The sequence below is a fragment of the Cololabis saira genome, chromosome 13 (genome assembly GCF_033807715.1).
Source record: "Cololabis saira isolate AMF1-May2022 chromosome 13, fColSai1.1, whole genome shotgun sequence".
Classification (NCBI taxonomy): Eukaryota; Metazoa; Chordata; class Actinopteri; order Beloniformes; family Belonidae; genus Cololabis; species Cololabis saira.
In genome coordinates, this window is record NC_084599.1 from 9,772,571 (window position 1) to 9,834,624 (window position 62,054).

A 62,054-nucleotide genomic window follows, 5' to 3' on the forward strand; every position below is an offset into this window, starting at 1 on the left:
TGTGCAAGTTTAATTGTCTGCTTTTGCTTGTCTGCATGTGCTTGAGACTAATCCGTATTATAATTTTTTATTTTTTAACTGTTGTGTCTTTCAGGTGCCTCTGAAGTAGTAGTGTGCGCTAATTTCTACCCTTTTCCACTACATAACAAATTCTTTGGGTTCGGCCAGATGGTACGATTTTCTATAATATATTCTTCATTACTTGCTGACAACTCGCGCACAAATGTACACTAAATGAATTCTACGTATTCACAACTTGGCACTCAAGAAATCAAGATTCCACCTGCTCTTTATTCCACTGTGACATTCATTTTCTTTTGTTGTCATTTTTTTAAAATAAATTATAGCACTGTGAAAAAGTTATATATCTGTGTTCATCTAAGGCTGCATTTACCTATTATTTAAAACCACTGCAATCAAATGGTTTTATTTTGTTATGTACAAAAATGCATACGATTAAAGAGGGGTTGCTAACTTTTGCAAATGACTATATAAATGACTATATAAATGCACGCTTTTATACTGATTGTCACATTGTTTTTTCGAATATTTAAATGCTTTAATAATTACTTTTACACAAAACTTAAAAGACAATGCCAAGGGTGGATAAAAATTAAACATTGCTCCTGATATCATGAATTTGATGTGGACACTGAGTCTCAACAAGATTCACATTTTTATTATTTACACCCATGTTAAGTGGAATTGGAGGAGAGTTTTTGCATGATTTTACACTGCTGGCAGCATGAAATCACTCCTTTTAATCTTAACCGAATTTTTCCTTTTGGCTTTTTAACTTTACTGTTTTATCTGTTTGGTTTTGACATGGATTTAAGTAAAAGTTAAACTCCTGACTGACTACTGCATTTATGTTGCTTTTTTGTGCACTTGTTTACATATGGCCCTACAGTCTAATTCCTCAGAATTTCTGCGTCGTTACGGCTTGTCCTTGCTGTTCAACCACGTTGTTCTGTTGACGAGAACCCGCGCATGCCAGCTGGATCCCCCACCCAAATCTCCACCTGTGCCCCGATGGAAACTTGTCCGTCCACAGAAAGAGATTGTGGTCTCATCTGAACCACAGAGTGAGTGAGACACAACAGGAAGCTGCAAATAAAAAAAAAACTATTGAAATTATGCTTGGAAAAGAATAGGTGGTAAAGGGGAACCGAGAGGAGGATGCAGGGCAGGATATCAAACAAATAGAAAAGCTTAAATAATGTCATTGTGTGTAGGTGAATGTGTATAAGTAAATATAACTAGAGCAAAAAGTGAGTGTTAATGCATGAGATTTGGAACCCACAGTGCAGAGGGAATACAGTACTGTGTACTAAAATGAAAATATGAGGACCCAGCTGCAATATTTCAGTTTTGAAAATAGCTGTTGTTTGCTAAGTCTGAGAAAGCAGTGTTGGCATGATATTAGAGGTTTTTCTGTTTGATTTCTTTACAGAGTTCCCATTGCCAAAACCAAATCAGTTCATTGAGGTTGCCAGTCCTTTTCTTTCCTACGATTTCGAGAGCACCAGGTGATTCTACCCCAGAGCTGTGCGCACTGAAGTTGTGTTAAGCTGATAACAATTGTGTAATGCTAACATGTACCCTGGTGTCTCTGTAGAGCAGAGAAACAAGGAAAACCAATTCTGTACCGTAATAATTGTGCCAAAAATATATGTTTTTGTATTTGCTTTGGCCCTGATAAATATTTCAGCTACTCTTGTGTAATCTGATGGCTATAAAGTGACATCCATTGCATATACTGAAAATGTGTTTTTGTGTGTCAAGAGAGGCCAAGCAGAGCACTCCAAAGAAATGTTCCTATGGATCCCCTCTGGTGTCCATTACTGAGAGGGAGGAAACTAATAGTGAAGAAAGCTTTAGGAGTGATGTAGCTGAATGCAGTGCTAACCCACCGAGCAGCCCTGACAGTGCACAGGTACATAGAATTATTGTTTACTCAGGTGCATCATTAACACATACATTTTGCATATGTGAATACAACATATAACATTTGTCTTAAGTGATTCTTAGTGCTGCAGTTGGGAACTTCCCAAAAATCCAGTAACTGGTTTGAAAATTTGAACGCATACAACGTTTATGGCCCTCCCAACCTCTCTACTGAACTCCAGAACTGTCTCCTGCTCCTGAGGAATATGCGTTGTGCTCGCCAGGGCACATGTATTTGAGCTGTAGTGTGCAAGCACTAGTAAGTTAAGCTGCTAGGGAAACTGGAGGCATCAGAGAACATAAACCCAAGAATAAATCAATAGTGTAACAAACAGACGAAATATCTTTTATGAATTATTAATCTTATACATCAATTTCACATCCAGTCTATGCCTCAAATGCTGGCGTGCAAATTTTTACTTGAAGCGTGGGGCTGGAGTGAAAATTGACATTGGTGGGGTGATTGACTTTCTGTAAACACTACCCCTGGCCCTGATTGGAGGAGTGGCAACAGGAGGGGTAGAAATGTGTTAACTGGCTCTCAAGCTGCAGCTGATGCCAAAGGAGCGGATTTGCTTCTCCTAGTGTGTGTAATATCCTAAAATAGTGGTAATTTCAGCAGATAAGACACAAATACACTTCCCTTTACTGCAACTATAAATTGATGTAAGTTGTAGTGACACCCTGGACAATGCCATCCGTCAAAACAGAAAAAACTCAAAAAGTAGATGTTCAAACTTTTGTAGGCTCTGGTTACTTTATTTTCTGGACAGTCTCCGGCTGCCTGTTTGCTCACACCTCTTTTTACTTTGTAAGTATGCAGCTAAAGGCTGATTTGTCTTGGGCATTTCCCAGTACCAAAGTCACTTCTGTTGACCCCCAGCCAGGCATATAAGAATACTTATTGACATGTGGGTAGTGAATTTTCTTTTGATTTGTTCTTTTTTTTTTCTTTATGGGCACATGGTTGCTCACATGCTGAGAGACTGTGAATCCAGCAAGAAGAATCTTTTTTTTTTGGCCCCTACCAACGTTTTGCGAAGACATGAATCGATCTGTGTAAAATAAATCCCCTTGGAGAGTGGCTTTAAATGTTGTTGTTTCTGTCCATAAACCTGTGACTGTTTTAGTGAGGAAGAAAAAAAAAAAGTCCTCCTGAAAGCAGCGGCTAGCAATTCAAGGCTTTATGTGTAAAATCTACCTTCCACAATGTCCCATCTTGGCACAAAGAAACGACAAGTAATCTCATGAAATAATATGCTCTGGGTGCACAGAACACCCCAGTCTCACGCACTCTTGTGATCATGCACACGGACACGTAGATATTGACATTGTTGTTGCAGGAAAGCACTGGTACAGCGGTGAAGAGGAGGTCAAGTGTGCTTCCCAACCACAATGCCTGTTTCCGTCTATCTGTGTCTCTGGGTAGTCATTTGAATAGGTGGTGACTCACAAACAGCTATACACACTTATACACAGTGCTGGAGTTGAGGGGGATGAGGGGGGGATGAGGGGGGATGGCATCCCCCCTGAAATAAAAACGGTCCAAATCATCCCCCCTGTAAAACTGCCATCCCCCCTTTCCATCCCTTATGTCATTTCATCAATGAATGTGGTTTTAATGCTATTTCAACATTTAGAGTCATCACCAGAAAAATAACACCAGAAAAATAATTTATTTTCACCTGTTTCAAGTACATTTTCACTTGAAATAAGTAGGAAAAATCTGCCAGTGGGACAAGATTTATCTTCTCATAAAATATTGTTCCTTTTTCTACTTATTTTAAGTGAAAATCTACTTGAAACAGGGGAAAATTGTTGTTTTTTCCAGTGATGAGTGTTGTTTTAAGTGTAATGAGATTTTTTTACTAAAATGAGACATTTTAACTAGAAATAAGACAAATATTCTTGTTAAGATTTTGAGTTTTTGCAGTGATCCATTTTACTTATCCTGTGAAGGACAGAGTCATATTGATAAGTTCAGAAAAGTGTTTTTTATTGTTGTGTTTTGATGTATTTGATGTAAGCCCAGTGGATATTTAAAGCTTACAGAAGGCTGCATTTAACTGCTGCTATGTCATTCCTGCAGTATTTTTGCAGGTGTTGTGGTCAGTGCTAGTATTTGTAATATATTATATTATTTGTAATCAGCACAAATTATCTGTCCCCATATGATAAAATCCACCATCCCCCCTGATTTTATTTTACAACTCGAGTACTGCTTATACACACATACACAAACGTATTCTCTCTGTGTCTTTCTCTGCGAGTCATCCGAGACTCTTGCTAGGACTTTATTTGAAGTTATACGATACAAAGACAGAGATGAATAACTAGTATACATGTAAATGTAAAAATTAGGACATTTATTAGTCTGTTGTTTATTTGCTTAACAAAAAACCTTTAAATGAGAAAGTGTGAAGAAACTTTCAAATAGTTGATGCAGGCACATCACTCCTTACACTTACTTTTGAGTTACTCTTGATGTTATGAATGCCTGTTTCCCAACCACACCACCTCCTTATTTCTCACATAGACCAACTGATATGCTATTTGAAGGATATCATTAAATATTTTTTTTTACCATGTTGGGGCAGAAAGGTATAAAATCAAAGCTACCGTGTAAATCAGCTCAAGAAGGAATAACTTGCTAAACAACATAATAACTCATCTGTCACCAACATTCAAAGTAAATTGAAGCCGGTATTCCCTTATGGTGTTTTTAGCAGGGCAGGAGCAGCTCCTGTCACATTAAACTGTGTCTCCGTGTTGAGCGAGAATGGCACAACGCCACAGCTGGCATGGGATCACCACAGGGTGGAAGCCTATGTCTTGCAGTGTCTCTGTCAGGAATGCACAGTTCACGCCTTCTTCACTTTCTCCTTTTTTTTGTCTCTCCCTCTCTCTTTCGCTCTCCCTGTAGGTTACAACAGAGGACCCGAAAAAGGACGATGATGGCATCTCCAATGGTAAAAAATGTTTCTGTGTAATGTTAGCCACCTCGTACTTGCTTAATGCTGACAGAAATATGCAGTATCTGTACAAAAGAGGTCGCATATGAGATTACCAAAAATGAAAGATGCTCTTTAATTAAGCTTGATTGTAAATTACTTATGTATCAAACAGTGGCGTCAATTCAGTGGAAGCTAAGGTATGGCAAGGTTACGAGTCACATAACTTAACTAGAGTATCAATCAACACGTCCAGCAAATACTCATCACAGAAGTCTGCTATGTAGCTTATCTGTGTGGTCAAGAAAATTGGAACTTTTTCAAATGCAGTCTCGCTCACTGCAAAAACTCAAAATCTTACCAGGAATATTTGTCTTATTTCTAGTTAAAATGTCTCATTTTTAGTCAAACAAGAGTCATCACCAGAAAAATAACTTGTTATTTGACCATTTTCACCTGTTTCAAGTACATTTTCACTTGGAATAAGTAGAAAAATCTGCCAGTGGGACAAGATTTATCTTCTCATTACAAGCAAAAACATCTTGTTCCACTGGCAGATTTTTCCACTTATTTTAAGTGAAAATCTACTTGAAACAGGTGAAAATTGTTATTTTTGAGTCTTGTCTTAAACGTTATGAGATTTTGTTTTACTAAAAATTTTTTAACTAGAAATGAGACAAATATCCTTGTTAAGATTTTGAGTTTTTGCAGTGTATAATAACTAGTGGAATCGATCATGTTGTTCTGATTTGCATTTGTAGTTATTCTATATGTATTAAGTAATAGAATAATCAATACAAATAGACACAGAGTAATTCCATAAATGTATTTAAAAAACAAACATTTACATTGTCCCTTGAAGCCAAGGTGTGGCGGCTGCCATACCTTGTCATACCCAATTGATGCCCCTGCTATCAAAGGTCTTCATTATTGGTTAAGTTATACAGGATCAGTGCAGCCTAACCCAGTTAATGTAATTAAATGTACTTGGAATCATCTTTTCCGTCAATGATTGACCAAGATAGTTTGAATAAGATAGGACTGAAATTATTTGTGACAACAAGCCAATACTCTGCTTTCACTCTGCTCCCGTTTAGTTGCTTAGTAACACCCAGAGTTTCAGTTAGCAGACCACCAGTGCTCAGTAGCAGAGACAATGCCCCCTTGCCACCACAGTTTACTGATCAGACTTGCAGACTTTTTGCTTTAAGTAGGGCTTGGGGGCAGACTGTTTATATGTGCCTGTGTGTGTGTGTGTGTGTGTGTGTGTGTGTGTGTGTGTGTGTGTGTGTGTGTGTGTGTGTGTGTGTGTGTGTGTGTGTGTGTGTGTGTGTGTGTGTGTGTGTGTGTGTGTGTGTGTGTGTGTGTGTGTGTGTGTGTGTGTGTGACTGCACAGCATGCATTTGATAAGTGGGAGTATAGATGTGCATGTGTGCTTACCCTATGCCATTACGTAGGAGTTTGACCAATTCAGCTCAGGGCATTTAAGATAATGATTTGGATCTAGGATAACTTGGTATGAGTCATGCATTTTGTTACTCACAATATTATGAAATACGAACATTACAGTCACAAATACATATCCATTTAGCACCAAGTGTAGCATAAAAAGCAATAGTCCCCTTTGTGGCTTGATAAGTTAACGTTTTTCCCTAAATGTGATGCTGATCATTTGTTTTAGTATCAGTGAATAAGGTTAAACTAAATATTTAAACTCTCTCAAGCTAGAAACTATTTTGATCAGTTAAATAATGTCATGCTAAGTGTAATTTGAAACCTCCCAGACAGGCCCACAACTGCAGTGAAAGAGCCTGTAACTGAGGAATCACTTGCTGTTGCCAAGCCTATCCTGCAGAAGACATGGGTGGACCTTGACAGCTTTGCAGAATGTTTTCAGTGAGATACACACGCAAACACATAGCTGCAATTTTACCAATGAATAATCATGAAGAAATAAAATGAAGTAGCTTACAGTAGTTTACTTGTCTTCATAAGAATTGATTAAACAGAAAAATATATTACATACTTTCTTTTTTCACCTTTTCCCAGGACACTCTTGGTCTTTCATAAACCGGATATGTACGCACATCATATCAAGAAATCACATTTTAAGGTACAGAATTTCACTTTAAGTCATTGCTTAAAACTGCTGGTTCAGTTTTCAGACCTGGAATTTTGAGCTTTCGTTCTCACATTTTTCAGTGTTAAGGGATCAATATATTGATTATATCACAGTTACAGTAACTTAACTGTTCATTTGTCAGCAGAGCAGCATCCTGCCCGAAACTACCGGAGGCTCTGGATCGTCTTCTCATTCTCTCACCTCTGGATCCCTGGCTGTAGCAAGTGCTGAAGTACAATACAAACACACAATGACACCTTCACCCTGACAATTGATTCTCTGTACATTCTCATCTTCTTGAGCCACTTTTCTCTCTGTTTATTACACCCCCCAAATGGATTTCTTCTCTTTTACTTTTTCTGTTCTGCCTCAGCCTTCAGTTATATCTATATGTACAGTATATTGGCATAAAAGTGTATGTTTGTGTGATTTCCTGCAGTGTCCAGAAGTAAGAGAAACATACTTCCTGTGTGTGGACAGCGTTCAGTCTTCCCAGATCCTCATCGGCTTTTCTGCTCTTCTTCTCTGGGGTGATACAGCTGAAAGGGGTAAGAAACACCTGCAAACACAAATACTTTCGTACAACAAATGTCAAGAGATCGATTGTGCTACAGCAGCCATAATTGTCTTGTAGAATGAATTAATTAAACATAATATTTGATCTGTACAGTAGATATAAATATCAAAAAATGCATTACCACCTTTTGAATATTATCTATTGTGTTTGTAATTTGTGTATGCAACCAAGACACTTTTTTTTCCCCTTTCAATTTGCAACTCTCCATAGAAACGTCTCGAGTAAGAAAGTCTGCAGTGCTAACCATCCTGCCCCATTCTTGGACAAGTCTGCAGTGTCAACTGCCAGTTCTCACCATAAAGACAACCTGCTCAGAGGCAGCTGTGCTTGACTTACCCGCAGGGTAGGACACGCGGATACACAATAAGGACTTTGTACATCAAAGATCAAATTAGACACCTAGATATTTAGACACAGAGATAATTTAATCTACTATAAAACATTTTTTGACTTAATACGTAAGCTGTGAAATTGATCTGGCACTTCTCTGAAAAAAAAAAAAAAATCTACAGTTTGATGTTTTACCTCCCCATATTCACACATCATAACCATGAAAGAGTATTATCCTCTTTTTGAGAACCTTATGGACAGTGTTTAGTTTTTGTTTAGCACCTTTGGGAGCTTGTCATACCTTGGATATCTGCCTGCTTAAGTTGCTCTGAAAAGCAGAAAGACGTTGTCCCAGTCTCTATTAATGGGTGTGACTTGGCCTAGAAGGAGAGGGCCTAGTTTCTGGGGTCAGGTGCATATAAATGCAGCAGTGCAATTACCACTGAGCCATACTCTCACGCGGCACTCAACGTACAAAGTTCTATAGTACTGCCTCTCCAGGAGATATTCACTAATTCAGCCAAGCTTTTTGGCAGCAATTATTTTTAATCAGTTTTGCAAGTTCATGTGGTTGACAGTTTTTCCAGTTGGTGTTTTTTTTTTTTTTTTTTTTTATCTCTTCACTGACATGCTGTCTTCTGCAGATTTTTGGTTACTCTATGACGTAGAGGGGATGCCCAGGGAATTCCCTGTGGTGACGAAATGGGAGAATGGTTAAAACAATGAATTTAAATATCGCCTGTTTCCACTTCCTGGTTCAAAAGCAATTAAAAATGATATTTTGTGGCTGGACAACGCTCTGGTTAAGGTCTGGTTAGGTTAATGCATCACTTATGATTGGTTAGAAGTAGGAAACGCTTGTGGTTTTTGCTAAAAATAATAATTTCACATCACTAACGCCACCTCCGTCGTGGCGACAGCAAACAACACGGTTATAAACTCGAATTTACATTAAATACTAGAAAACACGGTTAAATACTCGCCGTCAAAATACTGTTAAAAATCATCAAAACACATCCAAACACTGTTAAAACTGCGTTAAAAACATGCTTTTACAAACTGACAGTAACAAACAGTAACTTGCGCGTCAAAAACTCATAACTTAGCCACTATAATAAAGAATAATATATACATAATAATAATAATGTAATAATCCGTGTATATAGCACGACAACGGAGCCCATTGACTTCGCATAGGTACAATATCCGTGTTGGTGTCACGGAAAATAGTGGTGAGAGGTTGTGGGCATTTCATGGATTTTTGTGATATCAGGTTGCCAAAAACATGCGTAGTAGGTTAACTGATGATTATGAATTGCCCGTAGGTGTGAGTGTGAGTGTGTCTGGTTGTCTGTATATATATGTGGCCCTGCGATGGACTGGTGACCTATCCAGGATTTAACCCTGCCACTTACCTGAAAATAGCTGGGATAGACTCCAGCAGACCCCTGCAAAGGATAAAGCGGGTAGAAAAAATGGATGGATGGAAGTCTGGAAGAGTTCATTGTGTAATCTAAAAAAATCCTTCTCTAACTCATTAACACATGTAACTTTTGAAGAAAAATGTAACCTTCACTACTCTTGAGTTATTGTTTCTTGTGTTTTACTTATTTTCTGTGATACCCTATAGTTAAAAATCCTAAATGAGTCTAAGAAAAGGTTTATTTTTGAAGTCATAGCTTACATATCCAAGGCTGTTGTTTTCAGAAGAATTAGTCCAAATGTTTAAGTGTAATCATTAATGTGCAGAAAATCTGGGTTACATTGTTTTTTTCTTTTCTTTTCTTTTCTTCAAATAAAGCTTGTAATGTCTCTCCTTCTCAGGCGCCATGTGCTGTGTGTGCACACACGCGCACCGCTGGGCTACCATGTCCACCTGTGCAGCAAGACACCATTCATCTTTGGGAATGAAGAAATCGTTATGTCACACCTTACCAAGGTAACCACATCCTATTATTATTGGTTGACGGTATAAGCTTCCCTCACACGTACATGTTGAAATTGAGGAAAGTTTGAGGTTTCATGTGTCGGCGTCAGTGTCAATAAGCTTGCAGCTACAGTACACAGAGATGGGACAGTTTCAGAACATGCAGCTGACCTGTGTACCAAGTGGGAAGAAGCTTTATTGTTTCGTTTTTTGGTATGATGAAGACATGTCACAAACACCCACTGTTTTAGTGTTGCGAAGCACGGCTGTGTGAGTGAGGTGTAATTTGCTATCTAAGTCTCATGTGGTTTGAATAAACAGGCATTGCACAACTGGCATAGGGTTCCCCATTCCTTTCTCACAATGATGAAATAAGATATAGGAAAAAATCTGTATTTACAAAATATCATCTGTCACCATTTTCTGCTGTTGAGAGAGAGAGAGAGAGAGGGGGGGGTTACTTAACTTACACAGACAGTCACATAATGAGACTGCTTGTGTTGAAATTTCTTCATTGCAATGTTTTTGCTGATGTTTTCAAATATTTCTGTCCCAGGCAATGAATACAGTAGTTGCCTGGTATATTATATGTGAGAGAAACAAAGAGGGAAAAAGAAACCACTGTCCGGAGAGAGAGTTTATACTTGTGCAGTCAATCCTAAATGAGTCATTCTAGTGTGCATCTAGTATATTAGTATTATTTATTGTGTTTTATGTTTAACTTGCAGCACTACTAATTGAGAAAAGAGGTACTTATCCACATGTTTTCTTTCTTAACAGGAAAGTGCATGTTTCACTGAGCAGGCCTCATCCATATTTATGGCCTTGTCCACAATGGTGGCTTCCTTTAGTGACGAGGAGAAGTTACCCGCCCTTAGAAAGAGCTTGGAAAAGACTCACTGCCCTGAAAAGGTGAACTCCACTGTGGACACATGGGAACATTACAAGGTAGCATGCTCATAATGGCACATAGACTGTATGTAGAAGTAATATCTTGCTGTACTTTATAGTGATTCGTTTACAGTTGCCACATGCACTTGTTGATACATATACTGTATATGTAATGTTTTTTTTTTTTATCATACCCATCCACTCCTTCATCTGAGGTTTTATTTACTTAGTTTTAAGACCTAATAAGAGACTGATAGGATTTTTATCAGTTTGGGAATATTTATATTTACTAAAACTGCATCCCTCAAATTACACTTGGACTCTGATGTCCTCTAACCCTTGTAAAGACTGTGGAACATATAACCTGCTATTGGGCCATAATAACTTGCATACATTAATGCTGTGACAATCTGCTTTAGCTAGAATGTAGACTTACAGAAACATATTAAGAAATCATGTTTGACCTCTGGTTGATGTGGGAATATAATAGGAATATGATCATAAACAATTATAATCATAAACAATTATTGCAAAGCTTAAACAATTATTGTGAGAGCAGAGTGCAGACTTCTGCAATCTAAAGCGAGGGCCAAATATGTGTGCGCGGCATGAATAGGTGTGTGCAAAGTTCGAATATCAGGGTGTGAGGAAGATGCAGAGTTCAAGTATCGAGGTGCTAGGAAGTTCAGCTGGTGATAAGTGCAGCACACGTAAAACGTAAAGGGCACAATAAGGGCACGTTAAGCAAAAGATGAACAAACAAGCCCCTTATTTGAATTGAAGACCCGTCTGAACAGGAAAAGCAGAAACCTTCACTTGAGGCCTTTCCCCTGACCCTATCGGGACCTGGGAAGTCTGGGTGACTTCAACCAGACTTAAGGCCCTGACACACCAAGCCGACTGTCGGCCGTCGGGCCGTCGATGAGCGTCGGTGCGCGTCTGTCGGGCTAGTTTCCCCGGTGTGTCCCGCACGTCGCCACAGGTCGGCCTCCCGTCGGGACCTTTTCAGCCGATTCGACATGTTGAATCGGCGTCGGCTGTCGGTCAAACAGCTCACTGTGATTGGCTGTTCAGGTAGCGAATCAGTGCACGAGAAGAGAAACGGAAGTGACGGAAGTAAACAAACGGCGAAAGATAAGAGGACACACAGGCTGTATCCGAATTCGGATCCCCAACCTGGGCTCAGTTTATCCGAACGCCTGTTAAGAAATTTGATCCGATGTTTCGGGGATCAGAAGAGCCGCCGGCCCCGGGGAGCAGCAGCAGCTCACGGCCGGGGGGACAGACGTGATCGCTGGGTCAACCCACGCCGTCGTCTCGGGGAGAAACCTGCAGCTCTGTGGAGAATTACTGCTGGCTGAAATAAATCATTACAGTATTTAGCTATTTAATAAAAGTGAAATAAACCCCAAATTGATGTGTATTTGTACTTAACAGCATTTTGTTATGTTTAAAGTTAAAAGGTAAAAAGTAATATGGTGTAAAAAGTGTGTGTGTGTGTGTGTGTGTGTGTGTGTGTGTGTGTGTGTGTGTGTTGGGGATTAGGTGTTTCAATCAGCTGTTTACCACATGGTTTGTGAGGCTTTGGGCAGAGAGCTGACATCTGAAGAACAGTTTGCTGTTCAGGCCCTCACTACTGACCCAAGGGAATACTCTCCCAGATGTAAGTACTTGTGTGTTTGATTATTTTCTTATCTTGTCCATGTTCATATAGTTATAAGTATACATATGAAAGTCTTAATTTAAGGTAGAGTAAACAATTATATGCGATTTTTAATCCAGAATACTTTTTGTCGCATTCAGTATTATTATCTCTTCCTCTTCATTTGTTTTGACAGTATAAATAGCTGCTATAGAGAAGAACTCTCACAAATGTGTTTCACATTTCAGTTGGCACATCTATCTATACTTTGGGTTAGTTTTTGGTGGAAAGATGATGTTGATGTTGATCCTATATTGATCATTAACACATTGCATCCATGTGAAATCTGTCTGATAGGTGAATTACTCTGGTTCACTGTATGACATACTTTACCCAATTTTTTTTAATGAGAATTAAGCATAATTTTCAAAAGATTGAATCTATTTATGTTTGAATAGTTTAAATATTTTCCATCAGACAATGTTCCAGTTTAGATTATTCACATCCACTTTCCTCTTCTGTCTCTATGGCATTAGTATTGGCAGAAGACAAAGATTCAAGACCACCAGAAATCTGGAGAGACAGCCTGCCAACAGACAAGGACGACCAGACAGTCACCAATCTGCAAGAGGTCCAAAATGCCACAGAACCTGGTAAACCTGTGAAAAAAACACACATGGAAAATGTGTTAGTCCAGCAAAGATGGCTGTGGACGATGTCTTACATACAAGCAGTGACAGCCCTCGCTTTTGATCAGAGAAACCCAGCAAACATTTTTGGGGAAAATTCAATATGATTACCAACTGAAGTTTTATCTTTATATAATAACTCAATGTCTGGAAACACACGGCATTTGAATAAAACTATAGCCCCTTTCACACAGAGATTCCGCAATATTGGTGTAAAGAAGTCCTGCCAATACGCCGCCTTTGTTGGTTCACACAGAACCATACAACGCCGGCATAACGCCGCTCCCGTCTGTAAATTCACACAGCATGCCGGCGTTCCGCAATCAGAGGCGTGACGACAGCGTCAGTCCGACCGTCATGTCAGCGGCATGCCGGCTGTGTCATTCACACAGACCCCGTTTCGTCTCTGTGACGGCTCTGTGACTACCTCCGCTGCCGGCTTATTGGTGGGGCCACTTGGCCCCCCCATTCCGCCTCCGTGACTTTCACACAGAACAGCGAGGCGGCTTAAAGGCGCAACGTTCCCGCCTCGAACTGGCTGTGTGAAAGGGGCTTATGTCTGCTTCTTGGATCAATTGTTGGATTTAGCCTGATGGCATGCATTGAGCCTTGGAGCAGAGGCACATGTAACTATTGATGAGACTGCCACTCTTACTAATGCACCCTGACAGATAAAGGGTGGCCACAGAAGGGATACACATGTAGATGAGGTATAAACATGTCTGCCTTCACCAGCAAACGCTTAATTTGTGGAAAAACATGATCTTCAGACATGGCATGGGACACCGTCACTCTTTGAAGTATAGACAACCTTATTAATGCAGATGTTGTACAAAGCAGCAGTGTATTTCTGTATTTGTAAAATTTTGCCTTTTTATACACAGTATTTCTAAAAATTGTAGAACCCATTTGCCAACACGGGTAAGAACATGTTTTGGTTATTATGTACCATTAGCCTGAACAACACACATACCATCAGGCTTAATCTGTGAAATTGGCCTGTCATGGTTAAATTGTTTCAATTTTTATTCACTTTCCTTTCAGTCCATTAAGTGCATTTTTCATTGTGGCACTTGCAGAGATATCAAAACACCAGTCATAATTCAGAAACTGTGGTTATCTTCACTTCCCTCACTGCACATGCTTATCACATGAGCTATCTGAAACAAGTCAGGGGTTACCCCCCTATGCATGTTTTCTATGGTCTTTTACGCATTTCCCTTCACTTTTTCCTGTTTGCTTCCTCTTTTCTGTTTTCTCTTTGATTTTTAAGATGATAGAAGATTTTAAACTTTGTAATGATACATTTTAAAAGGTGGCCATTTAAGAGGAGAGAGGAGGAGGAATGAATTAGATAATGTGAAGTTCTCTGTAAATACAAGATAACATAAATGCATATTTTAACTGTGATTTTATCTCATTCAAAGTGTCATGGCAATTACACACCTATCAACACATGTACTCACGGACATACAGTAGATTGTTCTCTGTCAGAGTGGTTACTTGTATGGTGAGATGAGCCTGGCAAGTAAAAGTAAGGTGGGAATAATCTCCCATTAGCTTTCCTTGAGTGAGGACAAAATGCAGTGTACAATTTCTCTTCATCAGCAATGACTTTTTCATGTTTGTCAGTAACATGTAACATGTATCTTTCATCCTTCACGTTGTGTGCTTTGTATCTCAGGAACGAGTGATAACCTTCAGGCTTTCAAGATCCTCTTTGAAATGTGGCCGCAGATTGAAGCAAATGCAGAAAAACATGCTGCCATTTTGCTTCGGTAAATGAAACAAAAACAAAACTGCACTACTGTTCTGATCAATGAAATGTTTATTTTATACAGTTAAATTGTACCTATTATATTGCAGATCTTTGCTAACACAAGTGTCATTATCTAACAGAGTATGAGGGTCTTAAATAACAAAAATGTCCACTGATAGCCGAAGCGAATGTCCTCTCCCCTAGTGTTGTCTTTTCCTTCACTTATTTGCTGGATTTCATTCATTTTCACTTAAACTATTGAAATGTTTTTGGATATTAAATAACTACATTTTGTCACAGTCATCTCATCATATTCATCGTATATTTGAAATGAAATGTGCGTTGACATTCTGTGTTTCCTGCACAGGTATATAATTGACAATTCTGCAAAGAAAGAAGGGGTCTACCATTGTCTACAGGATGATTCGGCCAGAATCGCCTTTGCTGATTACTCTGTCTCCCTGCAAGAGACTTCCAGCTCATGGATTTTGGTCTTTAGGTTAGGCCTGAAAAATATTCCTTTGATTAACAAGAAATTCTTCAACATTGGGAGTTTATATTTATTGCCCACTTCATTGTTGCACAGAGAGGTCTTCCTTGTTCCGAAGGAGATGCTGCTGGTACCGAAGGTCTACTCTCCATTCCCTAATTGTCTGCTCCATGTCATAAATAATGATACAGGAGAGGAGATTGATATGCTTTGCAACAAAGTGCCACCTCGTGTCTATCAGCCCACTAAAGTATGTGGATATGAAACCCACACTTACATCTAAACATCTAAACAGCTTCACGCATATTTTTGAAAGTATTTGCATATTCATAGTTTATCTATCATCAGGATTAATCACATTATTTGAGGGATGCTTCGGACCTGGGTTAATTATGAAGTGGATGGGAACTGACTGTTTTAATACCTGTTGTAGCTGTATGCTGTAGCAATTTTGTCAAATTTTACACACTGTCTAAAAATGTATGTTTAAATTTCCTGGTTAATCTAATAGATTTTTTTTTGGTTGTTGTTATTTTGTAACAGAACGGTTACACTTTTGTGGGAGAGGTCATCACATCTGAATTACCTCCTACTGGAGCCACTTGGAGGCTGCGGTTGATTGGGACAAAGGAACCACTTCCAAAACGTTCCAGCGAAACTCCTCTCAATATGTTTTCAGTTCAGACATTCCAAGAGTATTACATTCCCAGTAAAAACAACGTCATATGCGGGTATGAAAACAATGGGGTATACTGTATATCTAAAGTAAATTAAAAATGAAGAAAAACATTTCTATCAATCAAATTAAATCTTTTGTTAAATTTTTTTAAATGCAAGACAAATTAATGTTGCTCTTAGACTAATAGCACTTGCAATTATCTGTAAATATTCCACAGTTTCCATGTTCAGGTGACTTCAGACGTCTTAGGAACCATTCAGTTTCAAACTTCAAAGTCAGATGTGTTGATACGCTTGTCCATTCTGAGCCATGGGAAGGAAGTAGCTGCCAACACTGGGATGGGTCATGTGCTAGTTCCTGCTTTCTACTTCCTGGCTGGTGAAGGTAAGCAGTCATTTTATGCTGTAAACAAAGTAGTTGATGACTAAAACTGTTAACACAATGGCAAAATCTATGCAATTAAATTATGTAAGTAATGTGCAGTGTGTCTTAATTTATCTGTGATGATCTCAGTTGGTTTAATTTAAGATTTAATTTGTATAATTTTTCAACAGGAGGTTGTGTTAAATAATTTTGTGTAGTTACTGTGTTACCAGCAATAAGCAGCTGTCACAGCCCTGTCAGTTTGGAGAACCAGAAGGGGATTCTGATGGGGATTAAAGCGACACTACGTAACTTTTCCACCTTAATATCATATTTCCAGAGTCATTGTGATGGTACATCAACTTCCAACAGGTTTAATGAACCTCTGTCATGGTCTGAGGGGTCTGTATCGCCTTCACTGGCACTATGTAACTTTGAGGAGCATGGTAGGAACCCTGCCACACTAAAAAACTACAAATCTTTACGGCTTTGACTGCTTTACGGCATACGTCACTTCCCCCTCCTTCCCGATTCGCAGTCGAGACGAAAATGGGCGGGGCTTGGAGCGCAGCTCCGCAGAAGCTGGTAACCCGTTGCTGCGTTGTGGCTGCAGCAGCTCCACACAACAGACGTGGGGAAAAGATCGCTAATGGTTTAACTTTCCACCGCTTTCCTGCTTGGAGGCAGAACCACGCAGGCCAAGTATCTGATATAACAAAGTAAAAGAGTGAAAGAGTCGTCTGCTCGCTTGGATCGCGGCTGTAACGACCAAACCTTCCACACAGTAAAGCCTGAATTATTGTTCTGCGTTAAATCGACGCGCAACGTACGGTGCGTGTCGCCGCGTTCAGATCTCTTCTGTCGCCGCGTACCCTACGCCGTAGGCTCTGCGTCGATTTAACGCAGAACCATAAATCAGCCTTAAACCACAAACACTCACACAGACCGGGTCGGATCAAAACACGGGTTTTATTGCCCACTTTGCCAGCTAAACGCAGTTGCTGGCCAGCTCTCTGCGGTGCAATTAACCCCAATCTTCAGATAAAACTAGTTTGTTGAGGAAAAAATATTAACCCTTATTTGTAGCTGCAGAGGAAAAAAATATTGCTCACGCCTCGGAGCCTCTTCAACATAATATAGCAGTCAAAAAAAAGAAAAGAAAAGTAAGAGTAATACAAAACATGTACTGTATGTTGTACTATTATACTAATTCATTGAAACACATGGCGAGTCAAACATTTACCAAAGCAGCTGCCAAACACTCCTAAACAAGGTAGCTGAAGACGGTGGTTTTGCAGAAATGCGGCAGTAAATCCTTTCTAAAGAGTGCAGCTCCGACGAGGAGCTCCATTCTTTAGTAGGGATTTCATATGGATCCAGACCGTTAATAATCATTATTTTCTCCATATACCGCTCCCTGGCTTCCTTGTTTAAGGTATCCCGGTAAATTCCAGTTCCTTTCCAGCAGTTTAACATCTTTTTTTTTGCGTTCCGTCTGTTCACTTGGTGAAACAGAAAAGCGTCCCATCTTCTCTCATCAAAACAAATGCACGCGACGGGACAGGAGTTTTCCGGCAGTACGCGCTGGTGCTCATGGGAAACGTAGTGTTCTTTCTGGTAAAGCACTACCGCTTTTGTCCAAAAGATGCCTCCAAACTCAGAAAAGCTGAAAGTTACGTTGTGCTGCTTTATATGGGCAGAAATATGTGCCACTAGAAACTGAATTTGAATAATTTATATTTGAATTTGAATTGCTCAACTTGAATAATTGCATTAAAAAACTGAATCTGAATCACATAATTTGAATTTGTATTGTTTAATTTGAATCATTGCATTGAAAAACTGAATCTACATTCCGAAAAACTGAATCTACATTCAGCTCTCACAATTCAAATTCAGTTTTTGAAATTCAATTTCAATTCTACTGTGCCAGACATCCGGGTCTTCTGGAGGAACAGCAATCGAGTGCAGATACAAAGAACTCGGGTATCAGTCACGTGACGTTTTTTCGTTGTCAGCGCCATCTTGAGGACCGACCGGGGAAATTCCAGCCCCCGAGCATGCCCCCGAGTCTCCACTCCGCAGCACGCCGATTTTTCCCAGTGGCCAGCCGCGGTACTGCAACAAAAAATCCCATGGGACCCAGAAAGCTTTTTTCCCATAGACCGTAAATAAAAGAGAAGCCTCTAAAACTGTTCACAGGAACCTCCAGCTGTAATCACCGGCAATTACTAATCTTTGTATTCTATATTTTTAAGTCATGGACTTTATACATACCCATACCTGCCAACATTGGGCTGTGAAAAAGAGGGAGATTTGAATCTCACTCACACACACACACACACACACACACACACACACACACACACACACACACACACACACCACCACCACCTCAGTGTGTGATTCAGTATGTGTGTGGTTTAGAAGATGACATTATTGACAGCATTGTTTTTTGTTATTATTGTGTGTACAATTGTATATTGTATTTTATTGTTATTAATATTAAACATATTTGGCTCCAAGAAGGCTGTAGAGTCATTTTGGGAGGTACATTTTAGCACATTTCATTGTAGCTATGGATTTAAAGCTCATTAAAAGTCGTCTTGTTTCTATCAGGAGGAAAATCTTCCTCTTTTTCACAGCCCAATGTTGGCAGGTATGGGTATGTATAAAGTCCATGACTTAAAAATATAGAATACAAAGATTAGTAATTGACGGTGATTACAGCTGGAGGTGTCCTGTGAACAGTTTTAGAGGCTTCTCTTTTACTATTGCGGTCTATGGGAAAAAAGCTTTCTGGGCCCCATGGGATTTTTTGTTGCAGTACCGCGGCTGGCCACTGGAAAAAATCGGCGTGCTGCGGAGTGGAGACTCGGGGGCTGGAATGTCCCCGGTCGGACCTCCAGATGGCGCTGACAACAAAAAACGTCACGTCACTGTTACCCGAGTTCTTTGTATCTGCACTCGATTGCTGTTCCTCCAGAAGACCCGGATGTCTGGCACAGTAAAATTGAAATTGAATTTCAAGAACTGAATTTGAATTGTGAGAGCTGAATGTATTCAGTTTTTCGGAATGTAGATTCAGTTTTTCAATGCAATGATTCAAATTAAACAATACAAATTCAAATTATGTGATTCAGATTCAGTTTTTTAATGCAATGATTCAAATTAAACAATACAAATTCAAATTATGTGATTCAGATTCAGTTTTTTAATGCAATTATTCAAGTTGAGCAATTCAAATTCATATATAAATGATTCAAATTCAGTTTCTAGTGGCACATATTTCTGCCCATAGCTTTAAAGCAAACAGCTGCTCAGAAGAAAGAAATTCTACCACCTAAAGGAACTCATATCTCGTGAATTTCATAACAACTTAAGGAAATTCTGTAATAGATATTTTTATGCATTGTCACGTTTGGATCAGACAGTTATTTGCTACTTCTCTAATTTTTCTTTCCATCTAAATATTTATGTCGCAATTATGACATAAAACAGACTCTTACACAGATCCAGGTTTAAAAATTACAATATAACATTTGCGAAATTGTGTATGTAGGTTTCACACATTTGTCTGCTCATTGGTTTGGGTTTTGTGAAATAAGTAGTGATACAGTGTAATATGTTGTGTTGCAGTTCATACGAGGTTGCATTTACCTATTTTTAAGACAGCTTGGAGACCATTTCCAAATAGAAATAGAAGCAGCATCACATTATGTTTCTTTATCTTTTTGTTGAAAAATGCAATAAAACATATTAAAACTTCAGGATCTTACAGCATTTTCCTAGTCTTACTGATCTTTAACTTTTTTTTTTTTTTTTTTTTTACAGGAACCATATTACAAGGAATACTTTTTATCTGTCCTCATGTATTGTATTCATTCACCATCATCCATCAATCCATTTTCTATACCGGTTTCATCCTTTGCAGGGTCCCGGGGTCATTCATTATCATTCCCAAGAAAATGTTCTCCCTCTGTGCCCTGAATGGCTGTGGCCTGTTTTCAGTCAGAATATACACTGATTCAAAAGGTGCAAACCATTTCATGAAAGCAGGACCATGTCAGCAGGAGCCAGAGCTCATACTTTTACCTAGCAAAAACGGCTTTAATGTCACCTCAGAGAACACAGTTGTTTAGTTAGTCTGGATGTGCTACACACAGTTTTACTAAACCTTTTTTTTTTTTTTTTTTACAAACATTTGAGCTTTTTTTAAGTAAAAAGGGCTGATTGAAGTTTGGTGATTGCAGGATACAAAAAACTATTAGGCTGAGAGAAAACATGTTTTTCATACACAGAGAAGCTAATATTAATCAGAATTAAGCAGTAGAAGTTTAGGCATCCAAATAATGGTTATGGAATGCTGTTGTATTGTTTTTTTTTTTTTTTTCAGAAATAGACTGATGTAGAATTTCTTTCTGTTTCAGATCCCTGTTGCGCTGACGAAGAGAATCCGATGGGATCCTCTAACCAGCAAAGAGATGTGGTAAAATCCGACACCACGTCTGACCACCATGACCCTCTCACAAAGACTATGGTATCACTGACAACTGTCTGTGCGGTATTTGCTTTAGCTGAAACATTGAACAGATCTCACTTGCATGCAAATCTCACTTTACCTCTCCTTTTCTCACCCACATGCTTGCTGCCTGTCCATATCAGCTCTTTTTCCTGCCAGACAATGCCTTACTTTTAAAAAGACATATAAAACACACACAAAAAAACACTTGCACATTCACACATGCATTCACACAGAAAAAATCTGACTAAAAGAAAAACAGTTGGATATTAAAAGGTCATTTTATTATTATTGTCTGACTGATTAGCATTTATCAGCTTGGCTGAAGATCCACCCATGTATCAAAATTGTTTAACAAAAGAAAAAGTGTGTACCATCATATCTTTTTTGTTTTGCTTTGTCAAAACACAAAGCACTGATGCATTTAAAAAAAAAAAAAACAATAATTTCAGACATTTCTAAGGTTCATTCTCTACACCTATTTAAATCCTATTCATGGTCAATGGGAGCTGAAACCCATCCTATTTATCACCAGGAAAGAAGAAGTACATACTGTAACCTGCATAGTTCCCAATCACAGAGTCACACTGTCATTCAAGCCTACACTCCTACAGTCAAATTATAATCACCGGTAAACCTAACATGTATGTTTGTGTTAGTAGCCGTTGAAAACCCATGTAAACCCGTAGACAACATGCATACTCTAAACAAAAAGGTCCTGGCCAAGACGTGTAGCTGTGAGGCAACAGTGCTAACCGCCACACACTTGCTGCTTGTTTCCCTACCAACTACTCAAAAAATATGTATGTCCATTAGGGGAGTCTTAGTGAATTAGGCTCACTAAGACATTTGTTTTGGTTACGATTACTGCTCAAAACTACATATATGTTAAGTTCTTTGCGTTGCCAATTATTTTATTTTTATACAAGAAATTAAGAAAAAGAAACTGCAACATAATCATTAGTATTGAGGTCAGAGCATGTCAGATCTGTTGGATCAGGAACTTGTAAGAATAAACTACTATTGATCAGGACAAAGAATCAATTTAGACCTAAAGCAAAAGCTTAGCTATCAAGCAGTATTCTGCCACAAGGGACTTACTGTGTCACACTATATCACCCATCGGAGACATGGAAAAACTGTCTAAAAAACTCCTAGTACCAACTGAAGGTCTTACCTTGAAGTTCTCTCTTTTCTGTTCAATTTCATGCATGTGGGTGTTATTGTGTGTGGTATCTCTGCTTCTTCTCTCTTGTTATACTGTACCTCTGCAAGTGGCTCAATGAGAACTTCGTAAACAAAAAAGTGTTGCTCTTTAAGGAAATAAGGCAATAATATGCATCTCATCTTAAGTTCATGTTCATAATGTTGTATGCATGTACAGTATGTATCTCTTATGGAAAGTGTCCATATTGTCTTTTTCAATGCAATGGCAGTTTTTAATAAAAAGATAACTTGTTTGTGTTTAACAGGGTTACAAGTATCTGGTGCAGGCAGAAGTGCTTTATAAGAGCTGGGATTTGGATGAGTCTAATTTGGATTTTGCAAGTATGCCCAGGGACGTTGAGATGAATGAGATGAGAGGTAAACACTTAAGAAAACGATATATGCCACATCAGACAGACGTCCTCGGCAGCCAAAGGGATAATGAAGGAAGCATGCCACTGTTACATGAATCTCTATGTAGTTCTCTGTATGCATTATGCATGATTCAGATAGCCCCAGATACATGTATGCTTATAATGGGCCATTAATCATTTTCATTTTATTATTGCATTAAAAGGTTAGTCAGCTCAGCCCTGGGTTTTGAATAGGTTTTCTCATTTTTCTGTCATGTTTGCTCTTTATTACTGTATTTTTTGTATCTACCGGTAGTTTGAATAGTGGCTAATACTTGATCTGAAGCATTATGGGCTGCTGCAGATCACAGGCGTAATGAAGGCCCAATGAATAATTCTGCTTTCACAGATCAGACTGTGATTTCTTGTGCCTACTGGTCATTGCTCATGGAAGTAATCCTTTTTTCTATCACTAGTTCTGTATCTATACCTTTAATCATGCTGCACAAATTGGATCAATTGAAAAATATCATGGCTTTGAACTTTGTGGAAGCCACTTAAAAATTTGAAGGAGATGAATGAATTGCTGTGAGAAAATCCAGTCGGCTGTCACTGAGTTCTCACACTTTTCTTTCTGTTGATTTTGATGGGGGCTTATTCACTTTGCATTCCATTCAGTTTTCATAGCATAGGTTTCTTTTTATTTTCAATGAAAATAATGCTTGACCAGTTAAAGTGGGATCACATCATGTATATCTTTGCAGTGTTTGCTACTAAATGTTGTTTTTTAAGGTTAATACTTTTATTAGATATGTTGCTTGAAATTACATCACTGGGGTTTGTAAGAATGCAACAGATTTAGTAGCTGAAAACAGAGAAAGTGAGTCCTGTCTTTCTCTTAATATAGTGTACAAGCCTGAAGAATTGAGCCCTTCATCCAATACTAATGTAGCTAACAATCATGGACAGAAGCCTGATGCAGCTAAAAGAAATCTCAAAGGCAAAAGAAACAAGAAGCTGCCAGCTGGCAAGGCTGAACCTAGCCCTAAGCAGGAAAAGGTAATGCATTGCTACAACATGGTGAGACTTCACCACAACACTTTCCAGTGGTCAAAATTCTTCTATGTCAGATCAGATACATCATCTCGGATAAATTACATTTCAAAATAATAAAAAAAAATGCGTTTTTACAATGTTGTATTGATTTGGGTAATTTTATTTGATTTCACAGTGCTGTTATACTTGAAATGCTATGTTTGATTTTTTATCAAGGTCACATCTAACTGGCACTAGAGTATGTACAAAATCTGAAAGCATTAGACTGCTTATGTATTTCAATTTGTTTGCATATTCACCACAGTAGCCTGAATTATTACAAGGTACAGTGGATCTTGACTATAAAATAAGCAAGAAAAGAAATGCTAAAAAAAATAAAGGGGTTGTTGACCTTAGGTGGACGCTAATCTTCCCATCAAGTACCCATCAAACCCATATTTAAATAAACTGTTTTGTACTGAGTCTGAGACCTTGTTTTGATCCTTTTTTCATTTGTTCCAGCATGCACATGTTTACTTGATTCTGCTGTCAGCTGATTGTCGGAATGCTAGTTTGCAATTAAGATTGCGACTGATCGCTGATAGGATAACCTTAGTTTATAAAATAAAGTTCCCCCTTCATGCAGTATTACAACGGTCTTTAATTTCAGGGTAACAATGGTGGTTAGTAAGCAATTGTTGTCTCTGGCAACACAACAAATCAAAGTCTAAAATTTAAAAGGAAGTTTTAGTTATTTATTTTTCAACATTGGACCCCTTTTACTGTATTTCTATTTCCCAACACATTTTTTTTTTTTTGCAGCAAAATCTTGTCACAGGGAAAAAACAAAATAATATCCAACGTAAATATCTAAAAGAGTTATTTACTTGAGGACATTAGAACAGGACATAAAGTCCTTAGTTGCAGGAGATCGGGCTTTGTACAAAACAAGAGTCGCTTAAACTTTGTTAATTTTGTATGTACATGCTTTGTACAGAGTCTTGAGCCAATTTGGCCATACTGGACCCTGCGTGTTGTCACTGACAAGAACAAAGCTGAGGACATTAAAGTGAAGAGGGACACCTGGAGAAAAGACCAGATTAGAGCACTTATAAACGCCTGGGAAATGGCAGAGCCAGGACGCTCAGTCAAGGTAACGTAGACGGACGAGAAGCTCTTTTGATACAAACAGCAACATGTTTCAGTAAATATCACCTGTACAAATAAACAACTATTCAAATGTTCTTTGATTAATTGCATATTAAGAAATAAAAAGCAGATCATTATTTTGTCATTTACTTTTATTACATTTATTAAACCTACATCACAGGAATCATTTTTTGATGTATTGGTAGGCTCATCAGTCCCGTCTCCAGTATCTTAACCGGTTCCAACATACAGCAAGCAATGATGGTACTTTAGATGAAAGCAAAGATCCTGGTATACATCTACAGGCACAGTATACACGCGCACGCACGCACGCACGCACGCACGCACGCACGCACGCACGCACGCACGCACACACGTGCTCCATGTAGTTAAATGTTTTTTTTACAGTTCCTCCCAGAAGTGGTCAAGGTGCCGGTCTCAGTCCATCCAGTAAAAACCAGAGTGGCACCTTCTGTCCTCAAACAGTCTTCAGTCACTTATACAGGTTTGCTGCCGATCTTAACACCCTCTTTCTTTCTCTCACCATATTTTTTCTGTGTATGCTGTTGATATTTTAGCTAGAATGGGTGTGAAGTTAGGGCGATGATGAAACTGCAATAAGCACTGCTGCTGGTCGAGTGCCTCTCTGTGACTGTTACTACAAACACATTTATGCTCGCGAAAATCCTAAAAAAGACTTATCAGCTCGTTGTTTATCCAGACTGTGTCCTACCATAGTCCTACATTTATACTACACAGTCCAGTTCCCTAATGTAGTTTGTCTGCTTCTCCAGTTCTGCGGGCCTGAATTAAGGCTTAGTCTCTGGGCTTCTTGGCAGGTGATATTTAGATGTACAGTATGTGTGCGTGTGTATTTGTGTGTGTCAGTGTGTGCATGTATGTATCTCTGGGTGTGTTCACTCTGCAGGATGCTGTTGGCATCGTTGTTCTCAGTAAGAAAGTGGATTATACAGTATCCGCAAGACCTTGCTAGTCATTTAATTTCCTTTTCATGACCTTTGCTCCCATTGGTGCCTTTAGTAACAAACTTACACTATGTACTTTTTCTGACCTGAGAGAGCAGTGCATTGGCTCCACAGGACAGTGGTGGTTGGCTTAGTCTGCACTGAACTTCCATCTCATAAATATGCTTTAGAAAGCGCATGATGGATTCCTATTCTTGCATACTTACACAAACGCACAGGCGTAAGCATTCATACCCTCCTCATAGCTTTTATACACATTGTTAATTGCAGTGGCAGAGGTTGATCATCACCACCTCCACTGATCACCCTCTTCATTAAAGTCAGTTTGTAGAACATAGCCTACAACATTTAACATTTATTCTTTCAAATTTTTGCTTCATGGAGTTACAACCAGTAATAAGTACAACCAGAACTACTCACTCAAAGTGCATCCTCCTTCTCTGTTATGTACCTTTTCTGTGTCCACACAAATAAATAGGGCTGTATTTATAAATTCAGTTCTTATTTCTACCCCATTTCCATTTTACCTGGTTCTGCATTCTGACAGTGTAGTCATACAGTATGCAACAGTATGACATTATGAAACGGTATGAAAATATTTATCCAACATTTGTCGACCGTTTTGGTTAGAGACATGACTAAATGTCAAAGGCTGATATGATAGTAAATTGTTGTAAAACACACATAAATGCATTCTATGCACTCTTGTGCAAACATGTAGACGCCAAAAGGATGTTCCAGAGCTGATGGACGTGCAGAGACTAGAGGCCCAGCAGAAGGAGCGCGTTGAAAAGATGCAGACCTACAGGATGGCTCGTGAAAAGATGCTGGAGCGTTATGAGCAGCTGAAATCGGTCCGAAAAGAGCTAATGAGGTGTCAGCTGGAGACGTATGAGAACACGCAGGTCAGTGAGACAGAGATGACAATGTGATGCTAAAAATTCTTCATAGAAGATATAGACAGCTGTAATGAACTGTTTCAACTATCATAGTAGAGTCAGATGCCTCTCCCTTTACTGAGACATCATCCTGTGACGTTTTTCCTCTTTGCTTCTGTCGTCTCCAGGCAAAGCGGCAGCACTTTGAGGATTCATTTAATGCTTGTAAAGCATTTAGCAGGCTGCAGATGGCAGCCACCAAAGAGGAGCAGAACGAGACAGTTAACCCCACCTCTGCCTCCACCCAGCAGTCAAACAAAAACGCCAAAACCTCCAAAAACGCCAAAAAAGCCAAAAACACCAAGCCTGCTCAAAAGAAGAAATGATTGTCTGCCTGAACACTCAAGTGTCTTATTAATCACTGCATTTTTGCTCATGCTCCACTACACAACACAAGACAAACGTTTAAACACTACATTTCTCTTTTGACCCTTGACTCTAAACGACAGGTTAGTTTAAGCTAACTGAAGACTTAATGTGGTTGGTTACACTTTATTTAATTCAATAGTTATCTGAACAAAAGATATTCCTGTTATTGTAGTACACCATTTCTATGTATTTGAGGCTTTGCTATAAAATAGTTTTATCTTAGTAGCTTTTATTTATTTTCCTGTATGAAATATTCAAGTACTTCTCTATTCAAAAATGTTAGACCAGTGTCTGACAATGCAACATATTTGATGTTATGTGATATTACTTTTGCTGAATACAGAGGTTTACTTCAAGAACACACTGAATTGATGTCATGGGGGATTTTTGTACATCAGAACTCTTCTTGAAACTGCTGAAAGTTCAATATTAAAGTTATTTAGAGAATGATGGAACAAGTTTCTACTTTATTGTCCCAACAGGAAATGTATTTCCAGACTGTCATAGACACGTCACACAGTAGGCGTTCAACACGATGACAACTAAGCAACATGGACCACGTAGAAAAACATTTACATAACTGCCAAGCCGAGTGAAGCGAAGGTCATTGATCGGTAACTCGATTGTTGAGACAAAGAGATGGCAGATGGTACGAAGCTTCTGTTAAAACATGCTTTTGTCTATTTTAATGTCCGTAAAAAACACTGAAAACGGCTTCCTCTTTCAATGCTCTGAACACGCCAAACCAACTCATTTGCAGTGTGCGACTGTATTTTCGCAATTCTTTTGTTGTCTTGAGTGTCACTGTAACAACAAGATAACTCAAAGGGTGGTGGAGAGCAGCCAACCTCCCACAAGCAAAGTGCTGTCCATCGATTGATTGATCAATTAGCAAACTTTGGTTTTTACTGATAAAAGCCTGCATGGGACCCCTCCTTCAAGATAAAGTGAGCTTCAAAGAAAATACAATATAGCTGATTCCAGATTTTTAACACATAATAGCAACTATAAGCATTACAAAAAAAAACTGAGGTGCAACCCTTTAATCCCTTTAAAAACAGATTTTTCTGGTTTTGATTTTATGTTTTACCTTGTGTCTAATGAATTAGATAAAGTGCCCTTTATCTTACTTTAGTGTTCAGATTGCATCAAGTTCTCACTCTCACAGTCAGCTGAGGAATGAGAAAGTAAATTGAAAATGAAAAGGAAGATGGTGCCATCTAGAGGCCGCTGTCATTAATATATTCTCATTACCATCTCTGCAGTATGGCACCACAAGGTTGACAATAATGAATTGCTCAATTTTTGTGCTTCCGCACAAAGGAAATTATCATTATGCTATGTATGTATTTATGTGCTGAAGCATGCGTGTGCAAGAGAGAGAATAATCCTTGTCTGGTTTCAGGTGCATTTCACTGCATTTTTCTACAAAGCCTTTAACCGATTCCCAGTTAGGCGTGTGCATTTGAGCTTATTTGAAAGGATGCTATGTGCACAACAAGCACATACTTAAGAACTGTTTGGAGTTTGCATGTTCTCCCTGGACTTGTGTCTCTCAAACAGATCCCAACCAGCACCAGGAGTGACACTGGATTGCTTCACTCCTGGTGCTGGTTGGGAGAGGCTCAAACCCGCCTAGGGCCTTGACTGGATGAATCTGGAGTTTTTTTGAGTGGATGGATAAATATGAGCACACATCTGACCATATCCACCTCGTGCTCTACTCTCCGGCCGTACTCGGAGACGATGTTGATATAGGTGCTTTGCTTTCTGTTTCCTCTTGCTTCTACTTAAATATTGTGCTTCTGGGCCTGCTGAGCATGCGCAGAGCTTGTCTGCAGTCTGTTTCTGCTGTGCGTCAGGATGAATGAGACGTGTCGAGCCACCGTGCCACTAAATTTGGTGGTCACAGTAGTGGCATCACTAACAAAAAGAAAGCGAGTGAGTGACAGCACGTCGTTGCTGCGCTAAACGCTGTGAGTGCCATGGACAGATCTGTGGCAGAAATAAAAAAGAAGTGGTGCGATCTGAAGGTGGAGGCCAAGAGGAGAGTGGCCCGATAACTTATTATGTCCTCAGTCACTCTACAGTTGTCGCGGTGGGTGAAGAGGAGGTTCCCGGCACGGCGTGTCCTGCACCGCGGCTGCAGCACCAGCAGCACCAGAGCGATCCAAGCGCATGACGCACTTGGAAGTGGCCGTGTCCTGACTGACGCTGTGCTTCAAACACAGAGGGACACGATCAACGCTGTTATATTATAAGTCTGATATGTGATGACATTAAAAGTATGACATGAATCTGGCTTCATTTCACCACCTCACCATCTGCGTCGCGAGTTCCCCATATTTCCAAAATGTTCGTGCGCTAGGATCAAAGTTTGCGTAAAGATACGCAAATTTTTCCGTTCGTTTTTTTTTTTGAAATCCCAACCTTTGCGTAGAAGGTGGCGTGCGCATCTTTCAAGCCCTGTTTTGTGCACACGCAAGCTTTATAAATGAGGCCCCTGGTCATGTCACACATTGACTACTGTAATTCTTTGTTGGTCTCCCCACGTGCTCAGTTAAACCTCTGCAAATGATCCAGAATGCAGCAGGAAGTCTGGTCTTCAACCAACCAGAGAGAGCTCATGTCACACCACTGCTAATATCTCTGCACTGGCTTCCAGTTGCAGCATCAAGTTCAAAGCTCTGCTTCTGGCTTACCAAACAATTACCCAAATGGCTTCTGCCTACCTTCACTCATTCATCCACACTCCCTCTCGTTGGCTCCGTTCAGCCAGTGAAAGACGCCTGGTGCTTCCACCACAACATGGCGTGAAATCAGTAGCCAGACTTCTCCTCCATTGTTCTGCGATGGTGGAACAACCTACCAAACTCTGTCTGATCCACAGGGTCTGTACCCACTTTTAAAAGCAAGCTAAAGATGCAGCCAGAGGCGATTCTAGGGTCTGTTGGGGCCCTAGGCAAAAATTTCTAGGGGGCCCCCCAAACAGCGTTCACCGCCGTTATGTTATAATAAACTGACACCATACCAACGAAAACTTTATGAAATTTTGACCAGGATTCCTTGCGAACAGAGCATGCGCAGAAAACAAAGTCTTGTTCTTTGCGTTTTTTGGCGGATTGCATACCGCCACCTACTGAACCGGAGTATGTAGGACAGGATCTAGTTGTCTATAGCTTTACATTAAATCATCTAATATAATAATACTAATGAAAAGAGAAAAACTCAAAACAAACAAATAAAACAAATAAACCAAACAACACCACTATAAACTCACTATATCCTGTAAAATAGAAAACAATTGAATGTTCCGTTTGATGGGGATATTCCGTTTGGCGTTTACATGACTGAATATTCGGGTTTTAAAAGAGTTATTGACTGCATGTAAACGCAGTCGTCATAGCTTTCATAGCTTAACATTAAAGGTGCGTTTCCATTACACAGAACAGCTCTACTCTACTCTACTCTGCTCTACTAACCAAAAACGTCAATAAACACTGGTCTGACGCTAGTTTTGCTGTTTAACGGTAGTTATCTGCTCCACTTACCACTGTCTTGCTTTCTTCTGTCTTTGTCCTCCTTTTTTTTCTTCCTCTTTTCACTGTCGGACAGATAACTACTTCTCTTCATTTTTCTTTACCTTCGGCTGAGCCGAATCGGCTCCATTTAAAACTTCCAGAATGAACGTTAAATTCTGTGCACACGACACTGTGTGTAGTTTTTTCTTTTTTTATTTTGACACTGCGTACAGGTGGATGGCGGTGATCATGGGAATGAAAACATGGGGCCCCTTAAGAGAGGTTTCTTACTGGCTACTGAGATGTCATTGATAATTGCCTTATGTTTGTTTAAGGAGGAGGATGTGGTCATTACGGTTACCACATTTTGAGATCTGTACAGTAAAAACAGCCTTCAATACTTGTTTAGTCCTCTAAATCCCTGATAGGAAACACTTTTGTAATAAAAGTAATTATAAAAAAAAAAAATAATAATAATTTTTTTTTTTTTTGGGCCTCATGGGCCCCCCAACAACTCGGGGCCCCAAGCAGTTGCCTGCCTTGCCTGTTCACAAGCTGCGCCCCTGGATGCAGCTCGTCTGCATCTAGCTAACTTCTCTGCTCATCAGAATTAATTAAGATTTGTCCAGTTCTTTGCTCAACTCAGCACTGAATATGCTGCATGCACTTATATATATATGGCAGTTCGTCGTGGCCGACGTTAACTGTTTAATGTTCAAGTTGAGTGCCACCTCTGGCAGGCTCTCATGTGGGCCTGCAGACCCGCTAAGGATCTGCAGAAGCGCTGGCATATCGTGCAGCGGAAATCACTTGCTGAAGCTACGTTGTGTCTACGATCATGCTACGATCATACTCTGTCTCACGTTGCTTCTCAATTGAGGTCCTTGCATTTTTTCAGCAGTTCTCTCCATCTTCCCCTGTCCGATGCTGCCTCCTCCCAGGTTTCATGGGGTATTCCCGACCTCTTCATGTTCCTTTTCAGCATGTCTTTGACAAGCTGACATGCACTTATGACAAGATGATCGCATGATGGTGTCTTTTTAGACATAGCTTTCTTGTATAAAGGGACTGTTGTCTTGGATAGAAAGGGAACACTTAAAATAAAAGTCTTGCACTGGCATGGCAGCACCTCCGTTCAACTGGACCCCCAGCAGTCTGACCAGCACTGATCCATGCTGGACCCTCCTATGTGAATTCTTGCTTGTCTTGTTCTCTCAGATGTCAGATCTCTCCGATTTTTTTTATCACTTACACTCATATACTGAAAGTGATGAGGAAGGTAAAGGATGAGCAGCTGGGTACATTGAACACACAACCCTGTACGTGAAATTAGTTCATTAACCATTTTATTCAGTAGTTGGTGTATACAGACAAGCCTTAAAATAATTTTACACCCAACGCAGGACACTTAAGTTCAGAGGAGGGAAAGATCGATCATATGCAATACTTTATTACATATGCATTACATTACAATAAGTGAGAAATCCCAAAACAATTAACTCTAGTGTGGAGGAATAACAGCTGTGAAGTCAGTTACTGTTTTAATCCCGAACATCAGATCAGAGAAAGTATTCATTCCCTAACGAAACAAAGTCCTAATCAACCATATTTTTCCAGGATTTTCTGTATTTGGTGGACTAACTAAGTTCAGTTTTAGCAAGCTTCTGTTCATGTAAAATAATAATCACAACTGGTGGCGGAAGAACGAAGCAAAAACCAATTTCATGCTTTCTTACAAAAAAAAGATTCAAAAGTTGATCATTAAAAATCTTCAAACACTCACCTACATTTTGAAATAAATTTGTGATTTGATGTTGGTTAACACCATTCTTACGTTGTACTCGCATTAGGGCTGGGCGATATATCGAGATTTTAATACATATCGATATATTTTCAAACGCGATATGGTACGAGACTATCGTTTAAATCGGTAATATCGATTAAAACATTTTTTTTAAATTTTGATATAATATATATAATTATATATATATAATTTTGATATTGATTTTGATATAGCTTATTTTGTGACAAATTGACTTGAATGTTTTATTTGAGATTTGCACAAATGTTTTGTTATTTGCACAACTGTCAACCTCAGTGGAAAAGTCTGCCTGTTACTGTCTACATTGTATTAATTGCACAGTGTATTTTAATTTAATTGTTATGCAGGAAAGGAATATTTGTTTTATTTTATTCAACAAGCATTTTTATTCTATATATGCAGGCAGTTTATTTTTATTTCAATTGTTTTATACATTTTGATATTGTGCAGACCTCTGTTAATAAATGAACCTGTGTGACATTTGGCACGAGGCTTTGTATTAAAACTGACTGTTTTTTTAAGGGTTTGCCTCAGAAAAAAATGAAGCTAACAGAGATGCTATGCTATAATGCTTTGGGGGAAACTCCAATTATGGCACAGAAAAAATATCGATATATATCGAGTATCGCCATTCAGCTAGAAAATATCGAGATATGACTTTTGGTCCATATCGCCCAGCCCTAACTCGCATCATTGAAAAAAACCTTGATCAAAAAAGCCTTTAGCTGACATTCACCTGAGGCACTTGAGCCACTTGAGACTGGCCCACCTTTTGGACTGAGAGCAGAAGCACGCTCTACTTTCTGTTCTGTTCAACCAGTCGTTCCACCTCCTTCATGAAGCGAAGGCAGAGCTCATCCTGCCACGGCAGGGCCACACACTGCACCCCCACGGGCAGACCCTCAGCTCCAGTCACAGCCTGAACACAAACAGAGACTCCCGTCACTCAACTGCCTGTGAAAGGACTCAGTACAGTCTTCTGTCTCCATCTGCTGACCAGATGTGGAAATTCTGCTTTACAGAGAGTTACATGCAGGACAGTGACCCCCGAGGAACCAGGGTTCAAGACCTATGTTTTAGATGTTTCCATCTGTTTCATGGTGTGCTGAAGCAGGGAAACCCCTAAAACCTGCAGGATAGTAGATCCCAAGGACCCGGGTTGAGGACCACTGCACTACAGTCTTCTGTCTCCATCTGCTGACTCAATCTGGAAATTCTGCCTTAAAAGAAACAAAAAATAAAACTGCCTGACGATGAAGTTTGAGATTAGCCCACAGAGGTGTCAAAAGTATTCACATTCATTACTCAGGTAGAAGTATAGATACTAGAGTTTAAAAATACTCCTGTAGAAGTTGAAGTATCAACTCAAGTTTTTCACTCAAGTAAAAGTATAAAAGTACTGGTTTCAAAACTACTTAAAGTATAAAAGTAAAAGTAATGTAAGGGGGAAAAAGCCATTAAGGACAAAAGCCATTGAAAATGAATGCATCTTAGTATAATGCAAATATATTAAAGAAGCATATATGTGTACTATTGAGCATTAACATGTGTTTCAGAGAGCAGGAGATATGATGACTAGTTGTCTATAAGTATTGTAATGGTGCAAAAAGTCAAACTTCATGTTCATGTTATCATTTATCCTAACCTTTATTGGAATGTACATCCAAGTTTAGTTGCAGGAATCTGAGGGAACGGATGTAAGAACAAAACTGGACAAGAACATCTGTACCACAACTTTTAACTTTTTTTTTACATTTTTAAAAACAAATTAAAAACACTATTTTTTAAGCAGGCATTTATTGATGTATTATGATTTTTGTTTCTTTTCTTTTTGTCTTTTTCTTTCTTTCTTTTCTGTTTGTTATTGTCCTTAGAGACACATTGTGCAGCTTTTTAATTACCTCATGTTTTTTCTGTTTTTTCTGTTTTTTCTGTATGTAAAGCTCTTTGAGAGTTTCTCTCTGAGAGGTGCTATATAAATAAAATTTACTTACTTACTTACTTACTTACTTGCAACCACAACCAAATTCACTCTATCCGGATGGAGCAATTTAACTGGATAGTTTTTTTTAAAGGCCGAAATGAAATAGAGTAACAAGGCTGTTTTTAAAATGTAAGGAGTAAAAAGTACAGATAATTGCGTGAAAATGTAAGGAGTAAAAGTAAAAAGTCGTCGGAAAAATAATTACTCCAGTAATTACTTAAGTAAGGTAACAAAGTATTTGTACTTCGTTACTTGACACCTCTGTTAGCCCAACAGTGAGACCTAGAGGGAATTATACAAAGACTTGCTGACAATAAAATAAAATAATAAAATACCCACAAAGACATGCACAATGGCCTGAAATGATGTAGTAACAGTCAAATTTAGTTTAAGAACATAGATGCTCATCTCTAAGGAGAAGCCATCTCTTTCCTGGTTTGTATGTTGGCTTGGGAACTACGGTGGTATTTATACTTCAATATGTGGATATTACCATTTGAACATGGGAACCTTCAGCTATCCATCCTTACCCAATGATGAGCTGTACTTATAAAGGGCTGCAGTTCTTTTCCTGTTGTCTTAGTTGATTTTTTTCTTAGTTATTATGGAATAAGGCACTTGTGTTTGAAGGTGTACGAAGACTGTAATGCTAAAAAATAATTTGGGAATTCCTAAACTGCTTCAGACCACAGTCACTTTAGGATGAGGAAATGACTGCAAAGAAACCAACTAAAAGGAATGTCTCTCTGATCACTTTTACATAAAAAACAAACATAACACTAATCTTAAAAGGCTTAATGCTTGTCGCAGAGACCAAAAACAAAAAAAAGGTTTTGAATTTGACCCAACTTGAAAACTAAGATTTGAATTTCAGATAACAAGAAAGCGTCTCAATGGGCCGAGGAGGGGATATATGGCATTAAACCACTGTTTGTAAGCACCGTTGCATCACCTCTTTAAAGAGCTTGTCCCAGGTGTCCTGATAATTGCCCTTGAAGTGCTTAAGCTCCTCCTCATCCTCTACCGTCACCGTGGAAACAGGGACCACACCAGCAGGAAAATTGAGGACATTGTAAAGCATTGTGAAACTGAGAACAGCTGTAAAAAAAAAAAGGTAATTTTTCAATGGGTTTTTCTTTTTTACTTATTTTCTCTTATCAATAAGATTTACAGTAGAAAAGTTGTTGCAAATGCAAAAAAGTTCAGTATACCGTACATGTAAGTTGGCCACAGTACAAGAAGTTGTAGGCTGGTCCGATGACGGGGCACAGCAGCACATCTATGTTGCACCGCCTCCACTCTGCTACCGTCTCACAAATGTAGTCCTGATTAAAACACAGGACAATTTCATTTCCCTTTCCGTGCATTCATTCACACACGTGCAAGTATCATTAGCTGACGGCTAACAGTACCTCGATAGCAGCATGATGCTCCCATAGATCTGCAACAGATCTGAAAACCATGCAGGGTAAACAGATGTGGCATTTTATTCTCCAAATATACTTACTGATAAGATAAACTATCAAGCACAAACGGCCACCATCAAGAATGTTTTCTCACCCAACTCCACAGAGAGCCTGAAGGACAGCAGGGATGCGAGGAGACTGCAAAATAAGCCAAGCAAAACAAAAGTCATTCAAAGTAAATGAACTATCATATTATGAATATTTTAATCAAACACTTCCTGTGATCATTTACAAACTGACAGAGGGTGAGAACTTACAAAAGGTTTGAGGAGGAAGGAGAGGGTTTTCTTCAACCACTTAGGGACAGAGTACATTTGAACCTGAGGTCTGAGACAAGGGTCCACAGGACCCCCCTTCCTGGAAACAGAAGCAACAAGACATTGTTGATACACAAGAAAGTAAGAACAGTTACTAAGTTGAACGATTTTTTTAAATTAATAAATGTTAATACTGAAAAAAATTTAACTTCTGGCCCGGTTACTGGACAGTTAATGGATAACTTTTGCAAGTCTGACACTAATCTTTATGGCTGGCTATATAATAGCTGACATATGTTAGTGCAGACTGAAGCAGAAGACCAACTGAGAGAACAACTACAAAAACTAAGCCAATCACTTAAGCCATCCATGTTTTTGAAGATGCCTCTTTATGCCCTCAGGCAAAATAAAAGTTAAATATTACCTTTATTGCAAAGAACCACTCACAGCTTTTGTAGCATGCCGGCTGCTCCATCAGCAAAATTACCTTTAACCATCAGTTCAGTGACAGCATAATTTATCTTCAGAGGAGAGTATGGCACCAACTACAGAAAAAGATTGATTACATCAAACTAACATGAATGTAGTTGTGATTATTTACTGCAGTTAGTGTGTGTGTGTCTTACAGTGTGCCCTGCTTCCTCTAACAGAGCTTTAACCTCTCGGACGCTGCGGGCCATGCTTGGAGAAGGGTGCGAGTAGCCGTCGTTTTCTAGATAACCGATCCTCAGAGGTCTGGAACTCTGGTAAATCTATAAACAAGACATTTTCATTATCTAATTTATTTATTTTTTTACATGAATACACTAAATACATCTTTTGGCACATAATTGTATTTTGACGTTAAATGAGGGTGCCCGTTATGTTTGCATTCAAGACTTAAACTAAAGAAGTGCAAATACCAGAGTGCTTAGATTGTGGGTTTATATATGCAGTAACTAAAAAGGCTGAACTCACTTTAAAAAACAAAAAACCTACTCGTTAATCTACAACATCCTCACACAGATGGGTAAAAGGAACTACTAGACTAACGTTGGCATAAGAGACACTGAAATTGTACAATAAGACACCAACTACAGAAACGTCAATATCCTGAAGTCGCAATATGACCTGAGAAAGTTTCCAAGTACAACGCCGGGGAAGGAATTTGACTTGATGAACTAAATAAACAGGACCTTTTACAATCTGCTGCAAAACAAGGTACACATTTAGATAGAAAGTAAATGTGTGAACTAATGTAAAAAAACTAAACATTGTTTTGATCTCTCTCACAAAACAGGGAACAGTCATTTCTTACACATGACAATATGATAAATGAATCCCACAGCAAAGCACACACCTGCTACTCAGTCACACACATATACATACACATACACACACATACACAGCCACACAAAACACGCACACACACACACATAGACATACATACTGGCTTGTTCACCTGCATGCTCGCTCTGTAGTTTTTGGGGTTAATTAGTGGTAGCTTAGCTCAGACTCTGATTTGGGTTGATTGCTGCTTGTGTTTTGGTCGGCTCCGTATTGGTTTTGTTGGTTTTGTGTTTTTTTCTGGTTTTTGTTGCAGATTTTCAGTGCTTGACGTGTGCCTCCGTGTGTTCCTGCTTCCTGGATTGGCAGTGGATGTCACCCCCAACCCCCCCCCACCAAAAAAAAAAGAAAAAAAAAAAAAAAACTCACTGGGTTTGTATGTATATATTTATGTATGTATATGTATGCATATGTAGGCGTATATATGTATATATATTAAATATAGCAATAATGCACATATATATATGCCTTTGGTTTTTACCTACATGGTATTAATCATTAATATGTGTGCAGACAAGGGAAAAAAAAAAAGCACACACCTGCAGATTGAAAGGTAATGGTGGCACAGTGGGGTCCAGGGAAAACATGTGATCACAGAGAAGAGCCTGCATAAACAGTGCCAGACTGTCCACATCCCTTGCCATGGGTCCAGCAGATGATGGCACTAATTCAAAAACAGATAGAGCAGTCAAATAGATTTACTAGATCAAGTTTTTAATATGCAACTCTATATTTACTTCACACATCTTCTTACCAGACTTTTGCCCTTGATAAATGGGAACTGCACCCTGTGAACTGACCATGACACAAAAAAAGGTGTGCGCTTAATTCAGTGACACAACTGTGTGACACATTTTTTTTTTAATAAAAATGAATAAACAAGAGTCACCTCAGCCGACCCGATGTTGGCTTAAAACCACAGATCCCGCAGAATGAGGAGGGAATACGGATACTACCTCCTATGTCAGTCCCTATACCAAGGATGGAGCCCCCTCCCCCAATGAGAGCTCCTTCCCCACCGGACGAACCTCCAGAGGTTTTCTGAGCATTATGGGGGTTCACAGTCTGACCATAAATCGGGTTACTGCAGTCATAACTGGAAATAAAGCAAGAGAATAAAGACCACAGGATGAATATAATTACAAGGGTGTGCAGAGTCTTTGCAGTGTGTGAAGAAACGGTTTACTTTAATAGGGCTTGGGGTAGGTTTGTTTTAACGAAGGGTATAGCTCCTTGTTTCTTCAGAACTTCAACAAGCACACTGTCCTTTGGGGCAGGTTTATCCAGATTAGGGATCACACCACAAGTGCAGTCGTGACCCTACGTTGTAAAATCAAGGCAGTCAAAAGAAAAAGGAAAGGAGCCAGTGTCACATATCTGAACATCTGTCATAAACATAAAGTTTATCAAGGAAGCTGTAATAGTTTAACAGTTGCACTGATTATTTTTTAAGCACCTGATATGAGATGTTGTCTTTGATGCTAACTGGAACTCCGTACAGCAGACCGTCTTTGTTGGAGCCAAGTGTTTTCAGCTGATCAAAGCTCTCCAGTAAAATTTCTGTGCAGCAGTTCAGCTTCTTGTGTGTAGCAAGGGCCTGTCAACATGAAAAGAGAGTAAAATAGGTTCCTTTTACACTTGTCTTTTACAAATCTGCATCAGGGAATTGTTTTAAATTGAAGCGTGAAAAGAATACTGTGCACTGAGATTTGCTGGACCAAAGATTTAAACAAAAGGTTACATGTGGCATATTTGTTGCAGGTGTGACACATTTATCTGTGTACATAGAACAAGTACAAAAGGAATTTAAACAAAGGAAGATGACTAGTGTTTCAAAGAAAAGTCCTGCAGAAAGAAAAAAAAAGTGAAATGAAAGAAAAGGGACTGGTGTCATGAGAGGAGATGAAAGTTTGGATACTGGACCTTTTCCATGTAGGAGTACAACACGTCATCGGGGCTTAGTGAACCATCCTGCAGTTGCTTTGCCAACTCAGACAGTGACAGTGACAGGATCTGATCAGAGTCGGTCGATGGATGCTAGAGGACCAGTGATGAAAACAAACAGACATAAAAAAATAAAACGCAGGGATGGAACATAATACTTTCATCCAAGAATGTGATTAACCAGGAAACAACTGACTATCTGACAGAAATAAGTTGCATAACCCATAAACTCTGCACTGGCTCCCTGTAACATTTAGAATTGACTAATAGAAGGTCCTGCTCCTTATATACAAAGCCCTAAATGGACAAGGACCGAGCTACATCTCCAACATCCTAACGAAGTATGTTCCAAAAAGAACCCTGTGGTCATCAGCTGCTGGTTATTAGAAGCTCCCAGAAACAGTCAAAAGAAGATCGGTAATGCAGCCTTGGTTAACTACGCCCCAAAACTATGCAACACACTGCCCAAAAACATCAGGGAAACCGAGTCTGTAGATACAGGTATCTTCAAAAGACAACTTAAAACCTATTTCTTCACTCAAGCATTTAAGCGTGAGATATCCGGGTGACAGGTGACTTAGTTGCCACGACTTTGCTTTTATTCTATATCATTGATTTTTACTGTCTGCATTACTTTTATACTTTTATTTCCTACATTGCTTTTATTCAATATCATTGCACCTAAATGTTTTCTATATGATCATTTTTATCTTTTACTCTTATTTGTTGTTATTTTTATCTTTCATTTGTTTTTACCATGTCTATATTTAATTGTTTTTTACTGCCGTGAAGCACTTTACTGCCAGTTATACACACAATTTTGTGTGTATAACTGTTATACACACACAATAATATTGTGTGTGTACCAGGAGCATGAGGTTCAACAGATGGAACAATAGGAGGCTGAAATGTTCTCTGACTGGTTGTGAGATTTGTTAGTTAATGTCTGAAACCCTGGTGCAATGTCCAACATTTCACCTGCTGCAGCCACACTGTGATGGTTGTACTATAAACTAGTGCTGCTATATGACTCAGTGCACAACAGTGTGTGTGCTATGACCTACGACTAAGTGCAGTATTTTTACCTTTTTATATTCAACATTGCTTTTATCCTATCTTAGTAATTGTTCTATAAAGGAATTTAGAACTGAATTCTGTCAAAATTATGTATTATATCATTGCACCTAAATGTTTGGATATGATCATTTTTATCTTTTATTTTTATTTGCTATTATTGTTTATTTCTCTATTTCTCATTGTTCGTAACATGTGTATATTGCTACTGTGAAGCACTGTGAGCTGCAATTCTTGTATGAAAGGTGCTATAGAAATAAAGTTTATTATTATATTATAAACTTGATCAGGAAAAGTTGTTCTCGGTGAAGAAAGCACTATATTTATTACAATTACTAGACTGATTACAATTAGGCGTCAATAGTCACAAGGCTTATTGATCCCGAGTGAATGTCTGTCAAATATCCAACCTAAAAACTAGTTTCAGGTCAGTTTTAAAGTGAAATCCAGCAAATGATGATGAACTTGTCCCTCCAGAGCTGTCTCTCACCGCCTGCTTGTACCGCAGCACCGCCTGCTCCGCCTGCTGCACATTGTCGCTCCTTCTGCTTCTGGCTCTCTGGATCTGCTCCGTGGCTGCTCGGCGGCCGCTGGTCCGCAGCAGCAGCAGCAGAGCTCCCACGCCGCAGGCGGCGGTGGTGAGGAGAGCCGCTGTCCGCCGCTCCAAGTTCACTGCATGAAGGAGTCTGTCCGGGACCTGCATGGTGTCCCTGCTGTGTCCAACTACAAGCAGGAACAAGGGTGACTTCTAACACATAGAATGATGTGTACATAACATGGATGAACTCGCTCAGGCTTTAAATAAGATGGGCGTGTCTACAGTGGTGAAGCTGGACTTTTAACCTTGGGGGGGCCAGAGGGGGCCAGGGCTATTTCAGGGGGGGCACACACTATCAAGTCAAGTCAAGTCAATTTTATTTATAAAGCACATTTCACATAACAAGCATGGGCTCAATGTGCTCAAAAATACATAAACAAACAAATAAACAAAATTACAAGTTTACAATAACAGAAATAGATGACAAGTATGACAAGAGAAAAAACAATAATAACAACCATAATTCCATCTTAACAAAAAGTGCGATCACCCAGCCAACCATGAGTTTAGGCAAACGCCTGTGCAAAAAGGTAAGTTTTTAGTCTGCTTTTGAAAGAGGGCACTGTTGGAACAGACCTTAGTTCCTGTTGGAGCAGACCTTAGTTCCTGTTGGAGCAGACCTTAGTTCCTGCGGCAAGGAATTCCAGAGAGTGTAGTAGTGACTGAAGCACCATGAGCAGATCTAGTGTGAATTCTAGGAATGATTAGAAGACTCTTATTTGATGATCCAAGGGATCTGTCCGGAATGTATTCAGTGAGCATGTCAACTAGGAGGGAGCTAAGCCATTCATAGATTTAAAGACAAAAAGAAGTACTTTAAAATCTGCTCTTTATTTAACAGGGAGCCAGTGCAGAGAGGATAAAACAGGAGTGATGTGTTCACACCTCTTGGTTTTGGTTAGAATTCTGGCTGCAGCATTTTGAATAAGCTGGAGTTTATGTAACACTTGCTTTGTTAGTCCTGCAAAAAGTGCATTGCAATAATTTAATCTACTGGAGATAAAGGCATGAACCAACTTTTCAGAGTCTGATTGTGACAGAAAGCATCTTACTTTAGATATATTTCTGAGGTGATAGAAGGCAGTTCTTGGAGACATTAGCTATGTGTTTCTGGAAGTTAAGATCAGCATCTAAAATAACACCCAAGTTTTTGACAAGCTCACACGGTTTTACTGACAGAGGAGTTAATAGAGGGAGAATATGTTGCCTCAGAGCGCTTGGACCAACTAAAAGAATCTCTGTTTTTTCTTCAATTAGCTGCAAAAAGTTTGTTGCCATCCAATACTTGATATCGGTAATGCATTGAATGAGGTCATTGACTGGGCTCAAATGATCGGCAGTAACAGATACATATAGTTGTGTGTCATCAGCATAAGAATGATATTGAATATTATGATGCCGAATGATGGACCCAAGTGGTAACATATACAAATTGAAAAGTAGGGGACCTAGAATTGACCCTTGTGGGACTCCATATTGAATGGTGACATTATCAGATTCATAGCTGCCGACCGAAACAGAGAAAGATCTACCACTTAGATATGAAGAAAACCAGTTAAGAACTGAGCCTCTGAGGCCCAAACACTGTTCAAGGCGCTGAAGTACAATGACATGGTCCACAGTATCAAAAGCTGCACTAAGGTCGAGCAGTAACAGAATAGAGACTTTGTGGTTGTCTGTGTTAATTTTCAGATCATTGATAACTCTGACGAGGGCAGTTTCTGTACTGTGATTTTTTCTAAAACCAGACTGGTAGGCATCAAACAGGCTATTATGTGACAGATACCTGTGTAATTGCTGGTAGACAACCTTCTCCAGAATTTTCCCCAGGAATGGAAGGTTTGAAATGGGCCTGTAGTTCTCAACAGTGAATGGATCAAGGTTACTCCTTTTTATCAATGGTGTTATAATAGTATGTTTGAGACCTGAGGGAAAGATTCCAGACTGTTTGGAGGCATTTACAATTTTGAGTACATCATCACCAATACAGTTAAAAACATCTTTGAACAGTTTAGTGGGCATAAGATCAAGCGAACAGGTCGCAGAGCTCAGCTGTTGTACTACTTCCTGAATTTCACTGCACTGAGTAAGGGTGAAATTGGAAAGAGTGCTGGCACTACAGTGCTGAGCGGAGGGAGAGGGGTCACGTCCACCAGCAGAGGAAGCCGCAATATTGTTCCTAATGTTCAGGATTTTAGATTTAAAGTATAATGCAAATGAGATTGACTATGACAATGAATTAGTTTCTCCAACAATCAATTGCAATCGAAGTCTCTAAATGTTGAAATGTACATATTAAGCACAGGAGATGAGATTTGTGTATATATAAATTTAAGTTCACACTGTACAAAATGTATAAAAAAAAAAAAAAAAAGTCTTTTGTTTCATCTGCAATCACACTGAACACTTACTTTTCTTTCACTTCTTTTATGATTTCACTCTGTACCATCTCAACTAAGCCCTGAAGAATCTCATTTTGGATTTGGTGACTTGTGTACTTTGCGTTCCCACATGCATCCAGCCTTTTTTCAATAAATTGGTCATGCTTCGCTATTTCGTCTAATATGGCCAAAAAGTTTCCCTTATTCTTGGTGTCCTCAGACTCTCGATGACCCCCCCTATATTTTGGGTTGCAGTCAAAAGAAACACATTTGCTATTTTTTTTTTTTTTTTTTTTAATAATGTTGATTTTCTTACACTTTCTTTTCTTGTCGATTCTCATTTAAAGAATTGAACATGGTTGTGTTCCTCTCAGTAGCTTTTTTATGTTGACTCCATGCATACATTGCATACATAGCGCCAGCTACTGTACAGGAGGGACATAGCAGTCAGGAGTCACTGATTTCAAAACGACAACTGGCTCCTTTCAACAAGACGTGCGCAGTGCACTGATCTGTCAATCATCTGGGGTGGCACTTGGGGGGGCCAATCACATTTCAGGGGGGGTCAGGGGGGTCCAGTGCCCCCCGGGCCCCCCATCTAGCTCCGCCCCTGGAAGGAGTTTCAGAATGACAAACATGTATGTATGTATGTATGTATGTATGTATGTATGTATGTATGTATGTATGTATGTATGTATGTATGTATGTATGTATGTATGTGCTACCTTTTGCATATCTGCACCTCCTATGGCAGGGAAACAGTAAAACTGAAAATAAGATTTATTTTTGTGGAGTACTTTAAAGATAAAGTTACATATGTTGAGTTCATTTAGGATTTAATTTATTGTCATCTTATTTACATTCATGCTTTGAGTCATTAATCATTCATTTATAAAAGTGTTATTTCATTGGGAACACATGAATGAATGTGCTAAAGACGGCAGATGTGGAAATCAATTCCATTATGTTCAGGATAAAGATTTATTTATCTTTTTATTGATTGTGCTAGCACTACCCTCAAAACTGTAAATTGACATGAATCATGGCTGAGATAACTGATTTTTGTCACTTCACGCCTCATATTCATGGTTGCGGTGAGCCGCCTGTATGTGCAGGTGCATGTATCCGAACACGTGACAGGGGCCGGGCTGCTCCGTGGCAGCAGGTGAATGCAATCTTCTCATCAGCAACATGGATAGGGAGATAACAAACTTGCAGTTCACTGGATGTGCAACTGAACTGAAGACAGCAGTGGAAACAGACAAAAATAAACTTAAAGAAAACTGAAACAATGGGAAAATGACTTAAATTAAACGGACTGCCGGTGAGATAAACATTCTTTCTTTGTACTAGTTAATAAGATCGTTGATTATAATGTTCATAATATTTGCTATATTAAAATAGAAGTCATGACGTGGAGTATTTCTGTTAAAATGTTAAAATCTACAGCTGTTGCTTATTTACTTTATTTGAGTTAGCCTTAGGTAAAATGTAGGTGTCAAATATACTTGTGAAAAAGATATTTGCTTTTAAAATATACCCATCTTTATACTTACCTTGATGCTGAATCTGTGTTCAGTGCTGAATTTTATTTACATTGGGTTTGTTTTGTGTATTTAAAGTTTTGGTAACACTTTATAATAACTACACACTATTAAGCATTAGTTAAGCATCAGTAAAATGCTTTATTGATCATGAATTCATCATTAGTAAAACATTCATACATTACTAAGCATTAATAAACACAGTTATAAACCTTACAACTATACACTATTAAGCATTAGTAAGATGCTTAATTGATCATGAATTTATCACTTGTATAGCTGGATTCTCATACTTTGTAAATGATAGTTTCACCATTTATAAATAAGTATTATATGTCTGTAAATGGTTCTTAAGATCAATTAGAATGTCTAAGTAAATTATATACGAACCATTTGTATGTATATTTATGCGTACATTTGTACATGGTTAGTGTTAATACATGTTTTATAAACACTTATTCATACTCAATGATTTATTAAGGTAGTTACTACTCCTTAGTTAAGTGTTTCACAAGAACCCATCTTAAAGTGTTACCAACATTTTTTTTTTTTACCTATTCATACTTCTTCACCCCATTTATGCCAAACTTGGAGAACGAATGAAGTCCAGAGTCAAGTCCTTCTTTTTCAAGTGTGGAAGCCATGCAGTTGTGAATAGTACACTTGACAATTATTTACATAATTATTGGCAAAAACATAAAATACAATGAAATATATATACTTATAATCCCATTATCCATACCTAAAGTTTGTATTATGACAAGTTAGTATGAGTTGAAAAAAACAAAAAGGGCTTACTGTGCAGCTAAGGAGGCTGGGACAGACCAAGGGGTTTAAAAAATAAATACCATTCTGTGTGTGTGTGTGTGTGTAAAATATATATATATATATATATATATATTATAAAATGTGTATGTGTACCACAATACAAATGATAGGGAAGAAGTTGTAACTAATTTCCTAAAGTTTTGTGTATTCAGTCAGTTAAGATGTGTGAGAGGTATAACAATGGACTGTCTACCATGTGTGATACAACTGGTCTGCATTATGTCCAAGAGGACATTTACTGAATATACGCCAAATGCAGAGGAAGATGTTGAGTATTCAAAGAAGTTCTCTTGCTGGGAAAATGTTGAGTAAACCAGGTGAACCTCTCCCTTCTCAGCAAGTATATTTCTGATTTCTGCCTCACTTCTGTCTCCGATCCTAAGGAATTTATAAACAATGTCAAGTTCCTTCTGAAGACCCAAGTCTCTTCCCTGCCTCTTAAGGCTTAATGCCCCCTGACTGAGTAGCACAGCGAGAGCCACACTCCCGCTCTATGTGCTGCAGATAATGCTAAGAACAACCTCTCAATTCCAGCTCTCCTCTCTTAATGCGTCCTCCTTCCTCCACCGCGCACACACGGCCATTTCCATTCAGCAACGAAAACGTGAAGGATTGTAACGGGGAAAAAAAGCCAGCATTGTCTCTGATGGTTTCTCATTCCAGGAGTGTTTTCAAACAAATGTAAATGTATGTAAACCCAAACACATATTTACAATACCACGGGGTGATCACAATATGACATGGTGCACTGGCCTTGAAGATGGAGGCGCCATCTGTCATTGGTCTATCTTTTCTGTTTCCTGCTATGGCGTCAATGCAGCAATCACTGATAAGAAAGAAAATGATTTACACTCGTATACTGAAAGTGATGAGGAAGGTAAAGGATGAGCAGCTGGGTACATTGAAGACACACCTGTACATGAAACTAGTTTAACCATTTTATTCAGCAGCTTAGTTAGTGTATACAAACAAGCCTTAAAATCATTTTGCACCCAATGAAGGACACTTAAGTTCAGAGGAGGGAAAGATCGATCATATCCAGTACTTTACTACATATGCATTACATTACAATAGGTGAGAAAGCCCCCAAAAAATTAATTCTAGTGTGGAGGAATAACAGCTTTAAAGTCAGTTACTGTGTTTTATTCCTGAAAATCAGATCAGAGAAAGCATTCGTTCTCTAACAAAACAAAATCCTAATCACCCCCTCCCCCCCATTTTATCACCCAGTGCTCCTACCTAAGTCAGTCCTGGGCATTGCTCCCTCTACCAACCCCGGGAGGGCCCCGACCTGACAACTTCATGCAAAAGATTCAAAAGTCCAAATCAAACTTTACAACGTTGATGAATCGTTGCTGGCCTCGATGGAAGAAAAACACCAAATACTCAGTTCAGAGTTTGAACGTCTGGAGAAAGAGTCAGACAGACCGCCTAATGACCAAGAGGATGGAAAAGGTGAAATTGCAGGCAGACTTAAAAAAACTCCAGAGCTATCGCAGCAGCTTGGAGACTTTTAAAGCCAATCTTGAGAATAAGGCCTCTGAACTGGCAGATGAATTGGAGACCACCGTCGGTCATCTGGAATCTCTGAAACAGCACAAGTAGTAATAATAATAATAATAATAACTTATACTTATATAGCACCTTTCAAGGTACCCAAGGTCGCTTTACAAAAGGGAGGGCAAACAAACAAAACAAAACCCGGGAGGGGACCTTAGCCTATTCAGGGAAGGCCAAGGAGAAGAGGTGTGTTTTGAGGTGTGCTTTGAAACTGTGGAGAGTGAGGGAGTGGCGGATTTCAAGGGCGAGAGAGTTCCAGAGGGTGGGGGCGGCCACGCTGAAAGCCCTGTCTCCAAAAGTTTTTAAACGGGTACGGGGGATGGAAAGGAGTCAGATATCAGAAGACCTCAGGTTCCTGGATGGAGTGTATTGGTGGAGGAGATCGGACAAGTATTGGGGGGCCAGTGAATGGAGGGATCTGTAGGTGAGAAGGAGAATTTTGTACCGTATTCGAAACTTAGCCGGGAGCCAGTGGAGGTGTATGAGGGTGGGGGTGATGTGCTGCCAGGGCTTGGTGTGGGTGAGAACCCTGGCAGCTGAGTTCTGCACATACTGGAGCCTGTCCAGGGTTTTACTGGGAACCCCGGACAGGACTCCATTGCAATGATCCAGTCGGGAGGTGATGAATGCATGGATGAGCGTCTCTGCCACAGAGTCAGAGAGTGAGGGTCGGAGACGGGAGATATTCCTGAGGTGATAAAAATCTGTTTTGGTGATGGGACTGGAAAGAAAGGGTGGAGTCAAGGATAACTCCCAGGTTGCGGACCTCAGAGGATGGGGTGATGGAGCAGCCATCCACATTGACGAGGAGATCTCCAACCTTCCGGAGCAGTGGCTTGGGGGCCACAACCATGAGCTAAGTAAATTCTAAGTAAATTGCGGTTATGATGAGGCTGTGCAGCAACTAAAGGCATCGCAGCAACAGTACCACCTTGTGCTGCAAGAGACCAACGAGGAGAGGCGAACTGTTGCCAACAACCTGGCGTCTGCTTTTACCACAGCTGCAAACCATTTGTCTGTTTTCTGAGAAGTGCCAGGAGGATCTGCACGGCAGGGTGCAGCATATCTGTTCTAAGGCAGTTGAAGAGGATGAATCAGCCGTACAAAAGCTGCTGGGAATCCTGAAGAGCTTCAAGTCCATGGCGAGCAGTTCATAAAGATGCATCACAGGATGAGTTGAAGGACAATGAAAGAAGCACGTGGATTTCCACCTCTGCTTTTTGTTTTCCATTTTGAATAGTCATTTTAATTCATTTGTTCTTAAAAAAAAAAAGTCCAAATCTAAAAGTTGATTATTAAAAAATTATCAAACACTCACCTACATTTTGAAATTATGTAATTTGAAGTTGGTTGACACCATTGTTTGGTTGTACTCGGATCATTGAAAAAACCTTGATTAAAATTAACTTCAGCTGACATTCACTTGAGCCACTTGAGACCGGCCCACCTTTTGGACTGAGAGCAGAAGCACGCTCTACTTTCTGTTCTGTTCAACCAGTCGTTCCACCTCCTTCATGAAGCGAAGGCAGAGCTCATCCTGCCACGGCAGGGCCACACACTGCACCCCCACGGGCAGACCCTCAGCTCCAGTCACAGCCTGAACACAAACAGACACTCCCGTCACTCAACTGCCTGTGAAAGGACTCAGTACAGTCTTCTGTCTCCATCTGCTGACCACATGTGGAAATTCTGAAAGAAACTAAAAATAAAACTGCCTGATGATGAAGTTTGAGATTAGGCCAACAGCGAGACCTAGAGGGGATTATACAAAGACTTGCTGACATTAAAATAGAATAACATCCCCACAAAGACATGCACAATGACCTGAAATGATGTAGTAACAATCAAATTAGTTTAAGAACAAAGATGCTCATCTCCAGGGAGCAGAGGCCGTCTCCTTCCTGGTTGGCATGTTGGCTTGGGAACTACTGTGCTGTTTATACTTCAATATTTTAATATTACCGTTTGAAAATGGGAACCTTGAGCTATCTGGAAATTTTACCCAAGGATGAGCTGGACTTATAAAGGCCAGCAGTTATTTTCCTGTTGTATTAGTTGATTTTCTCCAAGTTGTTTTAGCCTCGAGCTGATCCAAAATGCAGCAGTGCGAGTGCTGAGAGGAATCAACAAGAGAGATCACGTCTCTCCTGTGTTAGCATCCCTCAATTGGCTCCCCTTAAAACTCAGAATCCAATTCAAACATTTATTACTTGCAGACTTATAAAGTCCAAGATGGCCTAGCTCTGCAATATTTGCAAGACCTGATATTATCTCATGTTAGAGCAGCTTGTCTTAAACAGAGGGTGGAGGCAGTGGCTCACATGGTAGAGGACGAAGCTACACGTTGACCATCACCAAGTATGAATTAGGAGTGAATGAATAATGGACCCATTGTGAGCATTTTCAGTGTCATGAAAAGTGTGATATGAATCTCATCCATTATAGCTTTGTCATAGATGCTGACCTGCACTCCCACCCTGACCACCTCAGTTTCTTCTGTCTATACCCGTTTATATAGCCGTGCCTATAGTACACCAACTAACCGTGTTTCAGTCATATATATATATATATATATATATATATATATATATATATATATATATATATATATATATATATATATATATATATATATATATATATACACAGGACTGTCTCAGAAAATTAGAATATTGTGATATGGTTCTTTATTTTCTGTAATGCAATTAAAAAAACAAATGTTATACATTCTGGATTCATTACAAATCACCTGAAATATTGCAAGCCTTTTATTATTTTAATATTGCTGATTGTGGCTTACAGTTTAAGATTAAGATTCCCAGAATATTCTAATTTTCTGAGATAGGATATTTGAGTTTTATTAAGCTGTAAACCATGATCAGCAATATTAAAATAATAAAAGGCTTTCAATATTTCAGTTGATTTGTAATTAATCCAGAATGTATGACATTTTTGCATTACAGAAAATAAAAGACTTTATCACAATATTCAAATTTTCTGAGACAGTCCTGTACATAAAGTGAACTCTTACTTCTCCTGCTCATAGATAGTTAATCCTACATATCTTGGCCGTGTTTTCCCAGATTCGTTAAGAAGCTTTTAAGCGCTAAGAGCTTCTAGGGAGCGTTCTCAAGAGTTCTGTGAAAGGACGTGTTTCCCAGAGTCGTTCTTAGCTTAAGATTTCACTAAGAAGGAATACATAAGATCGCCATGACCCCCTTTTAACAGCCTTCTTAGCGACCAAAGGTTTCCTGCAGCCGCGTCAATACTAAAACCATGCGTAATGATGAATTGGAAATAGCACAAGAAAGCTAACAATATAAGAATAAAGAATTGCCCATGTGTTCCTGTAGCTACATAAATAAAATGAATCATTACTATCACTCATTACGTTTTCAAACACATTCGGCATCTGCATAAGTTTACAGTAGCTATAAAAACAACAACAACCCTGTGGTACTTCAGATATCAGGGAAATGGACAGGTGTAATTGAACTCTGCTGGAACCTCATCAAGAGAGGCTCCACCTGCTAGTCTATAGAACGGCTGTTTGTAAGCACCGTTGCATCACCTCTTTAAAGAGCTTGTCCCAGGTGTCTTGATAATTGCCCTGGAAGTGCTTAAGCTCCTCCTCATCCTCTACCGTCACCGTGGAAACGGGCACCACACCAGCAGGAAAATTGAGGAGATTGTAAAGCATTGTGAAACTGACAACAGCTGGAAAAAAAAGAGAGAATTTTTCTTTTTTACTTATCTTCCCTTATCAATAAGATTTACAGTAGAAAAGTTGTTGCAAATGCAAAAAAGTTCAGTATACCGTACATGTAAGTTGGCCACAGTACAAGAAGTTGTAGGCTGGTCCGATGACGGGGCACAGCAGCACATCTATGTTGCACCGCCTCCACTCTGCTACCGTCTCACTAATGTAGTCCTGATTAAAACACAGGACAATTTCATTTCCCTTTCCGTGCATTCATTCACACACGTGCAAGTATCATTAGCTGACAGCTAACAGTACCTCGATAGCAGCATGATGCTCCCATAGATCTGCAACAGATCTGAAAACCATGCAGGGTAAACAGATGTGGCATTTTATTATCCAAATATAATTAATGATAAGATAAACTATCAAGCACAAACGGCCACCCTCAAGAATGTTTTCTCACCCAACTCCACAGAGAGCCTGAAGGACAGCAGGGATGCGAGGAGACTGCAAAATAAGCCAAGTAAAACAAATTATACACTATACTATATACTATAAATTATGAATATTTTAGCCAAACACTTCCTGTGATCATTTAAACTGACAGAGGGCGAGAACTTACAAAAGGTTTGAGGAGGAACGAGAGGGTTTTCTTCAACCACTTAGGGACAGAGTACATTTGAACCTGAGGTCTGAGACAAGGGTCCACAGGACCCCCCTTCCTGGAAACAGAAGCAACAAGACATTGTTGATACACAAGAAACACCATAGTAAGAACAGTTACTAAGTTACAAAAATAAATAAAAAAGTTAATAAATGTTGATCCTGAAAAATGTAAATTCTGGCCCGGTTATTGGACAGTTAATAGATAACTTTTGCGATTCCCTCATGCAAATCGGACACTAAACTTTATGGCTGGCTATATAATAGCTGACATATGTTAGTGCAGACCGAAGCAGAAGACCAACTGAGAGGACAACTACAAAAACTAAGCCAATCACTGAAGCCATCCATCTATTTGAAGATGCCTCTTTATGCCCTCAGGAAACATAAAACTAGTCACTAGTCAAATATTACCTTTATTGCAAAGAACCACTCACAGCTTCTGTATGATGCTGGTTGCTCCATCAGCTAAAACACCTTTAAGTATCAGTTCAGTGACAGCATAATTTATCTTCGGAGGAGAGTATGGCACCAACTACAGAAAAAGATTGATTACATCAAACTAACATGAATGTAGTTGTGATTATTTACTGCAGTTAGTGTGTGTGTGTGTGTCTTACAGTGTGCCCTGCTTCCTCTAACAGAGCTTTAACCTCTCGGACGCTGCGGGCCATGCTTGGAGAAGGGTACGAGTAGCCGTCGTTTTCTAGATAACCGATCCTCAGAGGTCTGGAACTCTGGTAAATCTATAAACAAGACATTTTCTTTCTTTCTTTTTTTACTTAAATACACTAAACAGATATATTTTTGCACATAATTGTATTTTGACATTAAAGGATGATGCCTTTATGTTTGCAATCAAGACTTAAACTAAGCTTAGATTGTGGGTTTACATATGCAGTCAGTTTAGTAGGTGGACTTTAAAAGGGGGGACTCTCTTTAAAAAAACAAAAACAAAAAACCTACTCGTTAATCTACAACATCCTCACACAGATGGGTAAAAGGAACTACTAGACTAACGTTGGCATAAGAGACACTGAAATTGTACAATAAGACACCAACTACAGAACGTACAACGCAGACCTTTTACAATCTGCTGCAAAACAAGTCACACATTTACATAGAAAGTAAATGTGTGACTTAAAAAAACTAAACATTCATGTAAGGGTGTTGTGATCTTCCTCATAAAAAAGGGAACAGTCATTTCTTCCATTTGCAATATGATAAATGAATCCCACAGCAAAGCACACACCTGCAGATTGAAAGGTAATGGTGGCACAGTGGGGTCCAGGGAAAACATGTGATCGCAGAGAAGAGCCTGCATAAACAGTGCCAGACTGTCCACATCCCTTGCCATGGGTCCAGCAGATGATAGTACTAATTCAAAAACAGATAAAGCAGTCAAACAGTATGGAGGATTTTTTGTGCCAAAATTAAATAAATAAATACATCATTAATTAATTAAATTGGGAATGAAATATATCATTAATTAATTAAATGTGTCATTAATTAATTAAAATTAGAATTAAATATGTCATTAATTAATTAAAATACAATTCATTTTAAGTAAAAATATATATTTATTATTTCAGCATTTAATTAATTAATGACACATTTAATTAATGATTTCGTGTTGCTGAATCATGAAATGTAAATGTAAAACTGTCAGTTTCACTCGTCAAACTCAGTGGGCGGAGCTAACGCAAATTTTCTAAACATGACAGCTGTGAGTTGCGTGTTGTAGAGAGTTGCGTGATGCAGCAGCAGGTATCTGCTGTGACGGAGCCGCTGGAGCCGAAGGAGTTCTGCTCAGAGCTTCTTCATTTAAACTCGCTGCTTCTCTCAGGAGCTCTGGGCAGGATTTTGACATTTTGTACACCTTGCTGTTTCAACATTTGTGGTTCGAGGACCGAGGTTTCACTGGTTGCCGATTAACATTTTGGAGTAGAGTAAAAATTTTGGAGTAGAGTATGCAAACCAACGTAGAGGTGAATAATGCCACCTAGTTTATCGGAATGTGTTCACAACATGGATGTATGGTTCACAAGCCCTGCAACAATCCATTATGTGGATTCGATTTGCCTTGACTGTATGTGCAGGGGAACCAATGAGGTGTTTGGAATCTGCCCACTGAGTTTGACGAGTGAAACTGACAGTTTTACATTTACATTTCATGATTCAGCAACACGAAATCATTAATTAAATGTGTCATTAATTAATTAAATGCAGTTTTACATTTCATGATTCACGCGCAACACGAAATCATTAATTAAATGTGTCATTAATTAATTAAATGCTGAAATAATAAATATATATTTTTACTTAAAATTAATTTTATTTTAATTAATTAATGACATATTTCATTCTAATTTTAATTAATTAATGACACATTTAATTAATGAATTATATATTTCATTCCCATTTTAATTAATTAATGATGTATTTATTTATTTAATTTTGGCACAAAAAAATCCTCCATAAAACAGATGTACTAGATCAAGTTTGTAATACATAACTCTGTATTTACTTCACACGTCAATGGAGCACATTTACATCTTCTTACCAGACTTTTGACCTCGATTGATGGAAATTGAACCCTGTGAACTGATCATGACACAAAAAAAGGTGTGCGCTTAATTCAATGACACAACTGTGTAAATAAAATAAAGTTTTAAAAATGAATAAACAAGAGTCACCTCAGCCGACCCGATGTTGGCTTAAAACCACAGATCCCGCAGAATGAGGAGGGAATACGGATACTACCTCCTATGTCAGTCCCTATACCAAGGATGGAGCCCCCTCCCCCAATGAGAGCCCCTTCCCCACCGGACGAACCTCCAGAGGTTTTCTGAGCATTATGGGGGTTCACAGTCTGACCATAAATGGGGTTACTGCAGTCATAACTGGAAATAAAGCAAGAGAATAACGACCACAGGATGAATATAATTGCAAGGGTGTGCAGAGTTTTTTTCAGTGTGTGAAGAAACGGTTTACTTTAATAGGGCTTGGGGTAGGTTTGTTTTAACGAAGGGTATAGCTCCTTGTTTCTTCAGAACTTCCACAAGCACACTGTCCTTTGGGGCAGGTTTATCCAGATTAGGGATCACACCACAAGTGCAGTCGTGACCCTACGTTGTAAAATCAAGGCAGCCAAAAGAAAAAGGAAAGTCACATATCTGAACATCTGTCATAAACATAAAGTTTATCAAGGAAGCTGTAATAGTTTAACAGTTGCGCTGATTATTTTTTAAGCACCTGATATGAGAGATTGTCTTTGATGCTAACTGGAACTCCGTACAGCAGACCGTCTTTGTTGGAGCCAAGTGTTTTCAGCTGATCAAAGCTCTCCAGTAGAATTTCTGTGCAGCAGTTCAGCTTCTTGTGTGTAGCAAGGGCCTGTCAACATGAAAAGAGAGTAAAATAGGTTCCTTTTACACTTGTCTTTTACAAATCTGCATCAGGGAACTGTTTTAAATTGAAGCGTGAAAAGAATACTGTGCACTGAGATTTGCTGGACCAAAGATTTAAACAAAAGGTTACATGTGGCATATTTGTTGCAGGTGTGACACATTTATCTGTGTACATAGAACAAGTACAAAAGGAATTTAAACAAAGGAAGATGACTAGTGTTTCAAAGAAAAGTCCTGCAGAAAGAAAAAAAAAGTGAAATGAAAGAGAAGCGACTGGCGTTATGAGAGGAGATGAAACTTTGGATACTGGACCTTTTCCATGTAGGAGTACAACACGTCATCGGGGCTCAGTGAGCCATCCTGCAGTTGCTTTGCCAACTCAGACAGTGACAGTGACAGGATCTGATCAGAGTCGGTCGATGGATGCTAGAGGACCAGTGATGAAAACAAACAGACATAAAAAAATAAACGCAGTGATGGAACAAAATACTTTCATCCAAAAATGGGATTAACCAGGAAACAATTGACTATCTGACAGAAATAAGTTGCATAACCCATAAACTTGTTCAAGAAAAGTTGTCATCGGTGAAGAAAGCACTATATCTATTACAATTACTAGACTGATTACAATTAGACGTCAATAGTCACAAGGCTTATTGATCCCGACTGAATGTCTGTCAAATATCCAACCTAAAAAATAATTTCGTACTATAAACTAGAGCTGCTATATGACTCAGTGCACAACAGTGTGTGTGGTATGACCTACTACGACTAAGTGCAGTATTTTTACCTTTTTATATTCAACATTGCTTTTATCCTATCTTAGTAATTGTTCTATAAAGGAATTTAGAACTGAATTCTGTCAAAATTATGTATTATATCATTGCACCTAAATGTTTGGATATGATCATTTTTATCTTTTTTTTTTATTTGCTATTATTGTTTATTTCTCATTGTTCTTAACATGTGTGAAGCACTGTGAGCTGCAATTCTTGTATGAAAGTTGCTATAGAAATAAAGTTTATTATTATATTATAAACTTGATCAGGAAAAGTTGTTATCGGTGAAGAAAGCACTATATTTATTACTAGACTGATTACAATTAGGCGTCAATAGTCACAAGACTTATTGATCCCGAGTGAATGTCTGTCAAATATCCAACCTAAAAACTAGTTTCAGGTGAGTTTTAAAGTGAAATCCACCAAATGATGATGAACTTGTCCCTCCAGAGCTGTCCTCTCACCGCCTGCTTGTACCGCAGCACCGCCTGCTCCGCCTGCTGCACATTGTCGCTCCTTCTGCTTCTGGCTCTCTGGATCTGCTCCGTGGCTGCTCGGCGGCCGCTGGTCCGCAGCAGCAGCAGCAGAGCTCCCACGCCGCAGGCGGCGGTGGTGAGGAGAGCCGCTGTCCGCCGCTCCAAGTTCACTGCATGAAGGAGTCTGTCTGGGACCTGCATGGTGTCCCTGCTGTGTCCAACTACAAGCAGGAACAAACTTATCTTTGCCTTTTACACACTACCGGGTGAGCTCGCTCAGGCTTTAAATGAGAGGGGCGTGGTTAGTGTGTCACTCCTTCCCTCAGCGCATGAAGGATGATTTATGGTGCTACGTTAAATCGACGCAGAGCCTACGGCGTAGGGTGCGGCGTAGGCTCTGCGTTAGTGTAACGCGGAACCATAAATCAGCCTTTATGCGGAACAACCACAACAAGGGTTGTGCCGAAAAGAGCATCCCTGCCGTAAAAAGCAACCCCAAACACGGGAACGCGCATTTCACTTCAGATGAATTTAAGAGAAAAACAATGTAGTTTCACTGTAATAAACAGAATGAGCGACAAAGATGGCAGTGTCCATAAAAGCCTTTTCCAATAACAAACATTACGGTTTTTCATCTTCATTTATAGACAGGGCCAATAAACTATACCATCTAAAATCTGTATTAAGGTCAATTAGACAACTCTGGGGGGGTTGATTATTATTTTTTTTTGTACCATGACAAGCTAGTTTATATCAAGTAATAACCAAGACGGCAAAATACAACTGTCTGACGTCAGCCATATGACAGTAGGCCTATATCGGCCTGATAATTATAAGGTCTGATAAAAGTCGGCCCAAAAATTAAAGGAGCTGTATGTAAGAGCAATAATAAAACGAATCATAAAATGACCCCCATATGTCAACAGACATTTAAAAATCATGTTCATTTCAAATACTTATGTCACTGACAACAGCACTCAAGCCAGGATATTCCAGTTTAAAAGAGGAGTTGCAGCCCTCAACTGATGTTTATGTTGTCATTTTTTGTTTTGGCCTGAAGCTCCACCCTCCACCTATCTCCCAATCACCAAGTCAGTATTGTTTCTGAAGCTCCACCCTCCACCTATCTCCCAATCACCAAGTCAGTATTGTTTCTGAAGCTCCACCCTCCACCTATCTCCCAATCACCAAGTCAGTATTGTTTCTGAAGCTCCACCCTCCACCTATCTCCCAATCACCAAGTCAGTATTGTTTCTGAAGCTCCACCCTCCACCTATCTCCCAATCACCAAGTCAGTATTGTTTTCGGCATCCGGGTTGCCAGCTCGGCTCTAATTATGGCAGCCATGGCAGCCTACGTTCCTGCTGCATTCTGCAGCCTACCTAGGCAACCTCTGGTCGGGGGGAGGAGGGGGAGGGTACACGCCGCTCAACAATATTTTGAAAGTGACTGCAGTACCAGTTTTGGCCATTTCAGCCATTTGGCTCCTTTAAGATATGGACCTTGACAGTTATTTTCACAGATCTTTAAAACTTTAGGAGCAGTCGCCGTGGGTTACACATTTGTGCCTTTCTGCCCTAAATGGATTTTGAAATGAGTAGGCCTAAGCATCGTGTTGTACGACAAATTTTCCCAAAACAAAAACGAATCAGATTTTTCTATTAAGGTACCTTTCTAGAGACCGGTGTCATTTTGAGCATAAAGTTTGCTCTCCGTACCTCCTGCTGCTTTATGTCTCTTTGAAACAATGAAAAAGACAATTTCGACATTGACTAAGATGGACAAAAACATGTTTAGTTTTTGATATAATATAGGCTATTGATGTCTGCTACCGCTGTTGAGAAAATGGTCAACAAAGGACAGCGGATGATATTCATGTAATGCAGAAATGCATGATTAAGTATGTTATGGAACATGTTAATCATTTCAATGAATCCAAAAACAGCTGGAAACTAGATTTTGGCATCTTTAGACTGACCGGCTTTGATTGTTTATGACTAAACAATCAAACAGGCCTCCTGAATGAGCTGATGTGAAGGTGAACAGCACATTAATAAAATAGCAATGTGTAGGCTGTTAGATTTAATGTTAAGTTGTTCTGTTGCATCCAGCAATAAAGTGTTACTATTATTCATGAGGTAAACAGCTCCCACCTTTCTCTCTCTCTCTCTCTCTCTGGTACTGATTGGTGATGTGCGTACAACAGTTATAACCACAGGATCTGCGGTTTAATAACTCATTAGCCACAGTGCACATTTTACTCACTGACACAATGCGCACTCACGCACAAACTTGGGGCCTACCTTAGATCTTCTTCCTTGACTTTTGTGGATGAAAAGTTGTCGATCAGATCCTCAAAGTCAATTTCTTTAACCAGATCTGATTCAATTGGCATCAGTGAGAGTGCGGACAGCCGCTTCTGTGTCATGATTGTCCTGAGTTCATTCTTCACTCTTTTCAGTGGAGAAAATGATCTCTTGCCCTCGCAGTTGGTGACAGGCAGGGTTAACTTAGAGCTCCTCCTCGCACACAGTAGATGACAGGTGTGAGGTTTTACCTCATCCCTTTGGCCTATACTTTGAGTTCTCATAAAAAAGGATCAAATTGAGCAATAAGTTCCAGCAATCCAAGGTTATTGCCATTACTTGATGAGCCCAAAAATTCATCATCACCCCAGACTGCCAGACCCCTCTCACTCAGGAACTTAATTAGAGCAACAATGGCATCAAGACCTCTTGAGGCCATTGCCCCTGCTTGAACAAAGCATCCACTGTGCCCACACCCCGCGATCTCCGCAGTTAAGCCAGCATACTTTGCCTTTGGTTTGCACTCCTCTCGTGCTCTGAAATCCGCTCGGTATGTGTCCAGTCAGAAAACCCAGACGTGAAAGCGTGATGATGTGCGGATAGCAGTTTACAGGCACTCACTCAAACGCAATTCTTTTTATTTTATTGTTATTTTAATGTATTATTATATCATGTATTACTGCTGTACCTGTTTGCTCCTCTTCCAGCAAATATATAGAGAAAATAACAAAATATGACATATATATATGGTCCAGTTCAATTTGATTTGGTGCCCCCGGCGCTCGCCCGGTTCAGTATATGGATAATCCAGCCTAGATGACATTTCCAGCTGGAGGAGCTGAAATGTTTTCTGTCCATGCTTGCAACTCTTTTTAAATGAACTGCAACTGAAATGTTATGGAGGACCAAAACTGACATAATTGAAAATAAAAGCAGAAATATAGTTTTTTTTCTTTTTCCTTATAAATGTATCATCTTAAAAAAAAATACATTTAGTTATGTCCTTTCTTTGTACATGCATTTGTTGTTTTTACATCCCCCATCTCCTCCTTTTACTTTACCTTATGCCTCATTATACAAATGAGGAGGGCTGCCCTTCTTGGTCCAGCTCCTCTATTGGTCAATAAACAGGAAGGATCTTGCTCCTTCCTGGCCAAAGTTAAGACTATTGCGCAATCGGAGGTGTCCGCATCCTCGTTGCAGGAAGCTATTTACAATCTGAAACTGGCTATTGATCTGACTCACAAACATGTTGAAAACAGACTTAAAGGTCAACCAGCGGTAAGTTTTAAGGCCAGGATAAAACTAAACAAATACATAAATAACAAAAATATAGTTTATATTTCTTGCATTATAAAAACATTCTCCAATATGTTTATAAGTACATTTTTTACTCAAGATGTCAATACCATTTATATAAAGGGTGTTAACAGCTGTATGTTGCACATTCTGTCTTTTGTAGCTTTTCATTAACTCTTTGCATGTCTATTTCTGATGCTGCCCTCTGCCTGGCTCGTGACCTCAACGTCTAGCTGTGACTGTGTGCAGGGAGCTAATATTATAGATCCATGGCTGGGAGCATGTCGGTGCAGCTGCTGGCGGCAGTGAAAACGCGGCCTGGATTTTCAGTAATTCGGGCGTTCTCTATATCAACAGTGTTTCTTGAGTAAATAAGCGCTGATGAAAGCGCTTCAGCTTATGCAGTGAAGTCAGGGGAAACCAAATTATTTGTGATCCTATTTAAGTGAATAATGACAGGTTATATTATTTATTTAAACTCATATTCCTGGACCATATTACACCAGTCATGATATCGCTACGCTTTCTTCCAGTGAGTCAAAGGATAGAGTTTAAAACCTTACTGCTGGGGCCTGTACTACGAAGCAAGTTCAACATACCCAGGATATCTTTTCCTTATCCAGATTCACTAACCCGGACAATTGCAATCACGCTAAGCGGTCACACGACGGTGGTTATCAACTCGGTATATCAACCCAGGTTTCTCCAATCTGGATATGAGCGCGTGCACATAAAAGGGGCGGTGTTTTCAGCGCATGACCAATCGCAAGCATGGAGAAGTCCGCTGTCAGAGCCGCTTATTTCAGTAGCGAAGAGCAAACAATAATTTTACGGAAATATGATGAGTATAGGCATATAATACAGGCAAAAAGCAACACAGTTGCAGCTGCAAAATGCAGGAAAGACAGCTGGCAAAAGATCGCTGACTGTATAAATGCGTAAATTCATAGGGATATAAACATATATTTGAATATTCTGGGAATCTTAATCTTAAACTGTAAACCATGATCAGCAATATTAAAATAATAAAAGGCTTGCAATATTTCAGTTGATTTGTAATGAATCCAGAATGTATGACATTTTTTTTGTTTTTGTGTTTGCATTACAGAAAATCACAATATTCAAATTTTCTGAGACAGTCCTGTATATATTGGTTCTATAACTATTGTTGTTGACCGATAACTTGTGCTGATGCTGTACCAAAGAATTGGGTTTTTTTATTTATTTTATTTTATTTTTTATTTTTTCAGGAGGGGGGTATTTAGTATTTTAAAGTGACTTCTCAGAATGTTCGAGGGACGAAATTGAAAATCCCTTTTTTGCTATCCCCTTACAAATGCATCTTCTTTTTGATTTCTTCTTGATTTATTTATTTAATTGGTATTAGTTTTGGATTGACTGTACATCGGATTTTGGGTGATGATTTGTTTTATTTATTCATTGATTGATTTATTTTTTATTTTCTCCTCCCCCTCTTTTTTCTTTTTTTTTGGATCGTTCATACAGGTACTCATCAGGGAAAGGAAAGGGGTTTTGGCGGTCCCTGAATACGCGTTCTCTTCGGAGGGATCCTCTCACAATCCGCGCACCAAGCTCCACTGGATTCTCTTCGAAAGGGCATGCCATTTTCCAAGAGAGCTGATTGGTCAGTGGGCGGTGCTTTTATACCCGGCGATCTGTATCTCGAACATAACCTGCTCCGGAGCAGGTTAGCTGTTCAGCATAAGTTACCATGGCGATGTGCCCCGCTAAGAAGTGAACCACCGTCGTAGTCCTGAAAACCCAGGGTTAAACCTGAAGTTACCTCGCTAACCCCAAATCCCGCTTCGTAGTACAGGCCCCTGGTCTACAAAGCACTGAATGGTCTTGGACCAAAATACATGCTTGATCTGTTAGTTCCTATGAAGCTCCCAGACCCCTGAGGTTCATCTGGATCTGGTTTGTTGTGGTTCCAGAACCAGAACCAAGCAAGGTGAGGCAGCGTTCAGTTATTCTGCTCCTCACCGGTGGAACAAACTTCCTGTAGACCTGAGGTCTGCTGCAACTGTAGATCCTTTAAATCAGGCCTAAAAACATTACTGTTGTCTGAAGCGTACTCTTAAATTAAATACTTACCTGCTGTACTCTACTGCCCTTATTTTTAACAACTTTTCTTATCATTTTATTTGTTATTTACTGTTTAACTGTG

At 39.2% G+C, this 62,054-nt stretch overlaps 3 protein-coding genes across 3 annotated transcripts in view; 1 reads left to right on the forward strand and 2 right to left on the reverse strand.

Moving 5' to 3' along the window:
* Positions 1-26,882, forward strand: part of LOC133458745 (androglobin-like) — a 39,812-nt gene extending 12,930 nt beyond the window's left edge. The window contains exons 9-34 of the mRNA XM_061738948.1: positions 837-1,085; positions 1,454-1,529; positions 1,786-1,936; positions 4,871-4,916; positions 6,683-6,794; positions 6,948-7,011; positions 7,166-7,252; positions 7,460-7,568; positions 7,808-7,940; positions 9,752-9,866; positions 10,635-10,802; positions 12,291-12,408; positions 12,924-13,040; positions 14,761-14,854; positions 15,203-15,334; positions 15,422-15,575; positions 15,869-16,056; positions 16,222-16,388; positions 20,798-20,856; positions 22,362-22,473; positions 23,356-23,507; positions 24,481-24,636; positions 24,839-24,923; positions 25,041-25,137; positions 26,340-26,523; positions 26,685-26,882. Of these exons, the coding sequence (XP_061594932.1) occupies positions 837-1,085; positions 1,454-1,529; positions 1,786-1,936; positions 4,871-4,916; positions 6,683-6,794; positions 6,948-7,011; positions 7,166-7,252; positions 7,460-7,568; positions 7,808-7,940; positions 9,752-9,866; positions 10,635-10,802; positions 12,291-12,408; positions 12,924-13,040; positions 14,761-14,854; positions 15,203-15,334; positions 15,422-15,575; positions 15,869-16,056; positions 16,222-16,388; positions 20,798-20,856; positions 22,362-22,473; positions 23,356-23,507; positions 24,481-24,636; positions 24,839-24,923; positions 25,041-25,137; positions 26,340-26,523; positions 26,685-26,882 (3,323 nt within the window). The remainder of the gene's footprint in view (positions 1-836; positions 1,086-1,453; positions 1,530-1,785; positions 1,937-4,870; positions 4,917-6,682; positions 6,795-6,947; positions 7,012-7,165; positions 7,253-7,459; positions 7,569-7,807; positions 7,941-9,751; positions 9,867-10,634; positions 10,803-12,290; positions 12,409-12,923; positions 13,041-14,760; positions 14,855-15,202; positions 15,335-15,421; positions 15,576-15,868; positions 16,057-16,221; positions 16,389-20,797; positions 20,857-22,361; positions 22,474-23,355; positions 23,508-24,480; positions 24,637-24,838; positions 24,924-25,040; positions 25,138-26,339; positions 26,524-26,684) is intronic.
* A 4,902-nt stretch (positions 26,883-31,784) lies between these two features.
* LOC133458086 (vitamin D3 hydroxylase-associated protein-like) lies at positions 31,785-41,066 on the reverse strand. The gene is made up of 15 exons (XM_061737624.1): positions 40,810-41,066; positions 39,225-39,338; positions 38,758-38,898; positions 38,488-38,621; positions 38,191-38,397; positions 38,056-38,096; positions 37,841-37,965; positions 36,602-36,727; positions 36,423-36,520; positions 35,976-36,075; positions 35,813-35,856; positions 35,665-35,704; positions 35,469-35,577; positions 35,205-35,350; positions 31,785-33,187 (listed from the first exon to the last, which is right to left on the reverse strand). The coding sequence occupies exons 1-15, from the start codon at positions 41,020-41,022 to the stop codon at positions 33,065-33,067; spliced, it is 1,761 nt and encodes a 586-aa protein (XP_061593608.1). The 5' UTR covers positions 41,023-41,066; the 3' UTR covers positions 31,785-33,064.
* Positions 41,067-46,595: 5,529 nt separating this feature from the next.
* LOC133458082 (vitamin D3 hydroxylase-associated protein-like) lies at positions 46,596-58,871 on the reverse strand. Its single transcript, XM_061737615.1, has 16 exons — positions 58,565-58,871; positions 56,250-56,482; positions 55,319-55,432; positions 54,852-54,992; positions 54,591-54,724; positions 54,293-54,499; positions 54,160-54,200; positions 52,849-52,973; positions 52,217-52,342; positions 52,034-52,131; positions 51,556-51,655; positions 51,397-51,440; positions 51,249-51,288; positions 51,053-51,161; positions 50,802-50,947; positions 46,596-48,827 (listed from the first exon to the last, which is right to left on the reverse strand). The coding sequence occupies exons 2-16, from the start codon at positions 56,460-56,462 to the stop codon at positions 48,705-48,707; spliced, it is 1,761 nt and encodes a 586-aa protein (XP_061593599.1). The 5' UTR covers positions 56,463-56,482; positions 58,565-58,871; the 3' UTR covers positions 46,596-48,704.
* Positions 58,872-62,054: the final 3,183 nt, after the last annotated feature.

Excerpts from the sequence above, each read along its gene's own strand:
- LOC133458086 (XM_061737624.1), bottom strand. The coding sequence starts at position 41,022 with ATGCAGGTCCCGGACAGACTCCTTCATGCAGTGAACTTGGAGCGGCGG. Across the intron at positions 39,339-40,809 it reads TGCTGCGGTACAAGCAGGCG|CATCCATCGACCGACTCTGA; the intron begins GTGAGAGACAGC and ends CTGGTCCTCTAG. Across the intron at positions 35,705-35,812 it reads CAGGCTCTCTGTGGAGTTGG|ATCTGTTGCAGATCTATGGG; the intron begins GTGAGAAAACAT and ends CATGGTTTTCAG.
- LOC133458082 (XM_061737615.1), bottom strand. The coding sequence starts at position 56,462 with ATGCAGGTCCCAGACAGACTCCTTCATGCAGTGAACTTGGAGCGGCGG. Across the intron at positions 52,974-54,159 it reads CAATCGAGGTCAAAAGTCTG|TACTATCATCTGCTGGACCC; the intron begins GTAAGAAGATGT and ends TTTTTGAATTAG. Across the intron at positions 51,162-51,248 it reads AGCATCATGCTGCTATCGAG|GACTACATTAGTGAGACGGT; the intron begins GTACTGTTAGCT and ends TGTTTTAATCAG.